This window comes from Apium graveolens, chromosome 10, assembly GCF_009905375.1.
Source record: "Apium graveolens cultivar Ventura chromosome 10, ASM990537v1, whole genome shotgun sequence".
In the NCBI taxonomy this organism is placed as follows: Eukaryota; Viridiplantae; Streptophyta; class Magnoliopsida; order Apiales; family Apiaceae; genus Apium; species Apium graveolens.
In genome coordinates, this window is record NC_133656.1 from 202,209,418 (window position 1) to 202,281,506 (window position 72,089).

The 72,089-nt window shown below is 35.7% G+C and overlaps 5 protein-coding genes across 7 annotated transcripts; 3 read left to right on the top strand and 2 right to left on the bottom strand.

Moving 5' to 3' along the window:
* The first annotated feature begins 4,120 nt into the window (after nucleotides 1-4,120).
* Nucleotides 4,121-5,202, top strand: LOC141689654 (uncharacterized). The gene has a single exon (XM_074494009.1). The coding sequence runs from the start codon at nucleotides 4,423-4,425 to the stop codon at nucleotides 5,041-5,043; it is 621 nt and encodes a 206-aa protein (XP_074350110.1). The 5' UTR covers nucleotides 4,121-4,422; the 3' UTR covers nucleotides 5,044-5,202.
* A 311-nt stretch (nucleotides 5,203-5,513) lies between these two features.
* On the bottom strand, nucleotides 5,514-14,996 carry LOC141689653 (uncharacterized). Its single transcript, XM_074494008.1, has 23 exons — nucleotides 14,704-14,996; nucleotides 13,471-13,550; nucleotides 12,714-12,800; nucleotides 12,578-12,628; nucleotides 12,362-12,479; nucleotides 12,170-12,226; nucleotides 11,112-11,176; nucleotides 10,917-11,000; nucleotides 10,291-10,341; nucleotides 10,058-10,120; nucleotides 9,934-9,980; nucleotides 9,760-9,829; nucleotides 9,622-9,684; nucleotides 8,462-8,551; nucleotides 8,324-8,362; nucleotides 7,804-7,953; nucleotides 7,626-7,703; nucleotides 7,468-7,553; nucleotides 7,190-7,238; nucleotides 7,035-7,115; nucleotides 6,774-6,867; nucleotides 6,126-6,227; nucleotides 5,514-5,778 (listed from the first exon to the last, which is right to left on the bottom strand). The coding sequence occupies exons 1-22, from the start codon at nucleotides 14,939-14,941 to the stop codon at nucleotides 6,163-6,165; spliced, it is 1,806 nt and encodes a 601-aa protein (XP_074350109.1). The 5' UTR covers nucleotides 14,942-14,996; the 3' UTR covers nucleotides 5,514-5,778; nucleotides 6,126-6,162.
* Nucleotides 14,997-27,888: 12,892 nt separating this feature from the next.
* On the top strand, nucleotides 27,889-28,353 carry LOC141691657 (uncharacterized). Its single transcript, XM_074496421.1, has one exon. It carries the CDS (start codon nucleotides 27,889-27,891, stop codon nucleotides 28,351-28,353), a length of 465 nt encoding a protein of 154 aa, XP_074352522.1.
* Nucleotides 28,354-29,211: 858 nt separating this feature from the next.
* Nucleotides 29,212-30,812, top strand: LOC141693337 (uncharacterized). Its single transcript, XM_074498406.1, has one exon. The coding sequence runs from the start codon at nucleotides 29,328-29,330 to the stop codon at nucleotides 30,561-30,563; it is 1,236 nt and encodes a 411-aa protein (XP_074354507.1). The 5' UTR covers nucleotides 29,212-29,327; the 3' UTR covers nucleotides 30,564-30,812.
* A 3,845-nt stretch (nucleotides 30,813-34,657) lies between these two features.
* LOC141692947 (uncharacterized) lies at nucleotides 34,658-38,509 on the bottom strand. 3 transcript variants are annotated; one of them, XM_074497911.1, is made up of 5 exons: nucleotides 38,352-38,509; nucleotides 37,327-37,474; nucleotides 36,496-37,176; nucleotides 36,157-36,416; nucleotides 34,658-35,104 (listed from the first exon to the last, which is right to left on the bottom strand). In XM_074497911.1, the coding sequence occupies exons 1-5, from the start codon at nucleotides 38,429-38,431 to the stop codon at nucleotides 34,870-34,872; spliced, it is 1,404 nt and encodes a 467-aa protein (XP_074354012.1). In that variant the 5' UTR covers nucleotides 38,432-38,509; the 3' UTR covers nucleotides 34,658-34,869. The 3 variants fall into 3 exon arrangements, with proteins under 3 accessions (XP_074354012.1, XP_074354011.1, XP_074354013.1); XM_074497910.1 differs by having other exon boundaries at nucleotides 36,496-37,179; XM_074497912.1 differs by having other exon boundaries at nucleotides 34,968-35,104; nucleotides 36,130-36,416; nucleotides 36,496-37,179.
* Between the last annotated feature and the right edge of the window lie 33,580 nt (nucleotides 38,510-72,089).

Sequence of the window (72,089 nt, forward strand, 5' to 3'; positions counted from 1 at the left end):
AATTCACATTATTGGTAAGATATTCTTGCCGAATTTGTAATTTAAATTTACTAAACGTAGAATGTGACGATATTTTTCGGTCGGGTCATGTAGTCAAGTTTCGAGTATTTTTTGAACAATGGGTCAAGTTCTGATTTCAATTCGAAATTAACTAAATGTATTGACTCATTGTAATTCGAACTTATCTAAATTGATAATATCAATATAGATTATTTATATATAAGCGATTCTATTTTCAATATTTTCTTTAGAAATTATATATGTACATTTTAATTACTTTTTTATAATAAAAAATATGTTAAAAATATATGAGATACATTTTCAAACCAAAAAATGATTAATAAATAAGATAATAATCTATTTATGTACTATGCCTAACTTTATATTTGGAATTAAATTATTTAAAATTAACTGTACAAATATTCAAGTAACTATTTTATTGCGGAATCCAAGTAATCATCTTTAAAGTTGAATAAAAATTTTCATTTTGCACACTTACATATTATGTGTATGATAAAAAATACATGTGACAATATGGTATAGTGGTGTGAGATTGTATAGGTGAATGAAATATTTCGAGTTCAATTCCCACAAATCACATCTTTAATATAAATATTAAAACCAAGGGAAATTTAATCTTTTCGGTGAGACATTTTAATTTTAAAAATAGTATCACCTTGTTTATCTATTATATAGAAAAAAGATGTCATTTTACCCATATACTAAAAGCTTACTATAATATTCTCATTTCATTGAATTATTAAATCTCAAAAGCACAAAAATAGTGCGGGCAGAGGCATCCTTCCTCTCCTCTCTTTAGGCATTGGTTTTTCTTTCTCGAGTAAATCGAATGGTATTTTCGTCGTTTTCTCAATAAAAATTCTCAATCCCTTCATTTTTTTTATCGTTAATTTCATTTAATTATAACTCAATTTTTTGGATGTTTGCGTGTCTTTTCTCTTGTAGTGTTTGTTTTGTCTCTTTTTTAGAGTGTTTTATTAAAATTTGGTTTAATTATGCTTGAATTTATTTGGTGTTTGATCTGTTGACAGCGAGTTTATTGATATTTTTGTGATCTGAAAAGCCTGACGATAGTGATTATCGTAAGAACTTACTTTCACAATCAAAGATTGTTCATTTTTCACAAATTTAAACTTTCGGCATGCATATCGCTGGTATCCGGCATGTAGAGTCGGGGTGCCTTCGGCATGTATATAGTTGACATCCGACATGTAGATAGCTGGGGTGCAAAACTTTTTCTTACCTTTCTGCTTTGTCTTTGCTTTAATGCACCCGATTCTCTAATCTCAGTTTGTGTTTCTGAACACTAGATTAACAATAATTTTTACGTGATATGGTTAATTGTGATATTTCTTTTTAGAGATGTTGGTAAAGTTTGGATCGTTTAAAATATTTTTTATTTTATTGTTAACTTCAAAAATTATAAATTATGTGTGTTTAATGTTCAGATCACAAATAATCTAATTATTTTCAATATGTTATTTGTTTCACAATCTGATTGTATCAACAGTTGAGAGTTTGTCCTGACTGTATAATGTTTAAATTAAAGAAAGCTTTTTATTTATAAAAAAAGGTAAAATGTCTCATATTGATACTCCATGATCGATCTAATTAATCATCAATCACCGAAAGTTATTTCTATCGGCCAATTTCGATTCTGACAGAAAAACTTAAATTTTTGCGTCTCATAGAGCAAGTCCAATGCAATACTATTTTTGGTGCTATTACTATATTAAAGGACCAAATGTAAAAATACTCAACAATAAAGGGGTGTCATTCTTAAATGCAAATATGCATATATGTATCATTGGTTCTATAATTGAAATTAATGATGCATATATACATCCTTATCACATCATCTATTACTACAAATAGAGGGGAAACGTTAACTAATTATTGTATTATACATCTTAAAATATCAAAATAATATTAAATTAAGGAGAAGTTAAAAGATTTATGAAAATTTGAAACTAGTTATGAAACTAGCATTGGAGTTCAACTTTTATTTTAGCACCAAAAAATAATTTTTTGTGCCAAATTATAGCAATAGTTATAATCATTTTGGATCTATGGTTGGACTTACTCTTAAACTGCACTTTTTCTAGAGGGCCTCAGGCTAATTCTTTTTCTAAAAAAAAATCCTCAGGCTAATTCTTGACGTTACTAGGTAGCTTAATTGGATTCCTAAGAAACGTACAGAAAGTTTGGGTTGGCAGTCAAGTCACATTTTTAAGCAACTTTTTAAAGCAACTTCAAACTACCTCCCTATTTCCCTTCAAATTTATTTTAAACAAACAGCTCAGCTCACACATCTGTCTTTTTATTTAATCAAGTAAAGGTTGTTGCCTTTAAAGTGTACTTATTTTATTTCTTTCTTATAATTGCTTTAAATAATTTTTCTTCCTTTCCAACTATTCTTCTTTTCCTGTCTCATTCAATTTTTTACATTTTTTTTCACATTTGACAAGCATTTTAAATTGAAGATAAAGTATACTTGCGTAATTTATTTTTAATATATTATTTTTGTATATTAAACTTTAAATATTAAACTTGTATTAAAAAAAATAAAAAATAATTTATATAATTATATTTTAGAGAATTATTAAAATACGTGACGGACTCCACGTCCTTCAGTAGGACAACCCCAATGAGACGGAGGAGTAATATTCATGCATATTTAGGATTATAACGAAGCTAGTCCATAACAGATGGTTGTCGACAAACTATTTTTAGTGGACAGCGGAAGTGACTGTAATAAAATACCCTTCGTTTACATGTATACGCTCTTGTTGACATTAACATAAATTATCCTCATAAAAAACTTTTAACCTATTTTGATGGTTTTAATTTAGAAAAGGGTATATATATTTATAAATGAAAATGTGCAGCGATTAGCTCTCAACACAATAAACTTTTTTAGTAACAACATTTATCCGAAAAGTTATGATTAAACTCATTAAATGAAACCCTCTCACAATTTTTCACCTATAATTGAGATCCAAACCATTTTGAATTTTGTCACTAATAAACCGCGAATCCAACATAATTCTTCAATTATAGTCAAACAGTACTCGTGGTTCGTACATATGATATTATTGATAACAATTAATTTTATAATGATATTAACGACTTTTACACCTTTCTCAGGTATACATGAAATGAAAGTCATGGCTCGTTGGCAGCTGAGACAGCGTGTTACTTACAAATAGAATAATGTGTAATGTGTTGTCCAAGTCATGTACCAACACTCCCGTAACGGTCCATTCTTTCCGGTTTTCTGGCTACGGATTTTTTTCATAAATAAATTTTCGATTTTCTGCATGAAACTATAATAGTTTTTATTTCCGATAAATTTTTAGCTTTCTAATCCAGTGTTCCAGCGTGTTAGGACGGTGAGTGTATTTTCGAGAGATTAATCGGCAAGTCGGAGATTAACTGGACCGATTAATTGGAATATTAATCGGAATAATATAAATATTATTTTTAATTTTTATGATTATATAATGATTAATATGTCAAATATTTTTTGAAAAAAGAAATTATAATGATATTAAATAATATCTACACATTTGACATTCGTTATGTACAAATTATTGAGTTTATAATATTAACTATATTTTAATTCACACTTTTTAAATTAATTATAATATGTTAATTTTATATTTTAAGTAAGGAAGTAAATATATTTGATTACTTGTTATTTCTTACCAATACTTTATATTAGAAATTGACATGATATTGTGTGAAATTATGAAATTAATGAATTAAATTATAAAAAGGTAAAAAAAATATTTTTTTTAATTATTTTCCGCCTAGACCGCCTAGGACCGATTTTTGACCGCCTAACCGGCCTAATCCCGATTTTGACCCGATTTTATGAAAAAACACCTAAATTACCGTCTAGGTCCGAGTCGGAGCGTTTTACCACCGATTTTTAGAACACTGTTCTAATCCGAAGCTATAACTGTTTATTTACATTTTAATTACAATTTTTTAAGATTACCAATCATTTTAATATGCATTTACATCATTAAAATGTGTACAGTAATAAAGATACAGGGGCAGTTTTGGTAACAAAACGGCGCAGGGTATCTACACGCGTCAAGCAGGTCTCTCAAGTCTCAACCACCGCCCCTACACACAACTTACATCATATAGACATAAACCGCGTAAAATTCTAAACAATTTCACATGTCACGTTTCTTAATTAAACATTTTACTACTAAATCAATAATCACCTCTCTCTCTCTCTCTCTCTCTGACTATGTATATATAAAAGACCTCCCTCTTCATCCCTTGTAGATAAAACAAACTCTTCCCAGCTAAAAAAGGCTAACAGCTATCATTCTCTCTTTTTATCACTATTAACGCTTATCAAACACCAACAGTTGGGAATTTAAAATGAAAATGCAGATGAAGAAATCGAATGCAGCTCGTAGAGCATGGAACATCTTAAGACTAACACTCTTATGGGCAAGAAAAGGTGGTGTTCTTAGAAGAAGACTCATGCTCAATTTCCCCAAGTACATCAAAAACCTTCGACACAATCACGGGGGCAACACTTACCAATATGGCGAACGTCAGTTATCCTTCGATGACACTCCGGTTATTCATGTCAGGATGCATCGCCCATCTTCCTTACGGTTTAAGCTACCCAACATTCCTTGCATTAATCCTGCACAAGTCGATTTCGACTTTGATTTCAACGATGCTAACGATGATGGATTTTACTACGATGACATCGCTAGAAAGAGTTTCTTGAGAAGTGCAGAAGACTACGATGATATCGCCAGAAAGAGCTTCTTGAGAAGTGCAGAAGATGAAGATGATGAAGAAGAAGAATACTCAGGTCTTGATGTTGAGGTGTATGGAGATCACGAAATTGAGGAACAAACTGCGAATATTGATACGAAAGCTGATGAATTCATAGCCAAGTTCTATGAGCAAATGAAGCTGCAAAGACAGATTTCATACCTTGAATATCATAAACCAAGAATATCAATTGACCAAAGACAATCCTAATTTCACATTTCATCAAAAGTTTTTACTTTGTTTATTTTATATATCGACATCCGATATACATCCGCATACAGATTTGTAGGACAGGCATTTTCCTCAGTGTTGCTTTCATTTATCACCAGCTTAATCAATTTTTCTCCTGAATAAATGCTGTTTATTTCATACTCAATTCTTTCGCTAGTACGGAATTCCACTATTCTAACTAAATTTAATCTTTTTATTCTAGAACATGAATGCTTAAAAAACACAGAAAGGAACAACATTGTGGTGTCAAATTAACGATTATTAATTTTATTATTTATATGATGTACAGCCGGACAATAATGTAATGAAGTCGAAATATTTGAACAAATCAACTAACTAATCGTTGCCCACATACAGCTCATTCAGTCAATAAACTAACATTACCAACCATTGAAATTTTGTATATACATGATATTGTACTTCTCTAGCCTTTCTGGCAAAACCAAAGATAAATAACTTATATGATAAATGAATTATGTGATCAATTGACCATGGTTTATAATAACTCAAACATGACATAAGTAGCGCGATTTTCCCTAGACACAAATCTGAAAGAACTATTACAATTTCTAATACTAGTCGGAAATAACGAAAAAGAAAAGAATTTACATGACAGATTTGTCAAGTTTTGCAAGATTTCTTCGAAGCTTTCAGTAACAAAGTTCACCATGCTATTCCCATAAAGGAATTTCAGTCCATAAAATCCCTCAAGTGCTGACGAAATGTTAGAAATATTTAGTTCCAAACCATACTAGTGGCCCTTGATCTAAAATATACTAACATATTGGATAACCAATTATCATAAACATAAAGCACAGGACTGTGTACATTTGTTTGGATTCATCCTAGAGGATAACCACGTATCTCTACAAGTGATATTGACAAGTGAGACTTTGTCAAACCAAAAGTTTTAAAAACAAAGAAGGATCTAACTTTGTGCCTTTATCTTGCAAAGTCCACACAACATAGACGAAATGCAGGACAGGGGGATAAGATAACAACACAAATTTAAGCAGACAATGGACCTTAGAACTTGTGATCTCCTAAACAAACCAAAGTACCTTGTCAGCACATTGAGCAATGAACCTTTGCAGTTGCTTATAGACTTCCATTCTGTCTACTGAGATAAGCCCCTAACTGTCCTGTTGCAGCCAATATAAGACCTATACAAAAATTTTGCATGTTCAGGAAACCATAAAAAGTTGGCCAACAAGAATTATGCAATGGATTTTTCCAAGAAAGACCAACAAAACCTCAGCAGCATATCCAAGAACATAAACAAATTAAACAAAATCTACATAATAATCATGACAATCAGGAGTAATATTGTATGTACTACAGTCTGACTTATACAACTTTTATCACCACTGAGGAGGTTAATAGTTAATATATTTCTACTTGATCACTATAGTACTTTGCAACATAATTTCAGACAACATAGCAGTAGTAAATTAGGCTCAATTTCTCAAGTCCAACTAAGTACTTATAATGGGAAATTATGACACTGTAGCAGACTAGTAATGGAAATTTCATTGTAGGTTAGCTTCAGTTGGTGATTAGACAAACCCCATATATGTAAATGAACCGGCCACACGTCATAGACTAATATTATATCCAGCTTTAATATGATCAATCACAAACTTATTAAAAATATATCAAGATGGTCTGCATTGGTATTGTTAACTTAAAATAACCAACCCACAAAGTACCTAGAAATGGAGCTGAAGGCTTCCCAGGTCGTGACTTAAACTCTGGATGAAATTGCACACCGACATAGAATGGATGATTAGGAAGCTCTACTATCTGAAAATATGAAATTGAGAAAAGACGATTTCAGAATCTAAAAGAATACAGTCAGATTCAAAAGATCAAGTCAGATATGAAATAACTCGAATACCACTTTAAGTGGATAACGAACTACTTCACTACTCCAAGAATCTTAAGGAAAAAAATGTCTACAATTAACAAACCTCCATTCGCTGACCACTTTCATCCTTCCCTACAAATTTTAACCCAGCTTCTTCTAGCATGCCAACCACCTCCGGATTAACCTGGATGCCGTACATGTCAAAACAATAGAATTTGCCGTAGGGCACATTTTTAAACGGTAACGGCAATATCTAACCTCATATCTATGCCGATGTCGCTCGTCCACAAACTTTTGATTATGATACCTAGCAGGACATGTGAAGTGAACATTACTATAGCAAGGAGAATACAAAGAACAGGTGATAAAAGATATTTTTCTAGCCAAATTACATGCATTCCTCCAACATGAGATATTTTTTGGTTGTCTACATAAATCAATCTGAAATTTCCTCAGGTAATTATATCCTCAGACAGGTATCAATTTGGACATGCAAAATATTCAACAGTAGTGATTATTTGAAACTTATGACATACAGCTTTGCGGTGATGCAGTCAGAGGTTTGGAATAACGTTCTTCTAGCACCAAGTCTCATTGTGCTTCCCATGTGTGTTCTTGAACCCTTAATGTTCAGTCAAAAAAAAAATCATCAAATGAATGTTCACGGCATTTGTCACAACTAATAAATATTTACCTCTGGCATAAAAATTACAACAGGATCGGGAGTCTGAGCATCAAATTCCGAACTGTTCGCTGTTTTCAGACCCAACACCTAAAATATATAGAAAAAAATGCATATTGTTTTAATATATCCGTACTGAATAGTGAATACAACTACAACAAAATGAAAAAGATTAAGACTACGAACTTACGGATCGAGCAAATTCAATTACAGAAATCTGCATGCCTAAGCAGATCCCTAAATATGGAACTTTATTCTCTCTGGCATAATTAGCGGCCAATAACATTCCCTTTATGCCACGGTCTCCAAAGCCACCAGGAACCAAGACACATGCTGCACTCTAAGATGCGAATTTGAAATATCAGTTCACATTATTAAAAATAATAATAATAACTTTTGGCACCCTCCCCAGATACCAATTACACAACCTTTCCCTAGCAACGTAAGAAATCCAATGGCTTATCCTCTACAGCCCAAGTCAGCAATTTACAAATAGAGCCATATAGGAAAAGTTCATAATCAATAGAATCAGAGGGTATTCTACAACTATGCAAACTCATCGAAATCAACAGGATCAGAGGGTAAACAACAACTATGCAAACTCCACACAATACACTTGTTGGCCCCAAAACCCAACTCCCCAGATTAAAATATAATTTTAAAATTGCAGGGAAAAAATGGACAATTAGATACAGAAACCAAAAATTTACCTTTAAAGTCTTCCATGCTGCAGCATGAAGTTCTGGAGTCTACAAAAGGATAATACGAGTCATATATCTCATACACATACGTAAAAAGAAACACAAATTTAAGGTATCAAGTAAATGCAACTAATGAATTCCCCGTACCAACTTGGCACTATCATCTTCGAGGTCAGAAGCAGCAATCCAATCAACTGCCGGCTTCAATGAACAAGCAATGCAGGCATGCAGAAGTGCCTGATTGTCAGCAAAAAAGAAAAAAAACTGCTAAATAAAATTCATCAAGTCATCCTCGATAGCATTTTTTCTACTATCCGGTTATTCGGTTATTAACCGCGGTTAACTAAAAAAAATAAACGAATCAATAATATAATATTTATAATAAGTTTCAATATTAATATTAGTGTGTATATATATGTGTGTGTTCTATAATTGTGCTTATAGTTTCCTAAAGCCATGACTCTAACGTATTTTTATATGATAGATGTATAAAAGAAAGCTCCGGTTAATAATTCAATATATTTAATATTACTTAGTTTCATGAATTGATTTTCCGGTTATTGCTTAAAGCTGCTCTGTTGCTACTTGCTCCTGCTAGTCTCGGAAGCTCCCTCCAAAGTCCATACTATGAGATCAATTGCTCTTTACAATAGGATAATAAATATTGAATATCCTCATCCTTCTTAATTTATGATAAATTTATTTTTAGTTTTAAATATTGGTTTACTTTAATTCTGTTTTTTTTTTCAAATTCCATACTTTCAATAAAATTTTGGTTTTCTATTTACCAAAATAAAATATATTGGTTCGGTTAAAAGAAAATTAATTTCGGTTTAGTTTTCTGTAGCCATTTTAGGTGTATTTCGGTTTCGGCTAACCAATTTATGTTTTGGTTTCGGTTAACTGAATGCACACCCCTAATAATTTGGTCATATGGACCAATACAAATTATAGCCAAAGAATGTCTTTTATTATTCCATGAACCTAAGGCGATAATTATTATTAGAACCAAAGACAATACTTTGGATTGAACACGTCCACTTTTTCTTTATCAACTATATGTTCTATAGAGTAACTTAAATGTTACTTTGTTTAGTAAAAAAAACTTTAACTGTTATTTCTCATACACTTGGTAAAACACGATTTATAAATTTAGAGCAGGTAAATGCCTGCAAGATTTTGATCTGCATGAAATTTAGGGGGGGATAATTCTAGAAATAAGAAAAAAAAAATACTTCAAGAGTATTTTGATTAGGTGTGTATGTGATCATGTATCTAGTTCTCAAATTTGGAATTTAGAAATGTACCTTCACAACAGACAGATAGGAATCTGTTAGGCCAACATATTTTCCAACCATAGCTATCCTTACCTATAAAATTTAGTACATATTCAATAAGTAAATAAAATCAGCTGTAGGACATTAATGTACATGAATGACACTGACAGAATCTTTGAGGTCGTCAAATTTCTGAGCCCTGTTATTCCACTCTTGTAAATTAGGCGGAGTAGCTACACTGGAACAGATTTTTCATCGTTAGTCCAATAGTGTTCTATCTATTTTTGATTCGTTTACTGTAACCCATGATGTACCATGCTAACAAATTCAAGCAAAACTTACTTAATAAGGTCCAACTGCTTTAAAATGGCATCATGAGCATTTTGGTTCTGCAACAAAGGTGCAACATTAGAAACTTTGCAGAATCTAGAAAGATGTTACAGTACAGAACATAAATATAACCCACCTGAAGTAAAAGAGGGATGTGCCAAATGTTTGGAACGTCATGGATATTAAGAATGTTGCCTAACTGTGAAGATTAAAGATCATGGCAGATTGTTCTTAGAATAAAATTTACTTGAGAGCCGGAATTTTCAAAATATTGCATGGTTCCCAACAAAACCTAAAAGACCAAATGGGGTTCAGGTGTGTCGTGTGTATAAGAAAGATCAAAGAAACCAGCTAGGAGTAGCAACTTACAGGAACATGGCAAAATTGTGAAAGTTTTTGCTTTGTCCCCTCCAGCAGTGGCTGCATTATAGAAAATACATATAACATACTCTTAATTATAACAGAACAGCACGTTGAAATAATTATAATTAGTTAGATTTAATGTTAATCATTACAATGGAACCAGATTTAGAGACATTGTCTATGCTAGTGATGCAAGAAAATGGTGATACTTCAGCTAGACAACAATATAAAACAACTAGCAAAAAACACAAAACACAAAGCTGAAAGCTCCTAATTCAATTTAGAGAGAGAAAACCTTGGATGCTAATACACCTTATCTTTCATTTCACAGATACAACTACTGTTGATGTTATCAAACCTAATGTGAGAAGTTTTAATTTAAACTATAGTGCTTGATCTGAGTTAGAAAGAAAACATAATGAGCAGGCCACCTCAGATAATTTGTGTTTAAAATTTGTACTGGTTAAACTCAGATACAATTGTTTATTATGAATACTCAGTTAACATTTATATATCAACATTGCGTCCACTTTAGGAAGGCGTTTTAATATAATCAAGTTTTGAAAGACCAGTTTGGTGTATGAAGAAAACATGGTACCCAAGAAAAGTTATTGTATGATTGAAGTACACACCTCTGCAGAACGACATGCCAGAAAATGAGGAGTCAACCCTAGTGCTCTTAGTTCCCGCACACTGTGTTGTGTAGGTTTTGTTTTCTGGCAACACGGGCAATGGAAACTTACATCATATATCATTATTTTAGGACATCTTATTGAGTCAACATCAAATTTAGGCCATATTTAACATAAGATGCTTTAGAGTATTACTTGCTCTCCCACGACACCCAATACAGGTATTAAGCTAACATGAATGAGGCAGAAATTATCTTGTCCTGAAGAAAATGATAAAGTGTAGCATGGATATAGTCAGTCTCACATTACAAAATATTGAACTTACAAACATGAACATGAGAAAAGATTGACCAGAAGCAGCAAATAAGATGAATAGGCATTATTCTGCAACCCTCTAGTATGCAAATAAGGCTTCATTACAGAGACTAACAGAGATTGAGAAGCTATATGAACATAGAAAGGTATGAAAGCAGGAATGGAATTGCCCATAATGTTTTTTCATAATATTTACTAGCGAAGGCATAACTAAACCAGTTAAACTAAATATTTCAAAGAGAAATAATTTGTTCTACAGATATTAAAGCCGGTAATATTAATAATTAAAAGCCCCTCAAAATAATATATTTCATTATTTGCTTTACAAATCCTGATATACTCTCGGATGTGTTTTTCAGCCCTATAGAATATTTAAAAGAGAACTAAAAGTATATAAGAAAAAAACAATATATTATAACAGTCATCCGTTTCAAGGCCTTAAAAATAAGGGGAAAGGCCTTGAACTTGTACTGAATTTCACCTTCAAGGCCAAGAACATCAGTGTAAAAGGCCTTGAGTTCTCGGATGATTTGCTCAAGACCTAGAACCGTACTATGAGGTCCTTAAATTCTTATCACTTTCCTCTTGTTGGCGAAATTCAGTGCAAGGTCAAGACCTCTACCATATTTCAAGGCCTCGAAACCGGCTATGTATCCCTTCAATTCTTCACACTGTTAATTTCGTCTCATCAACAACACATATGATTAATCATCTCGTATTGCCAAATATATTCATTTCCAAGTACTCCAAGTAATGAGGGATAGGTAAATTAGTTGAGAGTTAAAAAAGCAACTAGATGTCACAGAACAATCGATTCAAATGGTATATGACACTATGCTGAAGACCATAAAGCAAGTAGGAAATTGAGTAAACCCTAAAAGATGACAAAGTGAAACTCTATTTTACCTCCAAAATAAACAAAAAGCAACAAACCTTACCAAGAGAGAAGTATAGTTGTCGCAAAGCTTCTATAAAGGGCATTGATTCAATGTCACCTGATAATTATGTAATAATTGTCATATTTTATGAATGATAAGCAATGAAAAAAAGCAGTAATGGGACAAAGATTGATTTTGAATTTTGGCCTTGGGCATCAAACTCTAACGAGACAACTTTAAGAGAGCACATACCTACAGTGCCTCCCAATTCTATGACACAAACATCAGCTGGGCCCTCTTTTCCATCCACTGGAATAATAGACACAGACTCAATCCAATTCTTGATTGCATCCGTAATATGTGGGACTACCTATATATATCCACTTATAATGCAAGAACACAGTAAGTAGTACCATTTTTGAAAGGCTTGAAAGAGAGAAGATAAAGTATGGACACATGCATCATCACCTGGACAGTTTTCCCAAGATAATCGCCTTTCCGCTCCTTGTCAAGGACAGACTTCAAGGAAACAAAAAAAACTATATATACATTCAAAATTATGAAATCACATAACTAACTTCCATGAATAGAGGATTCCAAGCACCTGATAAATCTTTCCGGTAGTGATGTTATTGTCTCTTGTAAGTCTAACATCCAAAAACCGTTCGTAGTTACCCAAATCCAGATCAACCTATTGCAGCAAAAAAAAAACAATGAGTAATACTACATTGCTAAAGCTAGCATAGGAATATTGACCTTGAAGAAAAATTTATGGCTGAAATGTATTCAATTTCACTCTGATTGCACATAACCAGATTTAAAAAAAAAAATTGGCTGGCATATCGTAGATGCTTTCAAGGCTTATATACTTTAAAAAATTGTTTAAACACAAAAGTAGCTTTGTCTAGGAACATTTCTCAGCTATGATTTATTTTTACCAAATAATTTATTTGAACCCTAAAATTTTGTCAATCTGTGGTGCTGAAGAAAACAGACTTTACAAACTTAAATTTTTAAAGACCTTTCTCCTACAATCCATAGTAAAAACTTTAAAAGACCAATATTGATTCTTTGCTTATGTAAATGAATACATAAACATTTTGCAAATTATCAAAGATTTTAAATGTAAAAGACTGTTTTCCAGAAGCGTTTTGCAAAATTATCTACTTCTTAGAACGTCAACTCTACTACAGCGGCAAGTTAGTTTCTACAAGAGAATAGACATCAAAAAATAAATATACATATCATAGGAATTCTATAACCAAAAGTAGTGCAAGATACAGTTTTTACGGTGGCAATTGCTATCTCTTTTTGAATGTCATATTGAACGTTAATAGCATTTTACAAAAGTAGAAGATGACCTCTCCACCATCATCGAGAACAAAAACTTCACCATGCTCAAAAGGAGACATTGTACCAGCGTCTGTGTTCAAATACGGGTCTGTAATCATAGACATACATCACCATAAGACACGCATAGAAAATCTACAAAAATTTACTTCTGCAATATGTGTTATACAAAAAACATAATCTGCGTTAGTTATACCTACGTATGCAAACCAGTCAACCTATTTGTGAGTTATTCAATCTTAGTTCGTAATATACTCCAACTCAAACCAATAATGATCCAGCAAGCTCGGGCTCCTTGAATATTATTTTATGGAACCGAGCTTTTGCTTCAATTAACTCGACTCGTAATGTTTCCTTATCTAGACAAGTTTTCATTTCATTTATTATTTGTAAATAAAAAAACATATATCCTTAAATATTATTGCATACAATTAATATTAGTTCACAACTTTAATCCAGTTTAGCTCAACACGAACTTGTCACATTCCAACTCTTTCCACTATTTAGCACACCTAATTCGACTTTTCGAACCAAACTCAAACATATCAAACTTCTAATTTCATTATTAAATTAAAAGTCGAGCTCAACCCGAACTTCTCACATTCCAACTCTTTCCGCTATCTAGCACACCTCAATTAAATTTTCGAGCCAAACTCAAACATATCAAACTTCTAATTTCCTTATTAAATCAAGTTGAGCTCAATGCCTCAACCCGAACTTCTCACATTCCAACCCTTTCCACTATCTAATACACGTGATTCAAGTTTTCAAGCCAAACTCAAACATATCACACTTCTAATTTCCTAATTAAATCTAGTCAAGCTCAACCCGAACTTCTCATAATCCAACTCTTTCGACTATCTAGTACACCTAAACCACGTTTCCAAGCCAAACTCAAACATATCAACCTTCTAATTTACTTATTTAATCGAGTTAACTTACTTATTCTGAGTCGAGTTGAGTTTGAAGGCTATTGGGTGAGCCGTGGAATTTACTAAAAAAAAGTACACCTAAATCAAATTTTCAAGCCAAACTCAAACATATCAAACTTCTAATTTACTAATTTAACGGAGTTAATTTACTTATTTAATTTAGTCGAGCTCAACTCGATCTTCTCCTATTCCAACTCTTTCCGCTATGTTACCCTACCTAATTCGAGTTTTCGAACCGAACTCGAATATATCAAATTTAATAAAATAAATAATTACATACACATATAAAAATTAAAAATGAAATGAGTGTACCGATTTTAATAGAAGTGACACGAAGGCCACAAGCTTTGAGAACCACACCGATACTACTAGCAGTAACGCCTTTACCGAGTCCACTCACTACTCCGCCCGTTACAACAACGTACTTCATGTTGTTATTGCTTTGATTTTGTGAAGTTGTAGTGACTGAAAATGCTCGAATTATGATTGATTTACGAGCGACTTTGAGTGTACGTAAAACGTTCGATGAAATGCCCAAGCGGGACAGCATAGGATTGTTTGTAGGAGGTTAAATGATTGATGATTGTTAAATTGAATAGTAGAGAGATAACGATGGTCGTGAGTTTTTAACGACAAGAGCAGTTAGATTTATTATTTATTCTTATTTTTTTCTGAATCGAGCAATTAGATTATTTAGATTTGAATTATAATATTATTGTAAATAAGTTTATAATAAATATTAATAAAATACTAAAACATATTGAATTTTTGTTCCGCTTAACCCTCAATTTATCGATTATATTATAGTTTATTTCTCAATAATTTTTTTCCTGAGTTTTTATTTGTCAGATATTTTTTCCCCGACTTATTATAATATTTACGACAATGATCGGATGAAAAGAGTGCTTTAATGCATAAGTTGAAATGTGAACCGACTTCGGAGGTTGCATGTTACTAATATTTAATTATCTATTTATAAGACATCTTTTAATCAGAAAATGAAAAGGACTAGTTAGTAAGCATATTTGGCATTTTTATATTTGTTTGTGTTATACCCAAAATTTGGCATTGGATTAATGCGGGTCAAACGCGGAATAATTAAAGTCAAAATCGGTATTACGTTGCGAAGAAGGGCATCTAGATGCGTCCATGATGTCTAGGACGCGGTCCACTATGATGAGAGTGCTTACTAAAGTGATCTTTTTGGCAAAGAAGATTGAAGACGCATCCATGTAGGTAGGACGCGTCCACTTGTTGTGGAAATGTTTATCAAGCATAATTCCGTGGTAAGGAGGTTTTGGAAGCACTTATCTGCTGTAAAACGTGTCCAGGGTGGTAGGACGCGCCTACCATGATGGAGGTATCTAGCAATTGTGGTCTTTTAGCAATGAATGTTCGAGTACGCGCCCAGAGGCTTAGGACGCGTCCTGTCACTGTGAAATGTTATGAGAGGTAGTTGTAGAGAAAACAATACAGGCTTCATGGAGGTCAGGTTGCGCCCAATGTCTTAGGACGCGTCCTATGTGTGGTCAGTGTATTTTTCATATGGAGAGAGCTCAGGGTAAAGCATGCATGGAAAGGAGTAATGGATGATTATTTCTACTAACGTATTTGTTGCAGATACTCTTTGAAGAATTCCCTACTTGAGACGGTCAAGGAGGGGGATGTCCGTGAAAAACTAGAAGGCCTCCAGGGGTATGCCTGATGATTGAAGGCGTCCTCATGTATTCAACGGGTGTCCTCGTTGGGGATGCGGGGTTAACATTGGTATGTGCTTTGGGAACTTTGTTCTTGTATTCAACGGGTGTCCTCGTTGGAGAACCTTGGAGTCATCCTGCACTTTGCACCCAAGAGCTTGGGATCATCTGTCCTACTATCTGGTGGGTTATCCTCATTCGGGGGACAATGATGCGTCTGGCATTTGGGGTGAACCGTGACTATACATGCGTCCGTAAATCAAGGAAGATAGTTGTAGCGGAGTGTTATCATTGCGCAGGGAGATGCACTATCTGTGAAGTCTTACGATTGTGGACGAGCCTTGGGCCTTCGCGGTTGGGCCTCATAGTTGGACATTCCTAAAGCTAGCGAAAGATGGATTCTGGACGGGCTTCTACCGGGCCTAGGAATAAGAAGTGTAAGCCCATTAGATTTTGTGTTCCCTAAGAACTATGTCAGGCTTGATCCCTATATAAAGGGTACGTAGGCACATTGAGAGGGGTAAGAAGTTGAGAGCTGATAAGAGAGCCACCACTTACTTTGATCAATCTCGGCCTAAAACAACCACAAACCCCCATACACCGCTTGATTTTCCGGCAAAGAACCACCATCATATATCTTAATTCCGGCGAGAAACCTCAATCTTTGTGGTTACCAGATTCCTCCGTCAACAAATTGGCGCTAGAAGGAGGGGTGCTGATTAAGATCATAATCTTGGGAGGAAAAGATGTCTTACAATCATGATGGAAGTTCTTATGACGGAAGTGATAGCAGATCTGAAGGAGAAGGCGGAGGAGGTTACGCTCTCCATGAACCCTACGTGCCCAGAAATATGGCAGATCCCCCAAGAGCTCCAGATGTGGGAGGAACACCTCTAGTTCTCATCAGCAACGATGATATCTTGGAGCAGTTGTACCGTATGGGGGATACACTTAACAATTTTCAGTCAAGGCTGAATACGGTGGAGCATCGCAGGACGAGGAAGGGTCGTCGTTTTCCCCGTCGTGGCCACGCCATGAGGGAAAGCACCCATGGTTGAGGGGGATGCCCAGGCCAGCGGAGAAAACCCGCGAATCACTCTGCGGCGTTTGGAATATTCTGATGATGTAGAACCTATTGTGGAGCTTGTCAATGAGGACACGGACGGTAGAGCAAGGCCTCGTCCCGGTAATCAGGATACACCACATCCACATATGTTTGGGCATACGATGGACGAGCGTCGTCGTGCGGAAGATATTCAGAACCCAAATGAGGAAAGAAGATATTTTTCGACCTTAAAGAGAAGGCTTGGCATAAGGTTGGGAGACGATGATTTGAGAATGATGCTGGTGGAATGGCAGAAAGAAAGAAACGATGGAGAAACGAGGCCCCGTGATACAACGCGTGTGCCCCCTACAGACCCAAGGGATGATAGGGTGCGACACCGCGAGCACGAGTGTGCCCCTACGCGAGGAAGGTTTGGAAATTATGGTCGAGACTATCAAGGGAATGGACGAGGAAGGATAGGATACCATCATGAAAGGGTGTCGCACAATGGAAGAAGAGATAGTGCGCCCTCTACTGGAGAACCCCTCGTCATCGTTCCTGTAGCTTCCCACAGTGCTACGGGCAATGGAACCAGGACGCGTCCTCATGACCGGGACGACGCACGAGATCAAGAAAGGTTGCAAAACAATGATGAGATACCACGACGCGGTCAAGGGGACTTCATGAGCAAGGGAATGCTCAAATTCAAGATGGAAACATACCACAGCCGCAGCCTCAGGGCGAGGGGCGACAAGATTCACCGGTACACCCGGGGGGTAACCAAGGGGAACAACCCAACATTCAAACCATTCCTGGGTAGGGACGTTCACCAGTGTATTATGTGATCAAGTGATTGTACGATGCTGAAACTCGCTATACAAGTATGGAGAAGCTGGTTTATGTCTTGATCCTTGCGTCGAGGAATCTACGCCCCTACTTCCAAACTCATAGAATTGAAGTACGTACAGCATACCCTATGCGGCAAGTCCTTCACAAGCCAGAATCGTCGGGGAGAATGCTGAAATGGGCTGTGGAGTTGGGACAGTTTGATTTGGAGTACATGTCCAGTACAGTAATTAAAGAACAGGTCTTAGCCGACTTCTTGTTGGAATTTGATTATGCGGTAGATGATAAGGCTTTGGTAGTGCTGCATCCCCCTCATACTGAGGAATCTCTAGAGGAGTTTCCACATCCCTGATGGATCTTGCATGTGGATGGGGCGGTTAACAATGGAGGAGCAGGCGTGGGCATAATTATCGTGTCACGGGAAGGCCATCATCTAATGAGTGCAATTCACTTCAAATTTAATGCAACGAATAATGATGCGAAATATGAAGCGTTGATTAATAGCCTGAAGATCGCTTTAGAAATAGGAGTGCGGAACCTAATTTCAAAGATTGACTCAGAGTTGGTGGTAAACCAGGTGAATGTGGGGTTTCAAGCTCGAGGACCGCGAACGAAATTGTAAATGAGGTGCACGTAGTGCCTTATTGGAAAGTTCAAAGAGGTTAGGCTGGAATGTGTACCGCGGGAAAAGAACAGCAACGCGGATGCCCTAGCAAAAATGGGATCCCAGCAGGAGGCTGCGTTGTTGGTATTTATACCCTTAGAAATCCAGGAAATTCCTATCATCCCAGAAGCAGAGGCGATGCAAGTAGATGAGGCTCCCAAGGAAACATGGATGACGCTCATTCTTGCCTATATTCGCAAGGGAGCACTTCCCGAAGACAAGTTCAAGGCTCGACGGCTCCACTACCAAGCTGCAAATTATGTGGTGTATGATGAAGTTTTGTATAAGAGAAGTTTCAATCAACCGTTGCTCAGATGTGTCGATGAAGAAGAAGGAAATTACATCTTAAGGGAGGTGCATGAAGTAATTTGCGGTAATTACTCGGGGGTAACTCGTTGGAAATGAAAGTTTTACGCCAAGGGTACTGGCCTACGATGAAAGAAGATGCTGCGAATTTCGTTAGAGCATGTGATCGCTGCCAAAGCTTTGCAGATTACTCATCCATGCCAGCGACGCTCTTGACGCCTATGGTAAGCCCATGGTCGTTTGCCATGTGGGGAATTGATCTTATTGGAGAACTACTTAATGCTAAGGAGATGTCAAATATGCAGGGGTCGCGGTTGATTACTTTACTAAATGGGCAGAAACTATGTCGGTGGCAACTATCACCGCAAAGAAAATTAAAGACCTTGTCTTCAACTCTATCGTGTGTAGGTTTGATATTCCTTACAAACTTGTCTCTGAAAATGAAAAGCAGTTTGACAACAAGGAGTTACGATAATTATGTGAGGATCTGAAAATTAAGAAGGAGTTTGCAGCGGTCTATCATCCTCAAAGCAATGGGCAAACAGAGACCGTGAATAAAATAATAAAGCATACTCTTAAGACAATACTGGAAGAGCGTAAAGGGAATTGGCCTGAAGAACTCCCAAATGTGATGTGGTCCTACAACACTACTCCAAGATCTACTACGAAGGAAACTCCATTTATGCTGACTTCCGGATATGAAGCTATGGTCCCTGTGGAGGTTGGATCAGGATCGCTTCGTAGAGATCGTTATACGGAGGAAGATGCAGAAGTTAACCAGAGGCTTCATTTGGATCTCTTGGAGAAGGTAAGGCAAAACTCTCAGTTAAGGCTTGCGGCGTACCAACAACGTGCCGCAAGGTATTACAGTAAAAAAGTAAAGGGACAGCTGCTGAAGGTGGGAGATTTGGTACTCATGAAGGTGATGCCAAACACATAGAATCCCCAACATTGAGTATTTGGAGCTAATTGGGAAGGACCATACAAGATTAAAGCAATTTTGTGGAAGGGTACTTACCACCTTGAAGATTTGGAAGGAAAGCTGGTTTCGCGAGCATGGAACGCGGAGCATCTTCGAATGTATTTTCAGTAAGGCGCGGATTTGGCCCCTTACCTATCATGTTTACATTATATAGGGTTGTGCCCAAATTATAGACTAGAATCAATAAAATTCCTCCTAGCCTAGGGGGGTAGTGCATGTAAAACTTACCTTAGAACTAGTTGAAGGATCATTTTTCCAATAAATTCCTCACAAAGCATAGTAGCCGTGGGACTGGTGCACATTTCACACCAAAGCGTATTATTAATAAAAACTTTGAAAATTTCCAAAGGTTGTTTATTTTTTTATTTGCTTGGTTATATGACACGTCCTAACCACTAGGCACGCCCTAAGAATTAGTTATTTATGTATATTTTTAGGAGCATGATTGGTAAAGAAAACATTGAAGAAAACCCAAGTAAAAATAAAAAAAGGACATGTCTCGGGTCTAAGGACGCGCCCAAGTAACCTTGGTTGATGCTCCTTTAATTTTGGTACTCCATAACTAAAAGCAGGGACGCGTCCTTATGAAGGACACATCTGACCTGATATGTCAAAAATACTTATCTTCAAAAATAAAAGGAAGACGCGTCAAAAAAAAAACTAGGACGCGCCCATTTGTATTATGCTTTGCCTAAATACAAAAGTGTATGTCATGTATCATACTAAGGGAAAATTATACATCGCCCAGATTGTTTAAATAATTAAAGCACAGGAACTAAGCAAAATAAGACGCATCCTAAACTTAAGACGCATCCTATGTATGTGAAAACATAATGATCAGGTAAAGCTAAAAGTAAGACGCATTTTGCCAAAATGACGCATCCAGTCAAAGACTTGTCAAATGAAAATTTTAATATAAAAGGCAAACACATGCACAATCTTGGATGATGCTCTTTTTGGTAAGACGCGTCCACATGTTGCGCATGTCGTAGAAAAGATAGGAAAGAGTGTGACATGTTATCATGCTGATAGAAAGAACATATCACACAGGAAATTTACAAAAATCAAAGTAAGTGAGCTAGTATAATATATGTGGACGCGTCCACATGGCTATGAGGCTGGAAATGAATCAATGCATATGCATCCTAAATACTAAAGGCAGAAAAGCCTGGTAAAAATACAAGAAGATAAAATCCAGGAAACAATAATCATAAGTTTACAACTTGCAAGGCTTAAAAGAGCCTGCACCCTTGGGACAGTTCAGATAAAAGCTCATAAATAAACATGAGACGCGTCATAGGCAGGGGGCGCATCCCGAGGCTTGTCCTGGTCTTTTGGGGAAGAAGGTGGAGGTTGAGTCTGAAGTGGGGACGCGTCGTCCTCTTCCAAGCCAAGGATAATCCTCTTGCTTTTGATGGAATCTGCAGCCCTAATCCTGAAATCATTTACCCACTTCTGGGTATCCTCATCAAACTTGGAAAAACTGTAGTCCGGGTCATTGGCTATGAACCCAGAATACCACTCAGTCTGCTGCTCCATTCTGAAATTTCGGCCCCTTACTTCCTTCTCAGTGAAAGTCCCAGATGAGGACGCGCCCGGGTATCTGAGGACGAAGGATTGATCGTCTGACAATATCTTCTGATGCTGGGAGGGCGCGTCCTCCTTGTCAGGAATGTCTAGCACTGTAGTGTCTATGATCTTTGGTGGAGGGTAAGGAGTCATAACAGGCAAGAGATCTTTAGTTTTTGGATCAGACTTCGCAGGAGCATGCTTCCTGGTTCTCAGCTTCTTAGTGGCCCCAATGGAAAACCCCTTGGGAAGAGAAGTCATATATGTGACGAGAAACGTGGTAAGAAATATTAGTCATGGACGCGCCAAATTAAGAGGACGCGTCCTAGGGAAACGACAGTAATATTAAAATGATAAGTGCGCATAATGGCTTTATATACAATAAAAATTATAAAGAATATCAAGACGCGTCCTAATAGCTAGACGCGCCAAGAGCAGAGTGTACATAATAGCCAATGCACATATGTTTGTCACGAAAAATGCATGTAAAGGCATGTAAATGCATGTATATATGTCAAGCAAGGCGCCCATGACACGTCATGATCCCATGACGCGTCCTTATTAGATGACGCGTCAACTATAACAACATGGGTTATGAGGATGTGTGTGTCACTTTAAACGAGTGTTCATTGTGAATGCTAAAAGGTGCATGTTTTATGAGGAAAGTATAAGTGACAAACTTACAACAACATCAGTCACAAATATTATATGAAGGCGCGCCCTAATACTAAGGCGTGTCCAAAGCAAAAACACGGATGTGGGAAACATCTACAAATCAGACTAAGTTAAGGTTATGCATATAAAAAGAAGGGTGAACATACGCATGATGCGTCATACACTTATGACGCGTCCTATGACTAATAATTCTTACCCTGCTCTAAATCCACTTGTCTACTAATGTCCAGTTGGACTATTTTTGTGGCGTTGAGCCCTCTAGCCTTCTCGGAAGCTGTGATGACGGGTTTCCCGTTATAAAACTCTCAAAACTTAAAAAGATACCCTACTCGTGGGGATAAAGCCCCAATTTTATTCAAGTTTTCCTCAGTGATCATATCCTTCAGGTTGAAATGATCCTCAGCATACTTTAGAACTTTCAATGCTTTCTTTTTTCTTTTTCCAATTAACTCCCTTTGAGTTCTCTTATCTAAAATGAAAAGTGAAAGAGGAACTAATAATAGGGAACATTATAAGGAAAGAGAGGAAAAACAGTAAGCATAAGAAAGATGCGTCCTGTGCGTAGGATGCGTCCAGGAATTGTTACTCACTGGGATCAAGGTTAAAACGGACACGAGTTTTTCTTACATCGTAGACGTAAAAAAATGGTTCTTTCCAGTCTCTTTCATGCTACTTTTCCTTCATTGAACCCTTTATTGTTCAACCACTTGTTGACAACAAAGAAGTGATAGCTGGGGATGGATTTTCTGATGCTGGAGAAATAACTGAACTCCTTCATAGAGGGCGCGCCCAACCCAAGATTGCGGTACATGATGTACAAAGCCCATGCTAGTTTGTATGAGGTTGGAGATAATTGAATTGGAGCAATATCATACCATTTCAAAATCTTTTTGATGTATGGGTGCAAGGGCGCGCCCACACCTAAAGAGATGAGTTTTGGAGTTAGGACCATCCTGGGAATCCTCAGGTTTTCCACATTAAAGATATGGGCCCCATCATCCTGAGAGGACGCGCCCAGATTCCCTCCATGTCATAGTACTTCATGGTCCACCCAACCTCTAGGTCTGTTGCAGTGGGTTTCATCCCAACACAAGCCATTTTCTGTTCTCTCTTTCTCCAAACATTCTTTTCTGTCTCAGAAAAGTCCTCTAGTCATTTCCGGTCAAAATCAAGCTCTACATTGCTTGGCTCCCAATGTTTTAGTGGAGAAATAGATTGTTGAGGAGAAATGGGGTATTTTTCAGGTTCAAAAGCTCTTTCCTCAAATTCACCCTCACTGTGGGGAGATGGCGCGTCCTGGATGGGAGACGCATCCTGAGAAGGTGTGGACGCGCCCTCGTTAGAGACGGTTCTATGTTTGGGTGATTTACTGGAAGAAGGGATGATCTCATCGTCAGTCCAATCTTCGATTGCTTGCCTACGGGTGATTTGGGAAGTTCTTTTGCATTTTTATCTCAGTCTTGCGCTCAAAGGGATGTTATCCATTGATTCGGGGCTTGAGCTTGTCATGATGAAGGTTTTTAACTTTAAAGATTCAAAAACACGGGGCTCAGCTTCCAAGAATGACTCTGCTTATGGTGCTCTGGTGACTCAGGAGCAAAAGAAATTGGAGGGGGAGAGTAGATCCCTATAGGCTTGTTAAGAGCTTTAAATGGATGGAAAGGCGATGAAGAAGACGCGTCCTCCAGCTGAATAAGAAGGAAGAAGATCTTGAGGACGCGTCCATGTTTAAAAAAGAGAGGATACTGAAAATATATAAAAGAAAACAAGGGAGAAAATGGGTGTCGTGAGGACGCGTCCTAAAAATCTATCGCAGGAGACATACTAAGGTGACGCGTCCTAGGGGACAATGCGTCTATTTGACCTTTGGTTGAAACAACTTAAAAACATGCACTAAACAAAGAAATGTAGGACGCGCCCTATAAGGATGACGCGTCCACTAGAGCTGAAATATAGTGGAATTCTAATTGGTTTGGGGAAATTCATTTAAACCCTAAAAACATTTAATTTAAGATCAAAGAAGTTAAATATATCATATTTACAGATACATACACATATGCATACAAGAAAATGAAGAACATTTCATAGAAAAATGAGGTACATGAACGGTTTTTTGCCCATTACAGTTGATTGGCTTGGTGAAATTAAGAAATAATGAAGGATCTACATACCTTGTGAGTTGGGGGTTCGATTGAGCTAAGAAAATCAGGAAATGAGCGGAGAAGTCTCCAGATTTTTGGACTTGAAATTTTTGCTTGAACAGCGGCGACGGTTGTTGAGAGAGAATAAAGTGATGATGTAAGTTCTGTTTTGGGGGTATTTATAGAAAAGAAGATGGATGATGTGTACACCAGCTATAATGCAACAGTTAATTTTCTGAAAGTAAATCTGGGTGCGTCCAGGGTTCAGGACGCGTCCTCATGTTTAACAAGGGGGCAATCCAAATTTTACTTGTGGTTTTTGAGTAAAAATTTTAGTTTTATTTTTAACTACAAATGGAATTTTGGGGGTAGTTGTTATACCCAAAATTTGGCATTGGATTAATACGGTTCAAACGCAGGATAATTAAAGTCAAAATCGATATTGCGTTGTGAAGGAGGGCATCTAGACGCGTCCATGATGTCTAGGACGCGTCCACTATGGTGAGAGTGCTTACTAAAGTGATCTTTTTGGCAAAGAAGATTGATGACGCGTCCATGTAGGTAGGACGTGCCTACTTGTTGTGGAAATATTTATCAAGCATAATTCCGTGGTAAGGAGGTTTTGGAAGCACTTACCTGGTGTAGAACGTGTCCAGGGTGGTAGGACGCGCCTACCATGGTGGAGGTGTCTAGCAATTGTGGTTTTTTAGCAATGAAGGTTGGAGTACGCGCCCAAAGGCTTAGGACACGTCATGTCACAGTGAAATGTTATGAGAGGTAGTTGTAGAGAAAACAATATAGGCTTCATGGAGGCCAGGACGCGCCCAATATCTTAGGACGTATCCTATGTGTGGTCAGTGTATTTTTATAAGGAGAGCTCAGTGCAAAGCATGCATGGAAAGGAGTAATGGATGATTATTTCTACTAACGTATTTATTGCAGATACTCTTTGAAGAATTCCCTCCTTGAGACTGTCAAGAAGGGGGATATCCGTGAAAAGCTAGAAGGCCTCCAGGGGTATGCCTGATGATTGAAGGCGTCCTCCTGTATTCAACGGGTGTCCTCGTTAGGGATGCGGGGTTAAGATTGGTGTGTGCTTTGGGAACTCTGTTCTTATATTTAACGGGTGTCCTCGTTGGAGAACCTTGGAGTCATCCTGCACTTTGCACCCAAGAGTCTGGGATCACATGTCCTGCTATCTGGTGGGTTATCCTCATTCGGGGGACAGAGATGCGTCCGACATTTTTGGTGAACCGTGGCCATACCTGCGTCCGTAAATCAAGGGAGATAGTTGTACCAGAGTGTTATCTTTGCGCAGGGAGATGCACTATCCGTGAAGTCCAACAATTGTGGACGAGGCTTGGACCTTCGCGGTTGGGCCTCATAGTTGGACATTCCTAAAGCTAGCGGAAGATGGATTCTGGATGGGTTTCTACCGGGCCTAGGAATAAGAATTTTAAGCCCATTAGATTTCTTGTTCCCCAAGAACTACGTCAGGCTTGATCCCTATATAAAGGGTACGTAGGCACATTGAGAGAGGTAATAAGTAGAGAGCTGATAAGGGAGACACCACTTACTCTGATCAATCTCATCCTAAAACAACCTTGAACCACCATACACCGCTTGATTTTTCGGCAAAGAACCACCATCATAGATCTTAATTCCGGCGAGAAAACTCAATCTTTGTTGTTACCAGATTCCTCCGTCAACAGTTTGTAAAAAAAATAATTATTTCAATGAAAAAAACCATAATATTTGGTTAGTAAAAATATGACAATACAACAACCATTACCAACTTACATGATATTTGCAAGTTTGGACGTTGGAGTATCTCGAACTGGACTGACATATTCTGCCATTAGACTTGGTCCACTTGGACAACCCTCTCTTTCTGCAAATACTTAAAACTGGGCTTCTTAAAATTGGACTTTCAAATCACATTTTAAGATTACTACTTGTTAAAGCCAATTCAAGTCCACTAGTTCAAAATAGTTACAATTATCGATAGTGTCATTGAAATATTATTCATTTTCTTGTTTCAAAAGAATTTTATTAACAATGCAGCAATTACTTCTCAAAAAAACAATGCAGTAGTTCACTTACTATTGGTTAATTATCAAGTTATCGTTATATAATTAATAAAAAAATTAATTTATCACCAATAAATTTGGGGTCTTCAAGTAATCATTTTCAAATCGGTAAATCTAAAATTGACCATTTTTTAAGTCAATTATGAGTTAACAATATCTTAAATTTATCATCAAAAATTAATAATTTAGTGTAAATTTTTTATAATAAATTTAATATTTCGCTTATTATAGAGAGCAGAAGTCAAGAAGATAATACTACCTCCGTCCCTTTCAATTGTTTACATTTTTCAGAAAGTGTCCGACACGCATTTTAATGTGCATATAAAATGTAGTTCTGTAATTTTTTTTCACAAATTTTCTTTTCAGAATAAAAATTAAAACATTCAACTTTTATTCAGAAAAAAAAATTGTAAAAATAAGTTACATAACTATATTTTTTATGCACCTTAAAATGCGTGTCGGACACTTCCCCAGAAATGTAAACAATTGGAAGGTACTGAGGGAGTACTAATTATCAACCAGTAAGTAAGGACTGCCTCATTGATCACACCACTGATCAACAAGGGTAAGTACTGGATTAACAGCAGCTGGTACAGTAATTAAGCAAAGTCAGCTAAGCATAAGGTAACATGAATGGTTGAACTTGAAGGGTTGACTCAGTTAGTTAAATACGGATAACTATCCTCTTGGTCACGGGTTCGAACCTCCTGAGTCAGAGAGTCTGTCTTTTAAATGCGATTTACCTTGATTCATGTGATTTCTAAATTATTGCATGAGTCCGTAGGGTTTATCCAGTGCGTACTTAGAGGGTCCTATGATAAAAAAAGTAATAGTTTGCTGAGTTGGTTAAAAATTAGATAATTATCTTCTTAATCATAACTTCGAATTTTATGGGAGGAGAATTTATGATTATACCGAACATGTCGCTTAAGCTTAAGTGCGGTTTATCTTGGATCACGTGATTTGCAGTCTATTGCGGAAACCAGTGAAATTTACCTAATGTGCACCCAAAATGTATAGGCTGCGGGTTTACTACGATAAAAAAATAAAAATTACAATTTTGCGAATTAATGAAAACAGTTTCCAAGAATAATGATTTATTTAACGTGTTATTAAATATTCACTCATAAATAAAATTGATTTCTCATATTTTAATATGAAATATATGAATTAAAGATGATAAATATTATTTTGAGAATGTTTTCAGTTTTTTTTTTAAAACATATAACACTGCCCGTAATTTTTTTTTTTTTTGCCAAGAAAATGATTTTTATTCATTACTCAAATCATTTAACAGTACATAATGTAACTCGGGATGGAACCATTATTGCTGCAATAACCTGGATGCTGTGGAAGAATAGAAATGAGCTCATTTGACAGCAACGAAGTAGGGAGCTTACAGACTTGGTGCAGTCGGCGTTCTCAGTTCTTAACCAGTGGAAAAGTGTTCAGGATCGAACTTTCGATCGGTTTTTAGGTCACATGACCAATGAAGACGGTGCAGAACACTGGAGCTTACCTATGCCAGGAAGAGTTAAGGTGAATACAGACGCAACCGTTTTTGAGGACACTACTTGCTTCAGTTATGCATTTGTCGCTCGTGACCAGGAAGGAGTATTGATAGAAGCTAGATCAAGGTGTTCATTTGGTAGACCAGACCCGGAGCTAGCAGAAGCCATGGCTATTCGCGAAACTTTAACTTGGATAAAGAACTTCTCTTATGCCAATGTGACGGTGGAATCTGATTGCCTGCAGGTTGTACAAGCCATTCACAGGTCTTTCTTGTGTTACTCATACTTAGGAAGAGTAATAAAAGAGTGTCGAGTATTACTAGTAAGTTTGGAAAGCAAAATCATTAAGCTTATTTTTGTAAAACGGTCTGCGAACAATGTTGCTCACTACCTAGCGAAGCACAATTGTTTCATTGCTAATCGTAGATGGAGTTAATAACAAAAAATTAAGCATGAATATGATTACAGTCATCGTTTATAAGCAGTCCCGTAAAAAAATGAATCGGCCACATGTAAACTAGGTACGTATTTATTGTTGGTTTTTAGGTTTATCTAGATTTATTTAAGTTAAGGCAGCAATAAAACGTCATCGTTTCTTCGTTCACTTGTCTTTCCTTTTAGTACACTATATATTACGCTCAACGCTGTTTCCTTATTTTGTACCCGCGCTTCTCACCTATAATATCCAAAATATCTTTTTACCCTTGTAAACTTAATATCATTGCACACTCTCGTTTTAATTTGATTTTATTTCATATTGATACATAAAGAAAACAAATGACTGAATTTGTTTGATTTAATTTAAGAGATAAAAATCAGAACAATTGTAAACGAAATTACAATAAATTTTCGTGTTTCATATCTACACCACAAAATTTCAATATCACCAGTAATAACTGTATATATTTTATCTCGATTAATTAATTGAAGATCTCGTTGAACTAATAAAATTTACATGTTCCAATTCATGTCAATGAAAGTATAGGAAAAAAAAATTATTGAAAACATTATGGAAAATTTTATATTCAGAATAATATTTTTATTTCCAGAGCAGAACCTATTAAAAAACTGCCCCATGTTCGCACAATAATAAAAAACAAATTAAAAATAGTCAGGGCATTTTATTTTTTTAATAACCTTTTATCTGATAGTTAAGTTTTTGTTCCGGAAATAACACTACCCAACATTATTTTCTTATCCATTTAACATGGGCAATACCGTAATTTTACGGTAGAATAAGATAACACAAAAACTGTACAGCGGCAAAGTCACATTTATAAATACACAAAACCCTCGAAACCAGTTATTACAATTTTCAAAGCAAACACCGCCCCCCGCCCTCTCTCTCAAAATCTCTCTCTCTCTGACATACACACACTATCCCCAAATAATACACACACAGTGACAAAAATGAAGCAGCTTCAAATCTCCAACAATGCCGAACCACCACTCGAGTCACACCGACTCAGTGAAGACCTAGACAGCACTTGTTCCACTCCTTACGTCTCCGCTCCGTCCAGTCCCGGCCGTAATCCATCCGGTTACTTCTTCAGCGCTCCGGCTAGTCCTATGCATTACGTACTCTCCTCTTCCAAACCGACGTCGTTATCTAATAATAACAGTGAGTTGAGTAGTGAAGGATCGTTTGAATTTGAGTTCGAGATTAGTTCCCGATTCTCCCAAGCTAATGACGAAGCCTCGAAGAATATTGGATCCATGACGTCAGCGGATGAGTTGTTTCTCAACGGTCAGATCCGGCCGATGAAGCTGTCGTCGCATCTTCAACGGCCGCAGTTTCTGGCGCCGTTGATGGATCTGGATGGTTGTGACGAGAATGATGACGTTAGCACGGTTGAGATTACGAGAGGGAGAGATTTGAGGTCGAGGAATAGATCGATGCACAGGAAGGCGAGATCTCTCTCGCCTTTCCGTGCTCGTGAAGTATTGGAAAATGTTGATAATGAATACAGTGTTGGTGAGATTGAGATTGATGAAGTGGAGGCGCCGTCTGTGGAGACGACGCCTTCGGTTTCGGCTTCGTCATCGAGGTCTTCGTCGTCTGGACGGAACTCGAAGAAGTGGATATTTTTGAAGGATTTGTTGTATAGGAGCAAGAGTGAAGGGAGAGGGAATGGTAAAGACAAGTTTTGGTCTAATTTATCGTTTTCTCAGTCTGCCAGAGAGAAGAAGCTTGTTTCGCCTTCACTAACGCCTTCATCATCTCGAGACGAGAAGGATAAGGCTCGAAAGGAGAAGAAGCTTGTTTCGCCTTCACTTACGCCTTCATCGTCTCGAGACGAGAATGAGAAAGGGAGGAATACGAAGGATAAGAAGCTTGTTTCGCCTTCACTGACGCCATCCTCTTCTCGAGACGAGAAGGAGAAAGGAAAGAATACGAAAGGAAGGAAACAGGCTGTGGTGAAAAAATCAGGAGGCAAGCCGGCGAACGGAGTTTCGAAACGGAGAGTTGCATTGTCAGCTCACGAGCTGCATTACACAGCAAACAGAGCTCAAGCAGAGGAGATGAAGAAGAAGACTTCACTGCCTTACAGACAAGGACTGTTTGGTTGTTTAAGTTTAGGTTCAAAAAGCTATGGTGCTTTTAGTGTGTTTACTAGAACTCTAAATCCAGTTTCATCTAGGTGAAAAATCTCTAGATGTTTTGTATAGGCTATATATATAAATATATGCTCTGATATCAATGGTGGTTCAAAGTGTTAGTTAATTGAACAATCACTTGAATTAGTGCTAGTTTGTTTAGTTTTGAAACCATCAAAATGATGGATAAGATTAGCCAAGTTTTGGGTAGAATGGATGTTACCATTTTAGTCCATGCAAGAATTGTTAAGAAAGTTGTTTAGATTGTTGTGAATCTATTGACAACATTTTCATTTACTAGCAGTGGTTGCTTTCATTGTATGTTCATGTTTATATTTTGTTCCACAAAGTTATGGTTGCTTTTAGTGAAATGTATTTTGGTTGCTTTAGCATTTGTTCATGTGGACAGTGTGAGATGGTGCAATAACATGTGAGCATGCATAATTTGTACTATTTTGTTTTGAAAACGAAATTGACTGAGATTTGATAAGATTTGAACCATAGAACTCCTTTAAAGCGAAAATAACAGAACTCCTTTGAAGCGAAAATAAGGTGATGTATTGAGATTATATTTGATGACAAAATCTGAACCATCGACTTTTCTTGAAACGGAAATATGATTATGTTTGATGACAAAATTTGGATCATCAACCTTTTCCGAAACGGAACCAGGACTATCAATCTAGAAGGGGATTATGTTGAATGACAAAATTTGAAGCATCCATCTCCTCTGAAACGGGATTATTATCGAAGGAAACACATTCTTCGTAGACCAACATTGTATTTATGAAGTTTGAAGCACACGAGCGAACATGTAAATAAAATTAATAGATTAAATTTTGGCATCAAGGCGTATTGAATTTGTATGCATCTGACATTAATAATTTAATAGCACATGACATGGCACATGGGTGAAGATAGGTACCTAACATTATTTAGTTGGAGCAATGGTGTAGTAATAAAGAAATAGAGTGAGGGAGATTGGTAGGTGATATGCCTCCACAGACTTGTAAAGTTATGGGATGTGAAATGTGTCCTTTTTGTTCGTTTCTAAATGGGTAACGTGTTTGCAAGTTTTATTGATGTGTGTAAAAGCAAAGTCATTACCTGGACATGGGTTGTTGGGTTTGGGATTACTCTATGCTTGCTTTGTACAATCTCATTTTTAAATTCATACATTTTGTACTCCTATGTCTAAACCACATGGACCTATACAAGCTCATCTTCCCCGTTACACTATCTGTTCGCCATCAATTATAATACTCTGAACATAGAAAATATTATTCCCCGTCCTTTTTATTTTTTTACATTTTCTTTTTTGAAATATTTCATTTATTTTTTTACATTTTAAAACTTATCCAAAATAGTCAATGAATCCCACCATTTTCTCACATTTCCTCCCTTTTCACATACTTTTACCTTCACTATCTCTAGAGGTGGCAATCTGGGTCTAACCTCTTACTCCCGAGTTTTAATTAGGAAGAAAAACAAGTGGTGAGTGAGTAAAGTAATTTCACTTGCATTCATATTTGTGCTCCCGAGTTTTTAAAAGGAGCGAAACCAAGTGATAATAAGTAAAGTAATGGGTGATATTTGGTTTTCAATTTTTTCGCGTTCACGGAAGTCAATAAATACAATCACTGCAATTTTTGCATGAGGATCAGCTTTCAACGGAATAAAAAAGAGTTATAATCAAATAATAATTGTATTGTTCATTTTTTATAATTATAATTTACAAATTAAGTCTACTAAATAAATACTATTTACTTGAAAAACAAAAAATAGTGAAATTATGTAGTTTAGCTAAATTTCAATAATTAGAGGGTACATGTGAATATGTGGTTAAATATGTTGTTGAGACTTGAGAGGGGTCGGTGGACGAGGACCATGAGGTGATGCGAAGTAGTACTGATATAGACTAGATTAATGGTAGTATTAACTATTAACCACTTTGATATACACTGCATTTTTTGTTTCGAGTATTGAATAGTGAATTGATATGTACTTGCTTAGTCTGTCAATATTTTGAAAGTTGAATATAATATTCTCATAAAATTACGCTATAAACCAAAATAAATTTACACTATTGACGTATTATAACAGTCAGAACAAGGATCTTTGTATTCTAACATTATGATTCATTCCACAAAGCTCATCCAAGAGCCTTTTCACAAAATTTGTTAACAAGTTCGTACAAGATTTATTATTAAGCAAAGCTCTCGAAACTTAAATAACCGAAACTCTCTTCTTTTTATGAACTATATTCCGAGTTGGAACAAGATTTTTTCCCACAATGCTCTAAAAACTCGAATCACCGAAACTCTCATCCTTATCTAAAAATTCTCTTCAGCAGAATTGTATCAACTTCTTGTTGTACTCTGCAATGCTAACTATCTACAGTAACGGTACTTGATGTAGCAGTAGTAAGTATATATCCAGTTGAAACATACGACTAAAATAAGTGACAAGTTACCTGAATTGCCGGATAGAAGGTTTGGTTAAAAAAGGTAAAAAAAAAAAATGGAAAGGAAACCAGTTATGGTGCACTTGTAAACAAACAACACTGTAATGACTTAGATTGAATGAAGCAGGCAGGCAAGCAAGCATGTTAGCCCGTGGGTAAGGAACAGTAACAGGCCTCGGATTCCTTAGAAAACCGTAATGCACGCTTTTCCCTCAGGATCTGCTGCCTACTTGTCCATACATAATACATGTACTATGAGTTTATATATATCGGACGATATTCTCTAACAACCGTTCTCCTTGGTATGTTATTCTGCTAACAACCGTATGATATTTTGTCAACAATCGTTTTAGTAGAGCAGCCTAGTATTATTTTGGTGACTTGTTTTCTTGGTTTTTTTTAGAGAGAGAGGGTGAGAGTTGAAGAGGATGTAGCAAGCATGTGAGTTGCTCAGACTGGTGTGCTCAGTACAGGTTTCATCTCATATCATACCCAGTAGTAGTAGTAGTAGTTGTAGTAATGTCCTAATCAATCCTCCCTGATTGTCCTTCCTTTTGGCCTTTTCTTCTGTGACCATGTTCCCCTTCTACTTTCTTTTCTATGTTTTATGTATCAGTTGTATACTTGTATGTATAATATCATATGATAATCCCCCCTTTTTTATTCTGCAGATGCTTAGATAGTCAGATTCCTCCTCACCATACGACTTTGCATAATCATTCAAAATATTTACATCCTTACCTCTGGTAAGTGGTACCTGCTACATTTAAATAAAAGTCAATTCCGAAATTTTAAATTTAAATTCCAAAATTTTAAATTTAAAAACTCACGTACACATTTTCGATTTTTCGATTCTGTATCATCTGTGACTTTACACGTTATAAGTTATAACTATTTCGGCTTCTACATATTTTAATCTACCCCGTCCCTAGTTTCTTCCTATTTTTGGTGTAAATAGTAATAATAATGTGAATTCGCCGCTACTCTCAGTTTTTTTTCACTATTTTAAAACCTGGGACAAATAATAGTGAAACTAATTCATCTAATTTTCTTTCCGGGAACATGTTTTTAAGCTTCTTCCTCTGTTAAACCAGTTTCTTCCAGTCCCACCTAGTTGAATCTGACTAAATTCAGAGTACCACCATAGTCCATGGGCCTGAATATACGCCACTGGCAACAGTGTGTATGGAGCCCAAACAGCAGCCTTACGAATAAACAAATATACATGGTAAAAAATTGCAAGATCTTCAAGACTCCATAATTCAGCAGCTTGTTTGGACAAAAATATCATAACTTAATTTTTTTGGTAAAAATATGGACACCACAGTTTGAGATTGGCCTAATGACATTTGGACACATTTCAGAGTCTAGCATCTCTACAATAATCAAAGGCATTGATATTTTGGGACAACATTTAAGTTATTAACTCAAATATTTTTGCATATAACGATATTATTAGTAACATAACAGCTGGACTTTTGAGAAAACCTATTTAAACCAATATTGAGACCCAATAGTAATGCGCTGATTACAACTCCAGACATATAATTGCAACCCTTTAAACTTTTGGTTGCTTTGTCAAAAGTCTTAGAGACTTAAACTAATTATAGGACACAGACACATACCTTATGAGTTACGACTACCAATTAGTGGATTCATGGTAATAACATAATTAGGCTTATACTACACTCTCACCTGTCTTGCAGACACGAGTAGAGTACTTCACTAATGTCAAAATGAGAACAGCCGATCTCTACTTTGTGGAAAAGTTCTTCTCAGAGTATTACACAATTGCCTAAGGCAATTAAACCAATTCCGTCTAGAGTTCTAGCAATCAGCACATCTATCTCATTTAAATTCATTGAGCAAAAGTTCAGCAAACAGTACCACTTATACATAATTGACTGTATCATGTTCTTCAAGGTGCATTATTGCCAGATGCATATACTCTAAATCTTCCACGTAAACTTTCTTCATACAAACTTCATTTTTCAACTCACTTATCCGATTTCTGACCTGTAAACGTAATTGAGGGAGTTCATTTTTGAACATCACTTCATGGCTGGGGGAATTTGCTAGTAAATGAGCCGACCATTTGCAGTCATCAACAATTTTATCATTCAACCTGACAAAAAGGAAAGAGACGCAATAAGAAATTAACATGTCAAACATATAGATTGCATCCTCAACTTTTAGGGACATGCATCTATGTATTGTGAAGGTCCTGTTTTAGAAAATAAAAAGACACCTCATCCCAAGCTAGAATAGTTACATTCTGGTTGTAGGACAAATAACGATGCCAAATTTAAGTTAATCAGAAATTGTTAGTACTTTAATGCCTTATTGCTGGCACAACTTCAAGAATTTATAGTTTGGAAATTAGAAAAGATAAGTTATACAGTCGAATAGAATGAAAATAAGACCTTCAAATAGAAATGATAATGCATCATCAAGTTTAGAGCAAAGTACTTAACAATGCATTTTGAAAGGAAAGTTTGTAATACCTTCCATATCTTTATAGAAACAAAATCATGCAACAAAATATCTGCATAAATAATAAGTAATTTTATTTAATAAGATATTTGACACATCTTTATTGCGCATGATGTGCTACACTTTGGAACTTTAGATTACTAAAATATCTTTACTCCCAAGATTTATAATTTACATTTTCTACCAACCATTATGGAGGATTACCATAGGACACTTTACGAAGGGAGATTAAATGTGAAATATCCTATTGGTTCAGCAAAATACAAGTAAAGATAAAAAAGCATTAAGGTTCTTCAAGTTTCTTATATACATTTTTTATGTAATGTGATGCAACAGCCCAAGTTGATGGAGTGGCTAACGGCCAAAAGACTTCTAGGGCTCTCTACCTGAAAACCTAATTATATTTTTTCTAATTCAAATATTTCAAAGCAGTGTGAGCGGTTGTAATGCCATATTAAGAATGATGTTTTAATGTCATGTGACCATATGAGAAGAGAAAAAACTAGTGATATTCTTTGAGAATGCATTGGCAGGGAAGACAAATGATAACTTATTACCATTATTCATTCACAGTAATTAGTAAATTTCCATATGTAACATTTATAGACAAGAGAGTGAAACCAATATATATATATATATATATTATAATTCTCTTACGATAGAAGAAGATTCATTCATTCTTACTCAGCAAGTATATTTTCCGTCTCTGAGTACTCCTTTAGGCTAAAGAGCACATCTATCGAATTTTCTGTTGCCTTTACCATCCCCACCAGTTCACCAATTGTTCTGCAAATAGAATGTACGGCAGTGTATGCAGTGTCTTTGTTTATATCCTTGATTCGGATAGTAACAGATTTTGGGGCATGCAGAGGACAAATTGGAAGATTAAAACTCTCTATTGCGATATTACCAGCTAAAATGGCTCTCAAGCTTGATTCTTCATTCTACAAAATCACGATCAACTCAATAAGCATATTCATGTTATGCACAATATCAGATGACTTAGATTACTCTGATAAGTACCTCATATTTAACAACATAACGATCTAGTCCGCTGGCTACATTTTCCACGGAAGCACTAGAGATCTTTCCGAATGTTGAAAGAGATTCTAACAGTTTAGGCATGTTGATCGCTGAAGGGACATTCTCAATACAAATAGAATTTGAATTCTTGATGTTGGAATTACATTCATTGTTGGTCGTTATTTTATTCAAATTCTCAGGTTTCTCGGTATTAGGACGAGTATCCTCAGGTTTCTCGGTATTAGGACGAGTATCCTCTGGTTTCTCGAATTCAGAACAAGCATACTCTGGTTTCTCGGTTTTGGGACGGGCACTATCTGGTTTATCGGTTTTAGGACAACCATTCTGTGAATTCTCGGTTTTGGGACGAGCACTATCTGGTTTCTCGGTTTTAGGACGAGCATTCTGTGAATTCTCAGTTTTGGGATGAGCGCTATCTGGTTTCTCGGTTTTAGGACGAGCATTCTGTGAATTCTCCGTTTTGGGACAAGCATTATTTGGTTTCTCGTTTTTGGGCCGAGCATTCTGTGATTTTTTGGTTCTGGGATGAGTACTCTCTGATTTCTCAAATTTGGCACGAATATGAGATGATTTATCCAGACTCTGGAGAAGGTCTCTCGCACTGGGGATTTTCTTTATATCTGGTTTACTAGCAGTATAATTCCTAGAATCCTCCTTTGGCTGCTGAAATTTTTCACAAATCTCAATTAGTCATTACATTTTTTGTTTTTAGTGCCTTCAACTGCATGCTAACTAGAGTAGTCACAGAAGCAGCCAAGCAGGCAATAAATACAGTGTTAAAATAAACATAAAGACTCCGATATTTCATACCATAAAATACTCGCGCTTTTCTGTGGCCAATTTAAGCTGGGTATTAACCCCTTGTATAATAGGGGGGCCCAAATCCGAGAAATCATCTTCAGAAGCAAGGGAACTGTGCATCCATCGCTGCAAGCCTTTCAACCCCTGAAAATAGTATCTAACCAATAGCAAACAGTAAGAAATTTGTTTCTTCTAACCATGATACCATTCTACTTAAAATCAACAATGTATGAACAACCAACAGCAATTTTCACTTTCTCTGCAACTTTTCAACATAAAAGCATTTCAGAACATCAATTACCAAACACAGTTAAAAATCGATGCAATTAGCAGGGCATAAACATAAAAATAAAGAATAGCTAAAAATTAAAATTCCGAAATTGGGTAAAAATAATTTGAGCTTAAATAAAATGGGTTTTAAACTCGATACGGAGCCTAACAACTTATTAATTCCTGATAAAAATGGTGGGCTTAAATTCCGGTACATTTTCGAATAAAAACTAATTTAACCTAAAAACTACAAAGCAACGATTTCTAATACTAAAGTGTGATTTACATTAACTTAACAATAATACGTAACTAGCTCTGTAAAGTTTGCAAGCTAAGATAGTTTGTATAGAACACAAATAAACATAACATAAAACCACTAAAATACACAAACACCAACACGAAACACGATAAAAATAGCTAAAATGTAAAACGAACTTCTGAACTTGTAAATTCCCATTAAAAAAAAACAAGTGTACAGAACAAGAGAACATATAATTAATCACATTTACCTCTAACATACACGAACACGAAATTATAAGAAATACGAAAAATTAGCTAAAGTGTGAAATAAACCCTTCAATTTGTAAAGTCGCATTATGTATACAATGTACAGAATATATAATTAATAAAATATTCCTATGAGCATAAACATAATATAAAATCAATCACGAAGCCAAAGTACACGAAACACGATATGAAAAATAGCTAAAATGTGAAAGAAACACCTCAAGTTGTAAAGTAACGTTATGATGAATCATGTATACCTGTGAGTAGAAGCATGGCGAGAAGTGAAGTTAATTGAAGAGTTAATAGCTCTTGAAACGATGAAGTACTGGAGATTCATCGTTGCGTATAATAAACGGCGATGGCTATGGGTCGCCTACTGATATGAGTTGGGGTTTTGGTTGGCTCGTTTTAGACCCGTTTAAATCAATTGGGCTTTGTTTCATCTATTTCCACATTTAAGCCCATGGTTAAAAATTGATTAGGTTTTGTTTGATCTACTTCCCCATTTTGGCCCATAATGAAAAACTTCCACATTCAAAATGTTCCCTTAATTAGGGTTTATAAATATATATAAAAAAATATTTGATACTCCATCCGTTTCATTGATTTATATACCTTGAGTTCAGATACATGGGTTAAGAAAAATTATATTTTTGTCGGAAAAAGTAAGAAAAATGGAAAATATGCCGAGCCCAAACAGTAATTTAGAATAATATTTTTTTTAAGTACCGAATAATATTATAGACACATGGTTATAGAAATCAACCGATTTTTCAAAACTCGCCAATAAATCGGACAAAAAAATTGTCTTTGTTCGATTTGACCGATTCCCTATAAAACACCGATAAATTATTTGATTTTCAAAAAATTAGTTGTAAATCGCAAATCGGTATCTCAACCGAATAGTTTCGATTTTCGAAATATGTATTTATGTGTATACATCATAAATTAATAGGGTAAAATTTGATAAATCAATGTATTTAACAAGTAATTTTATGGTAAGATATTAAGTTTTCTTATCTAATAATTAAATACCCATGCAATGTATCTTTAAAATATTTCATACATTTATTTGTATTTCTTTAGCGGAAACTTTATTTTGTACACTAACAAATTTCATTTTAAATTGCACATGTAAACAAAATTTTCATCTCTTTTAATTAAAATTACGTTTTCTTCAAAATTATTTCTCAGCGGCCCTATTGCACATGTGATTAAATGAAGTGATGATAAGTTAAAAACTACTCTCCACAAAAATATGCTCACCTTTTCGGAACGACTTGTTACAAATTTTTTTATAAAACTAGCTAATTTTATTATATTAACTAACTAATCAAAAACAATGACATACATATGATAGTGATTATGAAAAAACAAGATGTCCCATAGCAATTCGAGGACCATAATGTTAATTTAAATTAGTTGTCTTCAATACTGCATTGTTTATTGAATTTTTTAAAGTTAGATGAAACTCGTAATTTGTTTTAGCGTTTCAAAATAACGAGGTCATTTTATTACTCAAAATCATTAATAAAATGTGATTCACTAAGTTGTATAAAAATTACTATTACATGACAAGTCTATAATGATACCTTTCCTTGAAAGTAAGCAAATCCAACACTTTTAAACAACTAGATGAGTTAAACTAAATCATATATATAATTATGATCTAATATATATACATGCATTTTCAGATCAAAATTATAAGTATATATTAATTGCGGAAGCGTAACTAAATCAAAAATAATCATTGATGATTTTGATAGAGAGCGAAGAGCTTGAGTTTTTGAGAGATTTGATCTTTATTATTATCCTCTATACGTAAGGATGAGGTATGTGTATTTTCTGAATATTATAAGAAAACGTAAAGTTCTGTTCTTAAATAAGGTTCATGTTTACGGTGAAAATAATATGACCAATTCAAATGGGCTAAACTCATAACCGTCCATCAAAGTTATGGGTTTGGGTACTTAAACCATTATATAAATCCAAATAGATATATATATTGGATGTATTAATTATATTTATCTATTAAGTGATATTTATATATTTTGTTTATTAATTAGGCTTAAGTCTTATTTTAAATGATTAATAATAATACTCGATGGGCCACAAATAATAGATTGGATCTCGTCGAATCCAATATTCTCTCACTTGGCCAAGGGTCAATTCATCGTCTCCATATATATAACAAGACTTTGATTATTGAGTTTTACATTCCATAAGACAAGTTAAATCTTACATCATATAAGAATAAAATTAAAAGTAGTATCATACTCATATACAATTATGAAACCGTCCTCCAGTTACACTCCAAGTACAATAATAAAACTTAATAGGGAGATCAGCTTAAAGTCATGAACAGTGTAATATATCATAAACAATAGCAAAATCAATACGTCCACGAGGTCCTTACATAAGTGTTTGTTCCATTAATTTCAAATGTACACAAATAAAAGTAAAAAACTGAATACTTTGTCCAAATACCATAACATAAAGTGATCACAATACTAGCGTCTTACAATAAAATCCACATCAATACGAAAGATTATCAACCAAACTCATGCTAGCAACATGTCCTCGAAAGAGATTGGGCGGTAAACATTTTGTCATTGGATCTGTCAACATCATAACAACTTTACTAATTTTCTCAACAGACACTTGTTATTTTTGAACCCTTTCTCGCACTACAAAATACTTTATATCTATCTATTTTGTCGTATCAGTTATCTTGTAGTCTAGAAATAGTGTTAACTATTTTGAGATTCATGACAAAATTTCTCAACCATAGAGCTTGTTTCATCACCTTATAGCAAGCCACAAATTCAGCTTCCATAGTAAAATAGGTATGCAACGATTACTTAGCGCTTTTCCATGATATAACTCCTCTAGAAAAATTAAAATATAACCTGAAGTAAATTTTAACTCATCCTTACACCCATCATAATCGGAATCGGAATAACCAACAACCTCAAGTTTATCTGTATTTCAATATGTGAGCATTAAATCTTTTGTATCTTAAAAATAACGCATGACCTTTTTAAAAACCTTCCAATTCATATTGAGGTGATCCACCCACTACACTAGAATTATACCAATCCTAGTGAGCGTCAACTTGATCAGTTTCCGAAATTATATTAGCGTAATCTTTGTAAAAAAAAATTCGTCAAGCCTTCAAGCGCTCTAAGCTCCGCTCCTTCGACTGATTGTTTGCATCAGATCTCAGGTTCTCCATTGCACTCCCTAAATAATGTTATTTTCACCTTTCCCTCACAGTAATTGTAAGCTATCAGTCATTGAGGAATACTTAGGCTTAGAGGGTAGTCCCCCTTTCTCGTGTAAAAGCGATCAAAATTCGAACACGCCGCGTTTTACCGAGAATGATCGAATCGTGTGAACGAATCTACAGGGTTGTCACCTTCTTTGGCCAGATCTTCCAACCTTTTCACAATTACAATTCACTGCACCCTTAGTACCCTAATGCACTAAGAGGCTTGAAAGCTGACCTTATTATTAGAGAAAGGTTTGGAACCCAAGTTTTGGAGTTTTCACCCCAACCTAGGTTAGGGGTCGTTAGACCGTAGCTTGCTGCTGAAAAACGTATTAGGCTAGCGCGGCTCGCTTCGCTCTTCAAGCTCCGCCCCCTTACTCAACCTCTCTCTCTATAAAAAAACACTTTATCCTTGTTTAGAATAAGGTTCGCTTTGAAGCCGTAAGCTTCCTGGTTTTCCCATCATCCAATCCAAAAATATAGAATGAAACCTGGCAAAAAAGAAGTGAACACTTTGCTGAGGAACGAAGCTTCGTGTTGGTTTTACTTCAAACCCCCAATCCGCTCCCGCTCGCCGCTACTAACGGAATCTCGGTTGATTTCCCTTCCTTAGCTACTCAGATGTTTCAGTTCGCTAAGTTTGAAAAGTCCAAAGAGCGCAGACTAGCCACGGAGCTTGGATACGGTTTCCCGATCGAAGATCCATGGATCACAGATGGTATCTCCCCATGGCCTTTAGCATCTGAAAGTATCCTTCCTTCTCAATGCCCGGGCATCCATCCAATGCATTCTTTTCAATCTTGTACCCTATGTAGGCTTGATTCTCATAGGCTACACAAGTGGTACACTGAACACCAACCCAATATTTATTCAAAAAGAAAGAATAGCAACTACGAAAATGAAAAGCAACTACATCAACATAGGGGAGATAGAATTGGTAGTCTCGTTCCTAGCGGTTCTAGCTGTAACAACCCAAACCCGGGGTCAAAATTTGGTGTCACTAAACAATCTTTACATAAAATAAAAGAATATTCAATTAACCTCTTGAATCCGGATCGTTTACAGGTTATGGTATGAAACAAGAATCTAACCTTCTACAACTCACAACAACTAGAATACAAGTGTAAATACCTTTGTACTAATGCTCTTGTCATATTCTTCTAACTTATTCAACCTCTCGCAACGGATATTTCTCTAACTTCTGCTGTTTATCAAAGCTATTCACTTTTATCCTTATCTGTTTCTGGCAGAAATAAGAATTTACAAAGCAAGAGTGAGCCGAAAATGCCCAGCAAGTATATAATTTGAGTTTCAAGCATTAATACCAAAGGAAAAACTTCCGGACTAAATCTTAAAACAATTTTAAACAATTCTATTTATTTGAGTGAGTTGAGCGAATAAACATTGGTTGTCACCAACCTTTAACTATAAATCCAAAAATGACAAGCGATTCCCCGATTGATCTCCTGAATCAGGGTTTTGTCCGAATTTGGAATAATAAAACCTTTTGAGAGAGAATGCCGTTAATGGCGATCAACAACAAATTAGACTGGACACTAGTTCACACTTATATCTTGTTGATCAGTCAGGATACAGTGTAGATCTATACCCAACCGTATAGATCCATTCAGGTACCTAGGCTCTATTACCCAAGGGTCCGGTCCATCCCCGACCCATAAGATCCAGCTCATCACTGGCCCTTACAGTAAACATCCAGCCCGTAGACTGTTTTGATGTCAAATCATTTTGAATTCAAAACATCCCAATTCAGGGTTCGCAAATAACCCGAAAGAATGGGTATTTGCTCAAGAGAGCAATTGAATTATAGGAACAATAATCAAAGGAACATGAATAATAAGAGTAATTGCAGCGAAATGTAAAACATTTAACTATTCAGAACTTAGAATAGGAACGAAGAAATAATTGAAGTATTTTAAAGGAAAAATCAGGAATACTTGCCTTGAGAATCTTTAACCACTATTATCGGTTGACTTTTGAATTGCCTTGAACGTTTGGCTTTATCGTCAAACCACTATCCTGTTCTGGATACAATCCTATCCTTCATGTCCTTCGATTGGAATCTTGTTGAGTCTGATAATTACTCACTAGATCATTCCTAGTCCAACGTCAAATCTCGGGTCTTCCGACAAGGACCTACAGGGTTAAAATACCCTAATTTTAAATAATCGTCTCGCTCAACATAACACCCCTATCACTTCTACCCATACGGTTTCATAATCCGACCCGTACTTATATGTATTATTTAAATACACATAGCAGTTACGGTTCACATCTTCGAAACTTGGTTCGATGTTTATTTTTGGAAAGTACGTACACTCGTCGTTTTGGAAAATAGGGTGATCAATTATTCATAAAATATTTTGTCATGACACGTAATTTGGGTTCGTGTAATGTAATTATATTTCCTCGTTCGACGTCTCCGATAATTACAGGGTACATTCCGGTATTTTTCGGAATTAATTTCCCGAAAATCGGGCAGCGTCTCCTTTGTTTATCGGCCTACCCGTCGAACATCCCGACGTCAAATCAATCACAACCAATTTCAAACCAACTACAATTCAATTCCCAACCACCGATTTCAGTTCACAATATTAATTCGCAAATGCACACACACCAATTTAAAACAATTATCAATTAATACTCGCATTTTTACGTTTTAATTCGCATTTTATAATTTTTATTCGTATTTTGTATTTTAAATCATAGGACTCAGATAAAAATCATCACCGTCCACCGTCGACTCGCCGAAGCTCATCGTCGACGGCGACAAAATTTATTGGTGCCCGATATTATTCGGGTTTCCAAATAAATTTTATCGATAAATTGAAATTTTTTTCATATGAAAATAAATTTTATTTCATGAAAATTAATCAAGTAATCCGAATAATTTCTCAACCTGATCAAGTAATTCAAATAGTTCAGGGAATTAATGTTTCGAGTTAAACACAGCGACACAACACAACCGAAAACAACACAGTGACAACCAGAGAAAATGTCGGAAAAGCAAGGAATCAAGGCGACAAACAGAAGCATAGAAGCAGAAACATAAAAATCCAACACCCAACTGAACCTCACGTATATGCACACAACTCGCACCTAAGCATACCACAATCGCCTCGCCGGAGAATGGAAACAGCGGCAACAGCGGCGACCGGAGGTACCAGGAGAAAAGCAGAGCCGCGAGCGGAAAGAAGAAGGGGAGAATAACAGGGGAGGGAGAAAGGAGATAGAGAGAAATGAGATGAGAGAGAATCGAAGTGATATTGAGGAAGGGAGGAGAGAACTGTCGAGAGATGAACAAAAGGGGGTGGGGGTATTTGAGGATTTATTCGAGAAAAGGGAGGAAATCGGGTTTATCTACCCGGTTTCTTTATTCGATACCGCATCCAACTCTGTGTTTTAATTACTAGCGATACACTTTCGAATAAAATAAATTAGAATAGTCTCAAAGTAACCTCAAAATTCCTAAAATAACTAATACCAATAAAATACAAAAAAATTATAATTATTAAAAGCATTTGTGAAACGCACAATGTATCTGCATTTAACAATTAAGCGACCCGACTTGCGGGTGAATAAAAAGCCAGAAAATTTTTGAGATAATTTTAAAATTCTTGAAATATTTCAAACTTAATAAAATAAAATTTTCATGATTTTTTGAAATATTCTGGAATTAAATATTGATTTTACAATTAAATGCAATTCATAAAATCATTTAAAAATAAATAATCAATAAAATATGAATTTCTAAATTTTATAAACTCCCAAAAATAATAAATAAAATTATAAAACAACAAAAATAATTTTAGAGACAATTTTAACATTTATAAGAATAAATATTCAATTCAATCACTTTAAAAATGAATTAAGTTCATACAACTCGATAATTAATTACAAAATTAATCTCCGCATCCAACAAATCACAGACAAGACAATTAATAATACAGCAACACATAGCTGACAGAACCTTCACATATTTTATTTATTTAATAATTTGATAATTATATTTATATATCGGATCTGAAAATAGGTTACTTTGCCGCTAAGTAACTATATAACAATACAATTTTAATACATGATATAGATAATTATCAAAACAAAGCATCCTATAAAATACTTCATACAAAAATAAGGTAATAATGTCTCGCCTTCTGAGAATACGAATTTTTATCGAACTATAAAATGATTTGCGTATCAAAAATTTCACACTGGGACTCGTACAGGTCAAACCGTACCCCGGATCGAGAAAGACAAAACATGAAAAGTGTTCAGAATTATCAGATTAGGTTAAGATGGAGTTTTCGGAAGAGTTTCGGGTTGTAAAAATGTAAAAATGATTGAAGTGGGACGATTTCTGATTCTAAAAATTAATTTTATAATTATGTAATAATAATCATTATTGAGTCTATAAATTCTTATAAAATAATACAATAATCCAAAATTACCAGAAAATACCAATATTATTTACATTTAATTTTGGATAATTAAAAATTAAAATTTCTAAATTTTATCAGAAATAACATCCAAATATTAATATCAATTATCAAATAATTCACCAAAATTCACATAATAATCACATAATAATTATATATTGATAAAAATAATTACATAATATTTCTCAGACTTTACATCCTCCCCCCCTTAAAAAGATTATGTCCTCAGAATCATGTTAAGGAACAGACCATGATAATTTCCAAGTATCTCTCTTATAATTTCTCAGGTTTCATCACTTTAATCGCAACTCAACGGTCTCTTACCTGCATTAAATCTATCCGTTACTCACGTAACCTGAATCACATCTCCATTTCATACATATGGAGCTAAATAACTCTTCCTGGTCATACACCTATGAACGTCTTATGAACTCGTTATACCTGTGACAACAAGACCAACTCATTCACAATCGTTCTATCTATTTCACTATTTCAAAGGACTAACTTAATTTACACTAACCTTCTTTTCTTTCTAATTCTAATAGTTCGTGTTAATGAACTTTCTATTCTCACTGACTGTTCTACTTTACTTTTCATGTCGCCTTTTGTTCGGGTAGTCTGGCCTATGATCATTTTCTAATCATATTCAAAAATCTTTAATCGATCTCTCGTACTTTTCATTCATCTGCGTCCGATATACCGAGTTCATGGCATCTTCTGCTTCAAAATGTTCTGAATCTATTCAAAACTAAAACTAAAGGAAAATCTTGGCAATTGCATTTAACTCACCAATTTGTAGTATATCTCATTTCCTTTTCAATCACTATCAAGTTTATTCATCAAGCGAGAATCTTTTACTATCTGAAAGGAAATATATTAATTTGGAACATAATGAACCAGAACTTTATTCAAAACCCGGTCTCTTGGTACTAATACTCATTCTGTTGTCATATCAAATTAGATATAATATGAACTTTGATGCTCACAACATTCCACACTGAAGTCAACATCAATCATCTATATTAATACCACCTTTGATACCCAACAACAAAGTAAGTATAAACCAGAAACGGAGTCAAAACTTGATCTTCAATTTCTAATTTTTCCAATTCTTTTAACCATTTCCTAACAATCTTAATGGTACTCACTCTTTCTTTTCTACTCAAGACATCTGTCCTTAAATGGACCTTTCCTGTTTGGTAGTTAACCACACAACTGGAGCTCATAATCAATTATAACCAAAATTCATACCTTTGAAGCTGAGAATGCAGTTGTTATATATTTTTTTCCAACTCTTCGCAGGCATATCTTCAGGCGGTCAACTTTGTCTTCCTTAGTCCTTGAATTGGCGAGGATGTTATCAATAAATACAATCACACTATCCAAATACTCCTGGTACATTGTGTTCACCTAATCTTCAAACTTACAATTTCTGATAATCGACGCGTAACTTCATACCTCCATTCTCTTTTTTCATGACCACTTTTGTGCACAGCGCAAAATACTCTTTATTTCATTATTCTTTCATTCCACATTTCTGAAGTTTTCCTTCACTCATTATTTCATCCCTATTGAGTTATACGATACAGGGCTTTTGACACCAACTTGACTCTGTGCAGTAACCGACGAGAAATTCTTACCTCATTCCCTGAGGTAACCTTGGTAAATCATTCGTTCGAACCTCCAGGACTTCACTTTAATTTTAAAGAATTCCGACATGAGATTCATTGTGACGTTCTTCTCTAGCAGTTCGCCATTAATACCTTTGTTTAATCATTCCTGTTTACACGCATTTTCGGAACGAATTCGTATCCCCATCTATCGGCGTTTCACCTCATTCTCCTAACAGTTCTGGCACAATCGACGTTCCCAACTTGCATATTTCCTGGATTATTTTATAAAATTTCTTTATCATCCTTTTGATTCCACTTCTTTTCTTCATTATTTCTCCATTCTCATTATTCATTATTTCTTGTAAACATAACGATTTTTTTTCTTAGTAATATTAATCTGTTTATTATTGGATAGGTCATTTCTGGAGTTCACACTGGAATGAAGGCTTTTATTTATAATATTTAAATTCTTACTAACAGAATTATCGAATTTCATCGGTAGCTATTTTCTTAGCCTTGCTAACGCATCACAGATCGCGTATTTGACTTCTCTTCATTGACCAACATCTCTTTTTCCCGGAGTTCATATGCGGACTTCATCAGTCTCCGTCTTACATTAGATGCTAGAATTTGCGAGCTTTCCATTATTTTACAGCAACTTCCATTTAATCGCCATTCAAAAGAAGTGTACGTTTAAGTCCTTCTTGGAACGTTATTACGAATGATAACATCTCTTTGTTTTGTCTTACACCTTCAGTTTTTGGAAATATTCTTCTCATTCGCATGTACCAATAACTTTATGTTCTTCCTATTTATCGAAAATGGCGTATTCTTCTGGATAAATCCTCGCACATGTTTGCAGTAACATCTCACTAATTGTACTAAACTTTCAATTTACGTTAATGCCATTACTTCCTCCAAATTACTATTTCGGATTTGAAAATCATGTTAGAGCTTGACTCGATCTAATTGGAATCGATCTCCATTTAACTAACCATTAGTTGGTAAAGTTGATCAATTAACTCCTTTAACTGATCATTTAAACCAAGTGCTGACTAGCTAACTGGAATCAAAGACCTATTATATAAAGTCGGTTTGGTCATAACAACTTTCTCAAGAACGGAGATCACATTCATTTGGAGTACTGACGAAAACGACAATATACTTCTTTATTATAAAATATAAGGTAATTTCTGAAAATTTGGGCAGCACTTCCCCTATACCATTGACTACCAGTCGGACTCAAGCCGACGCCATCAATCAACCAAATCATCCACAATCATATCCACCCACTTCCATCAACCAAAATCATCAATTCCCACAATTCACATTTTATCATTTTGATCTGCATCTGATTGGCATAGCATATATCTTTTTTTTAGAATGGGAATTGGGTCTTACACCAACAATGATTAATATACCCATACCTTTCTCAGTTCTTACAGAATATTACTAATTATTATTAATGAACTTAAAATTTGATTTCACGATTCTTTTAATTTATTTCTGACCATTATTAATCGGTTTATCTTTTAATAACCGCGCATGGTCTTCATTCTTATCGTCGTAATCTGGTGGAAACTTAATCGTTATATCATTATTTCTTAAAAGGTTTCACAGTCGAGTCATCATTGCTTCATCTCCACTTATGGTTCCTCATCAAACTTTCGTCACTGGCCCGGGTATGAGCATTGAATTCATTATAACTTATATACGCAAGTTAGAGAACTTCACAATTTCTTGAAGAACATGTTCGAAGTTCAATTACATTTAAAATTTCTTCCATCTTGAATCTTCACGAAAAATATCTTCCCGCGACGAAGGGATACTTCACGTAGTAATTGCATGTCTGAATCATTGTTCAGAATTTCCTTGATCTTTGATTGTTGTCCCGATACTCGTTTGCTCTGTCTGACGCACACAACTTTACTTCCTTATTTTGTAATTAATCTAATTATTACGGTTCACTCACGATTCATTTCTCGTCCAAATTTTCCAATTCAAAGTGCATCGCGTTAACGTAATCTACCGTTCTGATGAGATCCCCGTAGCAAGAACAATTGTCTGAATTGATATCTTCGCCATGTCCACATTGTCGGTGTATCCATTATTTTTTTTGCTCGCAGGTGTCCACAATTTATCGGTTTGCAATCATATCCTCCTTCGACACGTAATTCTACCTGTCACACAGGACTATTCTATTTCTTTTGTAATCGTCAAAGAACAGACTCTATGTAAGAGGAGAGTTTATGAATAGGATTTTGATTGAAAAGAACCGGATAAAGAATATGAATGCAACAAACAATTGGAAGAATCTGTAAGTCAATAAATTGAAGGAAAAGAATGAGTGAATATTTAGATGTGAATGAGACAACCATATTCGTACTCAAGATGACCAGTTTTTCATACTATATGGCATACAACACATGATTTGGTGGCGTCCCACCCAACTCTTCATCATTTCGAAAAAGCGTCATACCACAACACTGTTTGTCTCAATCAGGAATCAAAAAATTGAGAAGAGAAACAATTCAGAAGGAATACAATAATTTTCTTTTGTTTTCACCTCATATGATTTGTCAACAGAAGAGCTCATATGTACTCAAGAATCAAGAATAAACATATGCCATCGTATTAAAAAAAGAATATCAGTGTTGATCACCTTCCACGCTTCAATTATGTATGCCTTCAGAAACCATTCGAATAAGAGATTCACCGTTTAGGTCACGTTATAACTTCGGAATGTCGGCTGGAAATGCCTCCATATTCAAAGCTTTAATAATTCGATCATATTGCGTCCTTACAAAATTTATAATCATTGCTTCCAGTTTCATTTATGCCATGTAAATTAACCATCGATCACGCAACGTCTCAATTCTGTTGATAGAAATACAATTCTTTTCCAATCATCTGGAATATTCTTTCATTTTCTTCAATCACCCTCTAACCGCTCGAATCACGAATTTCGTTAAATTTTAACAATTTCTATGAATTAGGTAAATAATGTTTTAAAATATTGATTCAATCATTATTATTATTAAACAAAATTTATGTTCATCTTTCACGAAAAACTTTAAACTTTCTTCTTACTAGTGGGTCTACTTGGTCCTCCAAGTCTAATTCCATTCTTCTTTTTAGGTCATTTTCTGTTTATAATAACAAGAACCTAAATAGTAATTCGACAACCAAATTGTAAAACTCATTTCATGCAAAAAACCTCTGAAAGTTGATTAAGAAAATCTTTTCCGAAATCTCATTTTTAAAGTTTTGGAAATCAATTATTTGGTCATCATTACTATATAAGTTACTTGCTATTTTTATGATTTACCAATGAAATGTCTAATTAAAAGAATGCCTATATAAGGGTCTCTCCACTTTGGTACCTCTTCCACTTTTCCTTGGATTCTGCTCGCACTTATTAGTCGACGAAACTTCATTTACCGTTGTATGTCATTTTATTCGTAACTCTAACTCAATGCTGACGTCTGGTACTATCTTTGACATTCTTGTCATCGTTTTTGATGTTATGCTTACAACCACGCATGCGATTCAACGTTCTGTCTGTAGATAAAGTTGCACCTTGTTGCTAGTCTTACCTACACCTATTAAGGTAGACATCATTCCTCGCGCAACGCCCGGTATGTGATAAGAATCTTCTCGCAACAGTGGTGCCTTTGCAGCTTGCAACTTTGGCTCTTCCTCGGCTTCCATCAACTCGTGACCTCCGACGTGGAGCTCGTCCTATTACCTAATCCTAAGTTGAATCGTAGCTTCGCTTACATAAATTATCACAAGAATCGATCGCATGTTCTTCAAAACCACATGAAAAGTAGGGTAACACACCCAGTCTCCGTCGATCCGTCGATTCCTCATTATTGTAGGATCTGAGAACTTAATATACCTATAACGTGGCAATATTCGTCTTACACTTTCTCAACAATCCTATCTTGCCAACTCTATATCGGATCTGCTAACCCTAATTCACACTCAACTCAACTTAACACGAGTATGCCTAGGGTCTTTCCTATCTCAGATGGCCTATTATTTCTATCTTACGCTCACCTATTCTTATTTCAGTGACCAATAACCAATAGCTCTGATCCCAACTTGTAACAACCCAAACCCGGGGTCAAAATTTGGTGTCACTAAACAATTTTTACATAAATTAAAAGAATATTCAATTAACCCCTTGAATCCGGATCGTTTACAGGTTATGATATGAAACAAGAATCTAACCTTCTACAACTCACAACAACTAGAATACAAGTGTAAATACCTTTGTACTAATGCTCTTGTCGTATGCTTCTAACTTCTTCAACCTCTCGCAGCAGAGATTTCTCTAACTTCTGCTGTCTATCAAAGCTATTCACTTTTATTGTTATCTGTTTCCGGCAGAAATAAGAATTTACAAAGCAAGAGTGAGCCAAAAATGCCCAGCAAGTATATAATTTGAGTTTCAAGCGTTAATACCAAAGGAAAAACTTCCGAACAAAATCTTAAAATTATTTTAAACAATTCTATTTATTTGAGTGAGTTGAGCGAATAAACATTGGCTGTCACCAACCTTTAACTATAAATCCAAAAATGACAAGCGATTCCCCGATTCATCTCCTGAATCAGGGTTTTGTCCAGTTTTGGAATCATAAAACCTTTCGAGAGAGAATGCCGTTTATGGCGATCAACAACAAATTAGATTGGGCACTAGTTCACACTTATATCCTGCTGATCAGTCAGGATACAGTGTAGATCTATACCCAACCGTATAGATCCATTCAGGTACCTAGGCTCTATTGCCCAAGGGTCCGGTCCATCCCCGGCCCATAGGATCCGGCTCATCACTGACCCTTACAGTAAACATCCAGCCCGCAGAGTGTTTTGATGTCAAATCATTTTGAATTTAAAACATCCCAATTCAGGGTTCGCAAATAACCCGAAAGAATGGGTATTTGCTCAAGAGAGCAATCGAATTATAGGAACAATAATGAAATGAACATGAATAATAAGAGTAATTGCAACGAAATGTAAAACATTTAACTATTCAGAACTTAGAATAGGAACGAAGAAATAATTGAAGTATTTTAAAGGAAAAAATCAGGAATACTTGCCTTGAGAATCTTTAACCACTATTATCGGTTGACTTTTGAATTGCCTTGAACGTTTGGCTTTATCGTCAAACCACTATCCTGTTCTGGATACAATCCTATCCTTCATGTCCTTCGATTGGAATCTTGTTGAGTCTGCTAATTACTCACTAGATCATTCCTAGTCCAACGTCAAATCTCGGGTCTTCCGACAAGGACCTACAGGGTTAAAATACCCTAATTTTAAATAATCGTCTCGCTCAACATAACACCCATATCACTTCTACCCATACGGTTTCATAATCCGACCCGTACTTATATGTATTATTTAAATACACATAGCAGTTACGGTTCACATCTTCGAAACTTGGTTCGATGTTTATTTTTGGAAAGTACGTACACTCGTCGTTTTGGAAAATAGGGTGATCAATTATTCATAAAATATTTTGTCATGACACGTAATTTGGGTTCGTGTAATGTAATTATATTTCCTCGTTCGACGTCTCCGATAATTACAGGGTACATTCCGGTATTTTTTGGAATTAATTTTCCGAAAATTGGGCAGCGTCTCCTTTGTTTATCGGCCTACCCGTCGAACATCCCGACGTCAAATCAATCACAACCAATTTCAAACCAACTACAATTCAATTCCCAACCACCGATTTCAGTTCACAATATTAATTCGCAAATGCATACACACCAATTAAAAATAATTATCAATTAATACTCGCATTTTTATGTTTTAATTCGCATTTTATAAATTTTATTCGTATTTTGTATTTTAAATCACAGGACTCAGATAAAAATCATCACCGTCCATCGTCGACTCGCCGAAGCTCATCGTCGACGGCGACAAAATTTATTGGTGCCCTAAGCATACCATAGTCGCCTCGCTAGAGAATGGAAACGGCGGTAACAGCGGCGGCCGGAGGTACCAGGAGAAAAGCACAGCCGCGAGCGGAAAGAAGAAGGAGAGAATAAGAGGGGAGGGAGAAAGGAGATAGAGAGAAAGGTGATGAGAGATAATCAAAGTGATATTGAGGAAGGGAGCGGAGAACTGTCGAGAGATGAACAAAAGGGGGTGGGGGTATTTGGGGATTTATTCGAGAAAAGGGAGGAAATCGGGTTTATCTACCCGGTTTCTTTATTCGATACCGCATCCAACTCTGTATTTTAATTATTTGCGATACACTTTCGAATAAAATAAATTAGAATAGTCTCAAAGTAACCTCAAAATTCCTAAAATAACAAATACCAATAAAATACAAAAATTTTATAATTATTAATAGCATTTTTGAAACGCACAATATATCTGCATTTAACAATTAAGCGACCCGACTTGCGGGTGAATAAAAAGCCAGAAAATTTCCGAGATAATTTTAAAATTCTTGAAATATTCTAAACTTAATAAAATAAAATTTTCATGATTTTTTGAAACATTCTGGAATTAAATATTGATTTTACAGTTAAATGCAATTCAGAAAATCATTTAAAAATAAATAATCAATAAAATATGAATTTATAAATTTTATAAACTCCCAAAAATAATAAATAAAATTATAAAATATTAAAAATAATTTTAGAGACAATTTTAACATTTATAAGAATAAATATTCAATTCAATCACTTTAAAAATGAATTAAGTTCATACAACTCGATAATTAATTACAAAATTAATCTCCGCATCCAACAAATCACAGACAATTAATAATACAGCAACACATAGCTGACTGAACCTTCACATATTTTATTCATTTAATAATTCGATAATTATATTTACATATCAGATCTGAAAATAAGTTACTTAGCCGCTAAGTAACTATATAACGATACAATTTTAATACCCGATTTGGATAATTATCAAAACAGAGCTTACTATAAAATACTTTATACAAAAATAAGGTAATAATGTCTCGCCTTCTGAGAATACGAATTTTTATCGGACTATAGAATGATTTACGTATCAAAAATTTCACACCGGGGCTCGTACAGGTCAAACCGTACCCCGGATCGAGAAAGTCAAAACATGAAAAGTGTTCAGAATTATCAGATTAGGTTAGGAAGGAGTTTTTGGAAGAGTTTTAGGTTGTAAAAATGTAAAAACGATTGAAGTGAGATGATTTCCGATTCTAAAAATTAATTTTATAATTATGTAAAAATAATCATTATTGACTCTATAAATTCTTATAAAATCATACAATAATCCAAAATTACCAGAAAAATACTGAAATTATTTAAATTTAATTCTGGATAATTAAAAATTAAAATATCTAAATTTTATCAGAAATAACATCCAAATATTAATATCAATTATCAAATAATTCACTAAAATTCACATAATAATCACATAATAATTATATATTGATAAAAATAATTACATAATATTTTTCAGACGTTACATTAGCTCTTATTCCCTCTCTTATGATTAAGGACAATATTCTTTCTCTACGAAATTATAAGTGAGGTCATAATAGTCCTTTATTTTAAAGTAAACTTTCAGCGTCGAATGAGAACTTCTCTAATTAGATCCATTTTGTTTTGTTTTGAAAAAGGATTGAAACATAGTTGAGGGGAAACTCTTGCTTTCGAGAAAACAGAGACAGAAATAAAGGCAGCAGTCTAGAGTTATCCTTTTGTTTTCGTCTTTCTACTTTCTGTCAGCTATAACCAAGTTGCTATTTCGGGGTTAAGAAAGTTAGTTGTAAGTCGTGTAATCCCCCTGTCTCTCTTGCAGTCAAAACATTCATTTAATACTCATAGCATAAAGCTTTCATGCCCTATTCTCTATTATGGAAAAGGAGCGAATGCTAGCCTTTCCAGTTTCCTCGATCTTGGTTCTTCCCTTATTTCCATGTCATCTGATTGCGCCTTTTCTCTTGTCCGACTCATTTACAGATTGGGAAGATTGATCTGAGCTCGTTCAATCAGGGATGGGCCCCTCTTCCTTGTTCCAGTAGTGTGGTCTCACAATCCTGTCAGCGAGAGTCATAGTCATTGGAAAACAGAAAAGGATTGCTTTTCAGTGGACATAAGGGCTAGATCCCGAGTGTTGAGTAGCAGGTCATGGTCCACAAGCCAGTCAAGTCAAACCAGGAAGAGCAAGAGTACCGCCTGTTAGATATATTTGATAATGTCATGACTAATGTGATTTATGTTTAGTTTACAGATCTTATTTAAACAGGACAAATCAGCACTTAACTGAAATCAGCACTTATACTGAAGTCAGAACTTAAATCATCAGTACTTAAGGTTCAGAAGATATTTATCAGAAGATAATATCAGGACTTAAAGGAAACGTTCAGATAAGGAAGGCAGCTGATTCACAGGAAGAGAAGATCGAGACAAACATAAGAAGAGATATGCATGAAGAAGGGATTCTATGAAGAATAGAATACTTGGAAGAAAAGATATCTGATTGATATATTTTAGGAAGCAGAATTATATTCCATATCAATTAGCGATTATCTTGTAACTGTGTAGTATATAAACACAGACATAGGGTTTACACTACAAGTGTTATCAATATCGAGAAGATTATTTATTGAAACCCTAGCAGCTCTCGTGATATTTGTTCATCACTGAGAGAGGACAGTTCCATACTGTAACAAAGTTTATTGTTTTGAATAAAGTTTGTTTTCTGTTACTTGAGTTATTAAAGTTCGATTTGATTGTGCTATACACTGTATTCACCCCCCTCTACAGTGTGTGTGACCTAACAAGTGGTATCAGAGCCTAGCTGTTAACACACAAACAGTTTAAGATCCAAACACAATCATGTCTGAAGCAGAAACTCCAACTAAGCCCACCAAAGCTGAAGAACCTCCAAAGACACAAATTCAAAGCCGACATGAGACTAATAGAGTTCCCATATTGAGACCATCTGAATATCCCATATGGAAGGTGAGGATGACCATGTTTCTGGAAGTTACAGATCCAGAATATCTTGATAGAATCAAGGAAGGGCCTCACAAACCAATCAAGCTTGTTGTTGCAGTTGCAGGTGAAGCAGCAAAATCTGTACCAAAGGAGAATAATGATTACACTGCTGAAGATATCGCATCAATTGCTAAGGATGCTAAGGTAAGACACTTACTGCATAGTGCTATTGATAATGTAATGTCAAGCATGGTAATAAACTGCAAGACTGCAAAGGAGATATGGGATGCCTTGGAAACAAGATGTCAGAGAACTGATACGATTAAGAAGAACACGAAGACTATACTCACTCAAGAGTATGAACACTTTGACTCAAAAGCTAATGAGTCATTGACTGATTTAGTGGTCTTTATGATTGCAGGGCAACAGAAAAAACATCCTAGTTCTGGACAGTGGATGTTCAGGACATATGACTGGAAACAAAGCCCTGCTATCAGACTTTGTGGAGAAGGCTGGCCCAAGTGTTTCTTATGGAGATGGCAACATTGGAAAAACATTGGGATATGGCAATATCAATCTTGGGAATGTCATCATTAAGGAAGTAGCTCTGGTCTCAGGACTTAAACACAATCTGCTGAGTGTCAGTCAAATCTGTGACAGAGGTTATCATGTGGATTTCTTTGAAGAACACTGTGAAGTTGTAAGTAAATCTACAGGCAAAGTTGTTCTGAAAGGATACAGGCGTGGTAACATCTATGAAGCCAAGCTTTCAACAAGTACTGATGGTTCTACAATCTGTCTGATGAGTAGAGCATCAATTGAAGAAAGCTGGAATTGGCACAAGAAACTCTCTCATTTAAATTTTAACAATATAAATGAGTTGGTCAGGAAAGATCTTGTGAGAGGACTGCCAAAGTCAGTATTTGCTCCTGATGGCCTTTGTGATTCTTGTCAGAAGGCTAAACAAAGGAAATCCTCATTCAAGAGCAAGACTGAATCATCAATTCTTGATCCTTATCACTTACTGCATGTTGATCTATTTGGTCCAGTAAATGTCATGTCTATTGCAAAGAAGAAATATGCTATGGTCATAGTGGATGAGTTCACCAGATACACATGGGTGTATTTCTTGCACACAAAAAGTGAAACTGCATCTCTCTTGATTGATCATGTCAGGCAACTGGATAAATTGGTCAAAGATTCTGTGAAAATAATAAAGAGTGATAATGAATTCTCTGCTTCTGGAACTCCACAGAAAAATGGAGTTGTTGAAAGAAAGAATAGCACTCTTATTGAAGCTGCACGAACAATGCTTGATGAAGCAAAGCTTCCAACCTATTTCTGGGCTGAAGCTGTGCAGAATGCTTGTTTTACTCAGAATGCAACACTCATTAACAAGCAAGGAAAGACACCATATGAGATGGTGAAGAAAAAGAAGCCAAATCTGAGGTATTTTCATGTATTTGGATGCAAGTGTTTTGTTCTTAAGACTCATCCTGAACAGCTATCCAAATTTGATCTAAAAGCTGATGAAGGAATCTTTGTTGGATATCCACTTTCCACAAAAGCCTTCAGAGTCTATAACTTGAGAACAAGAGTGGTCATGGAATCTATCAATGTCTCTTTTGATGATAAGAAGATTACTGGACTTGAAGATTTCAATGATCATGATCAGCTGAGATTTGAAAATGAAGACTTAAATTCTGATACTGAAAATCCTGACAGTCTAAATCCTGATACTGCAAACTCTGATTGATTAAACTCTGATGTTATTGAAACTGTGGTGACTACGCCAAAGGAAAATGCACCTGTGCAGGGGGATCATACTGAAGAGACAACCACATCTCAAGAAGCATCAGAACAGACAACTGGCTCTTCAAGTTCTGACTCGTCAAGTTCTGATAAGCCAAGTTCTGATAGTTCTGAAAATCTGAATTCTGAAGAATCTAACACAGAGAGCATAGTTTCAGGGGGAGCATCAGAAAATGCTAATGAAGATAGCATGGATCATGGGGGAGCTTCCAGTTCTAGAGAAAACCTTCCAACTGTAAGGAAGTGGACTAAATCACATACACCTGATTTGATAATTGGAAATCTTGATGCATGTGTCAGAACTAGAACAACTACTTCAAGTGAATGTTTTTACAATTCTTTTCTTTCTCAGACTGAGCCAAAGAAAGTGGAAGAAGCTCTTCAAGATGCTGATTGAGTGCAAGCAATGCAGGAAGAGTTAAATGAATTTGAAAGAAACAAAGTCTGGACCCTAGTGTCAAGACCAAAGAACAGATCTGTTGTTGGTACAAAGTGGGTATTCAGAAATAAAACTGATAGTGAAGGCATAATTACAAGGAATAAGGCAAGGTTGGTTGCAAAAGGATATTCTCAACATGAGGGAATTGATTATGATGAAACATTTGTACCAGTTGCTAGATTGGAAGCCATAAGGATATTTTTGGCTTATGCTGCTCACAAAAAGTTTACTGTCTTTCATATGGATGTGAAAAGTGCTTTTTTTAATGGAGAATTGGAGGAAGAAGTATATGTTGAACAACCTCCAGGCTTTGTAGATTCCAAATATCCAGATTATGTCTACAGGCTTGATAAAGCACTTTATGGACTTAAGCAAGCTCCAAGAGCATGGTATGAGACTTTAGCTCAGTTTCTTCTGGAAAGTGGATTTAACAGAGGAATTATAGACAAAACACTATTCTACCTCAACCATGGAAATGACTTACTTCTGGTACAGATATATGTTGATGATATCATCTTTGGTTCTACAAATGACAAACTTTGCAAGAAGTTTGCCAAACTGATGCAGTCAAGATATCAAATGAGTATGATGGGGGAACTTAGCTATTTTCTGGGCCTTCAAGTCATGCAGAATGAAGAAGGCACTTTTATCTGTCAAACTAAGTACACCAGAAATTTGCTGAAGAAATTTGGGATGCAAGATTGTTCAAGTGCATCCACTCCCATGGCCACTGTAACAAAACTGGATAAGAATACTGGTAAATCAGTAGATATTACTGATTACAGAGGTATGATTGGCTCTCTACTCTATCTAACTGCAAGTAGACCTGATATCATGTATGCTACATGTCTTTGTGCAAGATTTCAAGCAGATCCAAGAGAACCTCACTTAACAGCTGTGAAAAGGATTTTCAAATATCTTAAGGGAACAACTGATCTGGGATTGTGGTATCCCAGAGAATCAAATTTTAAACTAATAGGTTACTCAGATGCAGATTTTGCAGGTTGCAAAATTGACAGGAAAAGCACAAGTGGAAGCTGCCAATTTCTTGGAGGCAGATTGGTTTCTTGGTTTAGCAAGAAACAAAAGTCAATTTCCACATCAACTGCAGAAGCAGAGTATATTGCTGCAGAAAATTGTTGTGCACAAATTCTTTGGATGAAGAATCAGTTACTGGATTATGGGTTAACATATTTTAAAATCCCTATTTACTGTGATAATTAAAGTGCTATTGCTATGACAGGTAATCCAGTTCAACACTCAATGACAAAGCACATCAGCATAAGGTACCACTTCATAAGGGAACATGTGGATGAAGGTACAGTGGAATTACACTTTGTTCCAACAGATCAACAACTAGCAAATATCTTCACAAAACCACTGTGTGAAGCTACTTTTACAAGATTGGTAAATGAACTTGGAATGGTTTTAGGTTCTTTCTCTAAATCTGCTTAGTTTTGTTCTGATGCATCAGACTTTATGATCAGTATTTACAGAAATTACTCTCTTTGTGTATTCTGTGCTTAATTGAAAATTGCTTAAGTACTGATTATTTTCTGATGTGAATTTCTAAACTCTGATAATGATATGTCTGTTTATGTGACTATTCAATCCTATGAGGATAACTGTGCTACATGCTGACCTAGTAGTCTTCAATATACTAGAGATCCCATGTTAGAAGTAATTATTTCTGTGGAAATCTATTGACACAAGCAAATTCTGATATTGAGCTTAGTTGAGTTTACTTTGTCTATCTTATTACTAAGTCAAAAACTAGAATAATGCTTCTCATCTGTCAAGTTCTGATGCTAGTAAATCTGTTGAATGTACTAAGTGCTGATAAACTTCTCTTATCAAAAGAAAATGGAAAAGAAAAAGAAATAAAAATCAGGTACTCCTTTGAGATCTAGAGTAAAAATGTGGAAGGGACGACCCAAGTGCATTGCTGGTATTAAGTAATATGCATCAGAAAAGCAAATAAATATTTTTCTTGGTGACTTTTCACACTCTATGATTACTGGAGAAATACTTTGATAATAGCATAATTTCTGATAAGCAGTCGTGACTCACTTACACTGAGAAGGCACTGCAAAATGGAATTTAAAAAGATGCACAAAATTAGCACAAGACAGTTGAGGTGGACTCATGCATGAACTCATTCAATAGTAGGCTTCAGAATAATGACAGATTTTAAGTAAAGTTTTAGTTATGCCTTATTTCTAAGATGTACTGAAGTGAATCAGACTTTACTCTTTGTCTGATATTTAGCCTAATGCACACACTAACACTCTATATGAATGATGAAAATTTCTGTGGTGATCCATGTTGTTGTAGATGAACAGTTTATATGTCAGATTGCATAAATTCGGAGGACAGGTTCTGATGATTAAGTTCTGAAGAATCGATATCAGAATTTGGGTGAAGAATTACGGAGATAGGCATTCATTTTTCGAGTTCAGAAACCATCTTCTGATATCTGTTAAGTTCTGATATAAGTCTAAGTTCTGATATAAGTCTAAGTTCTGATATTAAATTCTGATCCTTTACTTGACTTATTTGTGGTTACAATTTGAAAAAGTCTCATTTTTCAATCAGAATATGTTTGGGTAGAATATTAACAGTCAATCTAATTAGGGTTAGTAGAACACGTACATGCACAATAATTTTTACTTGTTTCTTGTGCGCATTAAACCCTGTCTTACACTTCCAATGACTGTTTTCATCTTCCCAGTCTAGGAAGACGGGGTAGAATTATTTCTACATGTCCGCATTAAATTATCCATGCGTCTCCTGGCATTCTATTGCCTATATAAACAAACACCTCCTTCCAGCTAAACATTATTCCCTTCCTCAAACACTTACTCTCTTTTCCCTCATATACACAACATCACGGTTAACTATAATATGTTTTTAAACTATGAAACCTTCAACATGGAGTTAAGCCGTGAGGGATGGCAGCAGGAATGGCACGTGACTGTCATTTCTGATGAGATTTGGGACTCGATTCCCCAGGAGGTTCTCACACACCTCTTGTTCTTTTACATGGAATACCATCGCCATCTGGAGCGATTGGAGGAGGAAAGGCTGGAAGCTCTCCACCAGCAAGAGCGAATCATCAGACTCACTATTCTTTTTGTAGAGAGTAGGAAGAAGAAATAACTTATTTTCTTCTTCCTGTTTTTCTTCATCGTCAGCCTTGCCCTGCCTCTTGAGCTAGGACTAAGGCTGTTGATGTTAGGATTAGAAGCTTAGGACAGTCTTGTAATTCTCTGATGTAATTTCAATTTCATGAATGTATTTTCTTAACATATTAATGAAATTTCTTATTTTTGCAAGATTCTGTCTCTGAGATGTTTGTACATTTACTGCACTGTTAAATCCTGTTATATCCATGTTCTGATGATCATTTTAATCATTGATTTAAATTAAGTTCTGACTTTAAAATATCAGTACTTGTTTACTTGATTTATTTTGGTCATTCTCACACTTGAAATTTATTTTCAGAATATTGGTTTTGCAGTGAAAATAATTGAATAAGTGGGAACAGTATAAATTTTGAAATAAAACTGACTTACCTTAATTAATGGGATTACTGGGTAAGTGGAACGGTTTTTTTCCTTGAAAACCTGCATGTGATAAGTAACGATTACTGTTTTCCCATGCCCATTAACTATTCATTATTGCTGCATGTCTGACAGGTGTCCAACGGTTATATTTTTTTTAGCAAGTATAAGTAAGAGAGAGAGAAGATTATACAATCTTTTATTTACTTTTACACTTTATCTCTCTTTCTTTGCTTTTACTCTCTCTCATCTCCTGACGTTGGTTTTTCGTACAGACATTTTATCAAACACCTAACAGTCACTCTTAATTTTCGATTTTTCTCATGGCACCTAAGGGTTTGATCATTGATGGAGCTAAGTTCGTTCCAAATAACTATGCTGCAATTCTCGATCATGATGAAGCTCCGTCTGAGTTGCATTTTGTGCAAGATCTTCTTGCATACAGTGAAATTGGGTATGCATTGACCCATCCTTCAGTCTTTTCAAGCCAACAAGTTCTGACGTTTTGGCGGACTGGGCATTTTGATAATGGTGGTGCAACTGGTACTCCCAGTATTGTTTTTGAAGTGGATGATTCTGAACATGTGATAACTCCTGGTACAATTCGCAAGGCCTTACATTTACCAGAAGGCTGTGTTTTTTCAACACCGGAAGAATCAGCTCTACAAGAGTTAATGGACAGTTTGGGGTATGAAAAGAGTTTGGCTAAGCTTGGACAGTTGAAACGGGCACATATCAGAAATGAATGGAGCTTCTTCTTCGACTGCATCACTAAAGCCTTCGGGAATAAGTGTTCAAACTTTGATGCCATTCCAATAATGAGTCAGAACATCGAGTATGCTATTATTAACCAAACTCATTTTGATTTTGCAAGTGTTGTGATATGTTTCATAGGGGATAGGATGACAGAGGATAGGAATGTAGTTTACTTTGCTAGATTCTGTCAGTTTATATATACATTTTGTTGTGCTGATGCCCCTCAACTAGCCAGTTCTTTATATCCACCCTTTAAAATTGCAAAACTAGCCTTTAATGACTTGGTAAATGCTGATCTTAAGAAAACGGTGGTTAGACCTTTACAGATTCCTCAGTCTGTAAAACAAATCTTGGTAAATGCTGATCCTGAAACCTATAGATCTGTTTATCCTAATGTACAACTCACCACCACATCCCAAACACCACAGCAACCATCAGAACATACCACTCATACCTCTATACCTCAACCCTCCCTCAGAACATATCTCAAATCATATCTCACAACTTCACAGACAGCTCAACCTTCATCCTCAGCACCTACTGTGAAGCCTTCATCTTCCAAGCCCAAGAGGACAAAGGCTGTTCCTCAAATACCACAGAAGAGAAGGAGGATTGTTCTGAGAGATGAGTCTGATAGTGAGGAACAGGTTTCTGCATCAAAACCTGTTGTTAAAGAAGCCGAGAAAGTTTCTTCTCAGAAGGATTCTGGAATTGGGGGATCTAAGCTTCTCAAAAGGCTTAGAAGAATGACTTCTGCTGAACCTCCCAAGGAATCCCCACCTTCAAAGAGATACAAGAAACAAAGAGCTAAACGACCAGTTTCAGATGATGAGAAAGCAGCAGCTAAGGAAGGAGATCAGGAATCTCTGATCTCACAAGAACCAGAATTTGCTGAAGCCACTGCTTCTCCATTGACGCTAACTCATGAAGCTGCTACAGAAAAGGCCAACATACCATATGTGTCTCATGTACATAAGACTGTATCTCCTGTTAACCCAGGTACAAGTGCTGAAATTGATATTCAGAACTGTTAGGAATATATGTGCATTAGTTTGATGATATGTTTAACAAAACACTTAAGTAGAAAAATAGTGTTTGTAGCCTCAACGGATAAGACCATTTTGTCTATCCGTTGATGGTGTAGCTTTACTTAGAAATAAGTCTAGTGTTGTAGCACATTTCAGTCTCTGAATTTGAGATATAATTCTTAAATGTTGAGGGAAATTATAAGTCATGTTGACTTCTAGAGGATATGCAGATAGGAAGGCCAATTGTAAATATTTCATGCCTTGTAATTTTGTATAAATGAAATGGTGTCAACGGATAACTTAAAGACCTTCAACGGATGAGAAACAAAGCTTCAATGGATGTCTCTAAAGCTTCAACGGATAACATCCTTCAACGGATAGAGCTTCAACTGCTAACACATCAACGGATGAAGCCATCAACGGATGAAGGCTTCAACGGATGATAGCAGTTGACAAGTGGTAGTTGTACCTACAAACAGAGGCACATGGGTTGACAGAGACAACTGAGATGTGGTAGCCTATTTCAGGAACATCAGAAAAAGCAGCCGTTCTACTCTAGTATAAAGAGGCAATAGTCAACAATACACTGGAGTAAAATGGAGAAGAAACAAGTGGAGAACTTATTTTATTATTGTACTTTTTATCTTTGTCTTCACTTGTAAATTTGGTAATATATAAACCAAGTAACAGCTAGTAATTAGACAAGAATTTTTCCAGAGCTGTTTAGAAAAATCTTGAGAGAAAAATTATCTAGTTTGTACTAGGACGCAGCTGTGATCAACTTCTTGAATCACAGATTTTCTGAAATACCATCTCTGGTGGAACAACAATCCACCAGAAAAGTTTTTAAGGTCTGTTGTGTTCTTTACATTAGTGTTTGAATATATATCTGTCTGTATTAGCTTAAAGCAGTTCATACACTTGTTTGTCTTAAACACATAGCCTTTGAAACTGCTCAAAACTAGAAAAAGTTTTGAGATTTACATTCAACCCCCTTCTGTAAATCTCATTGTTAGTCCACTAGGAATAACAATTGGTATCAGAGCAAGCTCTTGACACACAAAGAGTTTAAAGATCTTGGAAACTAACAAGGATGAGTAAGAAGGATATTGGAGTAAAAATCCCAGTTCTTGACAAAGACAGTTATCACCATTGGAAGGTGAAAATGCACCTTCATCTACTCTCCCAAGATGAAGGTTATGTAAACTGCATTGAGAATGGTCCTCACATTCCCCACAAAGTAGCCACAGTTGCTACGGCCACAATTGCTGTTGGTCAATCCATTCCAAAACCTAGAGCAGAATGGACAATGGAAGACACAGAAGAAGTCCACAAGGATAAGAAGGCTATGCACATTTTGTTTAATGGTCTTGACAAGGATATGTTTGATAATGTGATAAATTGCACAACTGCCAAAGAGGTTTGGGACACAGTTCAGCTACTGTGTGAAGGTACAGAACAAGTAAAAGAAAACAAAATGCAGCTTCTCATTCAACAGTATGAGTATTTTCATTTTGAAGAAAATGAATCTTTAAATGACACATTCAATAGATTCCAAAAGCTGTTGAATGGACTGAAGCTGTATGGTAGAGTGTACCAGGTGAAGGATTCAAATCTTAAATTTTTAAGATCCTTGCCAAAGGAATGGAAACCCATGACTGTCTCCTTGAGAAACTCTCAAGATTATAAGGACTTCACTCTTGAAAGATTATATGGAATCTTGAAGACTTATGAACTAGAGCTAGAACAGGATGAGGTATTGGAGAAGGGAAGAAAGAAAGGAGGTTCAGTTGCCTTGGTAGCTGAAAATGAGAAAGAATGCAGACAAGAAACTGTGAGATCTACATCAAACTCCAAAGATGGCACAAGCAAATCAGAATCAAGCAAGGGTAAGGAGCAAGTTGCTGAGAATGAAGACAACTCCAGCCAAGATGACTATGATGGTATTGATGAGCATCTTGCATTTCTGTCCAGGTTATTTGCAAAGATGAAATTTAGGAAAAACACTAGAGCCACTAAACCTCATAAGAACATGGTGGACAAATCCAAGTTCAAGTGTTACAATTGTGGTACAAGTGGACACTTTGCAAGTGAGTGCAGAAAGCCAACTTCTGAAAAGAAGAAATTTGACCAAGTAGATTACAAAAAGAAATATTTTGATCTGCTCAAGCAAAAGGAGAGGGATTTCATTACTCAAGAAAAAGACTGGGCAGCTGATGGAGAAGAAGAGGATGAAGATATGGAATATGTCAACTTGGCTATCATGGCTGATTCTGAGGAAAATGAAGTTAGTTCATCAAGCAACCAGGTAATCACTACTGATTTAACACAGCTTACTAAAGAAGAGTGCAATGATGCTTTTAATGACATGTCTACTGAATTGTATCATTTGCGTGTGTCTCTTAAATCTCTTGCTAAAGAAAATAGTAGGATTAAAGAGAACAATTTGTTTTTAAGTGATAGAAATGCTGTGTTAGAAGATAAGTTGATTGACCTAGAGAAAACTAAGCTACATTGTATATCTGTTGAAAATGAACTAGCTGAATCTGTTAAGAAAGTAGAAATACTTTCTAATCAATTAGAGAGAGAGCAAGAGGTGATTAAAGCCTGGAAGACATCTAGGGATGTTAGTGCTCAAATTGCCAAGGTCCAAGGAATTGAATCATTCTGTGAGACTGCCTGGGATAAAAACAAAAAGAAACTGGAATTAATTGATGGGCTGTCAACGGATGTGGAATCAACGGATGATGAAAATTATCCGTTGAAAGAAGAAAAGGAGCATCCGTTGAAGGTTCCTCAATTAAAACAGGCAGATGTTTCTAAAAGTGAAAATCTAAAGAAACTCAACAAAAAGTTTGGTTCAACTTCCAAGAACTTTGTCAAAGGAGAAGCAAGCACATCCAAAGATGTCAGTAAGGTGAATATAGGGCACATGACCTTAGAACAGTTAAAGAATAGGCTCAAAGTGGTTGAGGATAAAAAGGAAACTAAAAGGAAATCTAATAGAAATGGGAAGGTAGGGGTTAACAAACATAACAATTACACACCTGATAAGTATGCTCCTAGAAAAAGCTGTGTGCATTGTAGTAGTGTTAATCATCTATCTGCTAATTGCAAATCTATTAAGAAAACTCCCATTCCTGTACCCTCTTCCATGCCTAATATGTCTGCATCACCTCTGCATGCTATGCCTGTTATGTCTCAACAGAATCCTTATGCACATTTTGTAAACATGCCATATTTTAACAATCCTTATCTTGCTGTATTTGGTATGCCTCAAATGCCATGCAATATGTCTATGTGGAATAACATGTTTGCACAATCCATGCCTTATCAAATTCCAAATGTGCTAAATGATTCTGTGACTAACCCTACACCTCAACCAACTACATCTAAGATCAAGGTTGACTCAAAGTTACCTAAGTCTAAAGAGGCAGGAGGAATGAAGTCTAGGAGAAAGGCTAACAAGAATGGACCCAAGGAAACTTGGGTACCAAAATCAACTTGATTGATTTTATGGTATGCAGGGAAAAAGAAGAAATCTATGGTACTTGGACAGTGGCTGTTCAAGACACATGACAGGAGATTTCTCCCTGCTCACAGAGTTTAAGGAGAGAGCTGGCCCTAGCATAACCTTTGGAGATGACAGCAAAGGGTTTACTATGGGATATGGCTTGATTTCAACAAGGAATGTCATAATTGATGAAGTTGCATTAGTTGATGGTCTCAAGCACAACTTACTGAGCATCAGTCAACTATGTGATAGAGGGAATACAATTTCCTTCAATTCAGAAGCCTGTGTTGTCACCAGTAAGAAAGACAACAAAGTGGTTCTAACTGGAGTTAGAAAAGGAAATGTGTACTTAGCTGACTTCAACTCTACAGATACAGAATCTATTACTTGTCTCTTCAGCAAAGCAAGTTCAGTTGAAAGTTGGCTATGGCACAAGAAGCTATCCCATTTGAATTTCAAGACAATGAATGATCTAGTCAAAAGGACTTAGTCAGAGGAATTCCTCTTGTTGAATTCTCAAGGGATGGTTTGTGTGATGCTTGTCAGAAAGGAAAACAAAGGAAAGCATCATTCAAAAAGAAGCTTGAAATAACAATTGATGAACCATTACAGCTGCTACATATGGATTTGTTTGGACCAGTCAATGTATTGTCAATTGCAAGAAAAAGATATTGCTTGGTGATTGTAGATGATTTCTCAAAGTTTTCATGGGTCTATTTTCTTGGATCAAAGGATGAAGCAAGTGAAATCATTATCAATCACATCAGGCAAGTCAATAATCATCCTGACTTGAAGGTTAGGAATATCAGGAGTGACAATGGAACTGAGTTCAAGAATTTGACAATGAGGCTGTTCTGTGAAGAAAATGGAATCATGCATGAGTTCTCAGCTCCAAGAACACCTCAGCAAAATGGGGTAGTTGAAAGAAAGAACAGATCTTTAATTGAGGCTGCCAGAACAATGCTTGAAGAATCAAAGTTACCAACATATTTCTGGGCTGAAGCTGTTAATTGTGCCTGCTACACTCAGAATATTTCTTTGATCAATCAAGCTAAAGGCATGACTCCTTATCAGTTGTTCAAGAGAAGAAAACCAACTCCAAACTTTCTTCATGTCTTTGGATGTAAATGCTTTATACTGAGAAATCAATCTGACCATAAAGGGAAGTTTGATGCAAAGGCTGATGAAGGGATATTTGTTGGTTACTCAGCTGGAAAATCTTATAGGGTCTACAATCTAAGAACCAACATTGTTATGGAATCTGTGCATGTTGTGTTTGATGATAAAAAGATTGATGGACTAATAGATGAGGGACACCATGAAAGACTCAAATTTGACAACATTGAGATATATTGTGATGATAGTGAAGAGGAGATTGATGGAGATGACACTTCAAAAGGGATTCAAGATATGCCCTTGGATAATGCACAAAATACTGCATCCGTTGAAAGTCAGAATTCTGCATCCGTTGAAAGAAGCAATGCAGTATCCGGTAAAGACATAGTGCATCATCCGTTGAAGTACATAATGAAGCATCCGTTGATCATAGTTCATCAACGGATAATCGATTTACATCATCAGTTGATAGAACTCCAAGTTCCCTGCAAAGGACCAACAACTCAAGGGGAGTTTCAACTGATCAACACTCTGTCTCACATCACGACAATACTGAGGCCACCTCATCTAGAGCACATCTTCCACCTCAAAGGAAATGGACCAAGAATCATCCCTTTGAACTGATCATTGGTGATGCATCATCTAAAGTGCAAACAAGAAGAGCTACTCAAAATGAATGTCTGTATAGTAGTTTTCTATCTCAGGAGGAACCTAAGAAAGTGGAAGAAGCCTTAATGGATCCAGATTGGATATTAGCTATGCAGGAAGAGCTGAACTAATTTGAGAGAAACAAAGTTTGGAAGCTGGTACCCAAGCCAAAGAACAAGAATTCCATTGACACAAAATGGGTATTCAGAAACAAGATGGATGAAAATGGCATTGTCATAAGGAATAAAGCCAGATTGGTTGCTAAAGGCTATTCTCAACAAGAGGGAATAGATTTTGATGAAACATTTGCTCTAGTTGCAAGACTTGAAGCCATCAGAATCTTTCTAGCCTATGCAGCTAATGCCAATTTCAAAGTCTATCAGATGGATGTCAAGAGTGCATTTCTAAATGGGGAATTGGAGGAAGAAGTTTATGTAAGCCAACCTCCAGGTTTTGAAGATCAAAATTTTCCAGACCATGTGTATTATCTGTTGAAAGCACTCTATGGACTAAAGCAAGCACCTAGAGCCTGGTATGAGACTTTGTCAAAGTTCCTTCTAGATAATCATTTCACAAGAGGTACTGTTGACAAAACTCTCTTCTTTAGAAATGTTAATGGCTCTAAGATACTTGTACAAATTTATGTAGATGATATTATATTTGGATCTACAGATGATAAGCTTTGTAAAAAGTTTGCTAAATTAATGCAAAGTAAATATGAAATGAGCATGATGGGAGAGCTAACTTACTTTCTTGGGTTACAAGTTAAACAAGTTAGTGGTGGAATTTTCATTAGTCAAACTAAATATATTTATGATCTTTTAAAGAAGTTTGACTTAATGGATTGTTCACCTGCAAAAACTCCCATGGCCACAACCACTAAGCTTGAATTAAACAAGGCTGAAAAGTCTGTGGATATTACAAGTTATAGAGGCATGGTTGGCTCACTTTTATATTTAACTGCTAGTAGACCTGATATAATGTTTTCTACATGTCTCTGTGCTAGATTTCAAGCTGACCCTAAAGAATCTCACTTAGTGGCTATTAAAAGAATTTTCAGATATCTCAAGGGGACTCCAAATCTAGGAATTTGGTACCCTAGAGAGTCTGGTTTTGATCTAATTGGCTACTCAGATGCAGATTATGCAGGTTGCAAAATAGACAGGAAAAGCACAACTGGCACCTGTCAATTTCTAGGGAATAAGCTTGTATCATGGTTCAGCAAGAAGCAGAATTCTGTTTCCACATCAACAGCTGAAGCTGAGTACATTGCAGCTGGTAGTTGCTGTGCACAAATACTATGGATGAGGAACCAGTTATTTGACTATGGTATGACTGTTGACAAAATTCCAATATTTTGTGACAACACAAGTGCCATTGCCATTACTGAAAATCCAGTGCAGCACTCAAGAACCAAGCACATTGATATCAAGTACCACTTCATTAGGGAACATGTGATGAAAGGTACAGTGGAACTTTATTTTGTTCCAAGTGAACAACAAATTGCAGACATATTTACCAAGCCACTTGATGAATCAACATTCACAAGATTGGTAAGTGAGCTAGGTATGCTTAATTACTCTTAAAATTCATGTCCTTATTGCAATCTGTATTGAAGCCTGAAATGTATTAGCTGCTAGAACAAATTTGATTTTTAACACAGATTATTCCATCAACGGATATTCCCTATCCGTTGAAAGTCAAAATTGTTCTGTCAACGGATGTTCATTATCCGTTGAAAGACATATACATTTCTGGAATTTTTATCCGTCAACGGATAAAACTGAAGTGCTCTTCAACGGATGACAGTTTACCTTATCCGTTGAAATATCACATCAGTCGATTCAGGTGTTTCACAGCCGTTGATTCTATTGTATTAACCGTTGATACTCATACATACAGCTGTATGTATTTGTTTTAAAGGTAGTTTTTAGAATACTTACAGTTTATTCTTAAACGGCTGAAATTCACCTACATATATTTATTGTTTAATCTTTTTATTTATGCTTTTTAATTTGAGAAAGTATATAAGCCCTTCTGATTTTTCATTTTTACTTTACGCTTTCTTGAAATTTCAAAGCTTTTACCATTTTCTCTCTGCAAAACCTTCAAGTTATTCTCTGCAATTTCTACTCACAACAATGGCACCAGTAGTAAAGATTATGTCTCAATCTGGGTTCATCTATGAGAAGAACAATTTCATAGCTTTGGTAGAAAAGAATGAAGCCCACTCCGATTATCACAAAATGATGGACTTCATCAAAAACTGTAAACTTAGCTATGCAATGCTGGAAGCCCCAACGATTTACTGTGAAGTAGTTGAGGAGCTTTGGACAACTGTTGAGTTCAACTCAATAGATATGACTATCTCCTTCACCCTCAAAGGTAAAAATCACTGTGTTAACTGTGATGATTTACTAGCATGTTTTAAATTACCTGAGAACAATGCCATGACACCACACACTAATAATGATGTATCCAGCATGTTAGATTCCATAGGTTATTCTCTTAACTCTGCTAGTTTAGGGAGTATTAAAAGAAAAGGCCTTAGGAAAGAATGGAGTTTTCTTGGGGATGCCTTTATCAAGGTTTTCTCTGGGAAAATTAGCAATTTTGATGCCATAACTTCATCTCTTGTTAATATGCTCTATATGCTTGTTTCTGATAGGTATTTTAATTTTAGCAACTATGTTATGCTAGAATTGGGTACTAGATTAGGTAACAAAGCTAATAGATCTAATAACATCTATTATGTTAGATTTTTTATGTTATTGGCTAACCATGTTGCTGAAGGTTTGATCATAACCAATGAGAATAATAAACT

What these genes read in the sequence shown, in the direction of transcription:
- LOC141693337 (XM_074498406.1), top strand. Translation starts at nt 29,328, where the DNA reads ATGAAGCAGCTTCAAATCTCCAACAATGCCGAACCACCACTCGAGTCA.
- LOC141689653 (XM_074494008.1), bottom strand. Translation starts at nt 14,941, where the DNA reads ATGCTGTCCCGCTTGGGCATTTCATCGAACGTTTTACGTACACTCAAA. An exon ending in CACAATTTTGCCATGTTCCT is followed by an intron (nt 10,121 to 10,290) that starts GTAAGTTGCTAC and finishes TAATCTTCACAG; the next exon opens with TTAGGCAACATTCTTAATAT. An exon ending in TAATTGAATTTGCTCGATCC is followed by an intron (nt 7,704 to 7,803) that starts GTAAGTTCGTAG and finishes TATATATTTTAG; the next exon opens with GTGTTGGGTCTGAAAACAGC.
- LOC141689654 (XM_074494009.1), top strand. Translation starts at nt 4,423, where the DNA reads ATGAAAATGCAGATGAAGAAATCGAATGCAGCTCGTAGAGCATGGAAC.
- LOC141691657 (XM_074496421.1), top strand. Translation starts at nt 27,889, where the DNA reads ATGACCAATGAAGACGGTGCAGAACACTGGAGCTTACCTATGCCAGGA.
- LOC141692947 (XM_074497910.1), bottom strand. Translation starts at nt 38,431, where the DNA reads ATGAATCTCCAGTACTTCATCGTTTCAAGAGCTATTAACTCTTCAATT. An exon ending in CGCCATGCTTCTACTCACAG is followed by an intron (nt 37,475 to 38,351) that starts GTATACATGATT and finishes GCTATTGGTTAG; the next exon opens with ATACTATTTTCAGGGGTTGA. An exon ending in ACGGAAAATATACTTGCTGA is followed by an intron (nt 35,105 to 36,156) that starts GTAAGAATGAAT and finishes CCTTTTTGTCAG; the next exon opens with GTTGAATGATAAAATTGTTG.